Source organism: Embiotoca jacksoni, unplaced genomic scaffold, assembly GCF_022577435.1.
Source record: "Embiotoca jacksoni isolate LCO1_2020_lvr unplaced genomic scaffold, fEmbJac1.0.p SCAF_24, whole genome shotgun sequence".
Classification (NCBI taxonomy): domain Eukaryota; kingdom Metazoa; phylum Chordata; class Actinopteri; family Embiotocidae; genus Embiotoca; species Embiotoca jacksoni.
This window is the reverse complement of record NW_027185375.1, coordinates 7029491-7101579: the sequence shown is the minus strand read 5'-3', so window position 1 is coordinate 7101579 and position 72089 is coordinate 7029491. Positions and strand designations below refer to the sequence as shown.

Here is a 72089-nt window from a genome sequence, read left to right as displayed (position 1 = left end):
TATACAGTTCAATGCCAGTCAAAAAGTTTTATCAGCATATTTTTATGATTGTTCAGCATGTAAATATTCACATTCAAATTACAGCAAATGTAATCGTATTTGCGGTAAAGTTTTGCTTGAGACATGACTAATTTCTTATCCGAGAGTTCTCAATCAGTTATTTGAATTAAATGATTTCTTTGGTTTTGTTCAAAGCCATCAAGGAATCACAGAAAATACAAGTGTAGCAAGATTGGTGCTACCGGGGTCTCTCCTGGACACAGATGACACGCTCAGTCTTACGTTCAGGTGTAAAATGCTTTTATTTGCCCGGCCCATACACTAACATCCTCATGCAACCGCTTCCTCCTCAGCCTCCTTTTCCCTGCTCCCTTTATAGGGGAGAGCTCATCAGTCCACATCCAGCTCAGCTGTGCTCATCAGTTTGTATTCGGCTCAGCTGCGCTCATTACACCTGCCCGGCACCGTTCCCTGAACCACTCCTCCCACTCTCCACCCCCTGCAGCTGAGCTAACCACACCCCGCCACCACAACAAGCCTGTAAGATATCAGCAGATAACTAGAAAACACTTTCTCACAGTGTGCAATCCTCAAAACTTGTTACTTTAATAGCAAAATATTTTAATATTCTGGTCTCCGTCTTGATGCTGATCTATATCGATGGCTGACAGCCATGTGATTTGCAGAACACAAAAATCCTCTCATAATAATGGGGCTTCCTACGACTAAATCACACACTTCTGATTGATTTAAACTGATCATATTTCTGTAATTGGAAAATCATATTTTGCAGATTACCTGAGGTAGGAACACCAGGCATCTCAATTTGGTTGCAATTACTCAATGCATTATTGCTTTGGCAGCTTGTATCAAAATAGTGAAGCTCACATGTGCAAGACTCTCACCAAGGATAAAAAAAAATGTTTCCCCAAATTAAAAACAAATGTCTTTTTCAGTTATATAATAAATTGCAATTAGGAATATATTTATTGTATAATCATAACACATTTTTCCAAATTCCAGCAGTCCAGATGTAATGTGTAGGAGTGGTGGTGAAATAACTGATTTATATTAGTTGTAGTAGACTGCAAATGTTTATCATATGGTATTTACCCACCATAATCAGCAATGAATTCAGTGGTTCCAAAAACATCATTGATACATGCTGATGTCTAATAACATCCACGCAATGTACGTCTGTGACTGATGTTTAGAGGCCTGAAGGGGAAACATGCACAGTATTTTAAAAGAAAAAACACAACAAAGGCTACAGAAAAGGCCAAAATAATAATCTTTCATGCATGTAACCCCTTATATGGGTCCCAACCCCCAGTTTGGGAACCACTGCCAGCGCCTCCAAGCAGGATAGGACGTCCTGCACTGGTTGTCTCGTGTCACAGGATATTTTTTCTTATTTCAATTTCTCCTCACTTTAGGTCATTCCTAGCCATCTGTTAAACACATGCCCCTTTAATTTCAAAGTAAACTACGATTTGTTCTACCCAGCTCAAAAAGGACTTGAAAACTAATTTTACAGCATTTAAATGTAGCTCGTGGATTAGCAGGACTTGATATCTGTCTGTCATCCGCTGCACGACAACATTTTAAAGACATTTTGAAGACTTCTCCTTAAAATCTAAACTCTAAAATAATGCGGGAGGAAGTACAAAACAATGAAAGGTGTTTTTCTGTGATTGGTTATAGATTTCTTGATTAAAACAAATTTCCCATACTGTGAGTCAAGTATACAAACTCCTTTAATACAAATAGTTTTCATGCTGCACTGTATGTTTTTCACCAGGCGTAAGAACTCGTTAGCCTCAGGCTACATTATTGACTGGTTTCATTGCGTCATTTAGCTGCAGGCAGTTCATTGTAATTCTCTTCATGCTTAGATTTTACTGAGACTTTTTAGGTGCACTTCACAACTGTTTTTACAGTATCATCCAGTATTAGGCTAATATGAGACAACTATATCTAAAATATAACTAGGTGTGTCAAATATCTACTCGAGCCTTTTGTCATATTCACCACAGTTCAGTCCTCCTCCCTTCTGTAGTTTTAAAGGAATATAAAGTCCTTGTTAAAACTACCAACAGTACACTCATCCCCTGGGTGTAACTGCTGCTTCATTAGTTAGAAAATCCATACCATGACTGATGATTTAAATGTATATTTGATATGTTTGATATGGGAAAACATGCTCAGTGGTTGCCATTGAATTATTTACAGTCAGTTGTTTTAGATATTTATCTTGATGCAAAGCAAAAAGCCAAATGTGCTTCTGGGATTAAATCTCCAGGCTGATGCTCTTTCATCATTTTCAATGCTTTGTATTTTCAACATTTGCTTGCAGAGACAGAGAGAAGGTGTGGCTAATAGTCTGCAGAGAGGAAAGCAGAGGAAGATCAAAAGAGCCACCAGATCTGAACACAGAGGATTACGTGTGAGTGTGCGGGATTGGTGTATGCGATGTTAACATGCGTTTTACAACCTGAGGGGATTGATGAAGGCAGAAAAAAAAACTTCTTTTAATCTGCGCCATACCACCACCGGTTTTTCCCTCCATCTTCATCTCTCTCCCTCTGTATTTCTTCGTTTTTAATTTGTCGCTCTCATTCAACCACTTTCAGTAAGATTCTCATAAAAATCCTCTCATCTTGCTGACTGTATCATCTTTCACATGCTGCTCTATTTACATTACATTCCTGTGGTCTTTAGTGGCCTGCCATGGAGAGCCATCAGTCTCACACACACACACACACACACACACACACACACACACACACACACACACACACACACACACACACCCTTGATCCCTGACCCCTCTTTCTCACCAACATCAGTCTCCTGCCATGTTGCAAAACCACCGAGCGCATTCATCTTCCATCGAGTGCTGCTCACTTCTCGTACTTCTTTCACCAGCCAGTTTTTTCATCACATTTTTCCATCTGACTCTGTTGGATGCACACAAACAGACACACACACACATATTCATAACACAAACTAAAAGGAAATAGATGAATAAAATAGGGAATGATTGACAACACTGACGTCAGATCCTAAAACATGAATCACTTACCAACATGGAGGCTTCTTTACACGCGTACACACAAAGTCTTTGTTGTCAGGATAAAGAGTATGCAACCACTCACACTGATCATGTAGAGACTCACACACACACACACACACACACACACACACACACACACACACACACACACATGCTCTTCAACACATATTACATTTTGACCATATCGAAGGCCAAGCTCAGCATAATCACCTGCTTCATGTTTTGCTGACTCCCTATCACTCATTATGAGGACGTGTGTGTTTTTCTTGAGAGATGTTCCCTATGAAAAAGATCTATTATCTACTGTAGTTCAGTTTGTTACAGTAGCTTTACTGTAATATGTTTTTCATAATGACTGTGATTAAAGTTAATTGAGAATATTGAATAATACAGCAAGGGTTATCAGTTCATACGTCAGTGTTTTCATTGATTTCCCTTTGATGGAAAACCTTTAGTGATGTTGATCATTGATCTTCTTAGTGATCCCAAACAAAGTTGGATTACTTATTTGAATTGAATCAAATGCCTTTGCAGAACAAATATTAAAACGTATTGGAGTTAACTTAATGTTAGTAGTTTGTTAAAATCGGGGACATTTTGGAGAAGTAAAATGTTTTGATGTTCAAATGTTTTGCATAAATGTTTGCCGCATTATTTTATTGCAATTTAACCGTGGCTTCTAACACATAGCCAAAAAGATAAGTGCTTTGCCAAATGAAATGGATTCAATGTGATGAAATTGAGAATGGGTTTGAGGTTCTGTGAGTTAAAAGAGGCTTAATACCTTTGTAGATGACTGCTGGACCTCTGGAGTTTAAAACTATTTTATAAAAATAAATCATTTTAATGGAATGAAATACTGAAAACTGTCGCACATCATCACAACAATAACAAAACACAGGAAATACACATAGTAAAAACACAGTAGTGGGCTCCAATTCAGCTGAAATTGGTTTCTTTTACTTAAAAATGCATTTGTGATTACTTCAATTTCACAAAGAGTCCAGATTTTTTTTTGTATCAATATAGCTGTGCAGAGTTGTTCCTTTCTCTTAATCCCTCAATACTTCACTTCCGTTGCTTAACATGCAAAACAATGCACAGTCACAACCATCGAACTGACTGCAGAGCAGTGGAGGTCAGGTCAAATCACAGAGCCCTTCACTTATAAGAGGCTCTTTGGAGTTCGCAGGTGCCAGGCACAGTGGATTAGCAGCTGAGGCATGCTATTGCTGATGGTGTTGAACAGGCCGTTTGCTTGCATGCTGTTGTTTGTGCCACAATGTAATTTGCATGACATTCAGAGTGAACAAGACTGTGCACTCTCAAAATTTCAGCTCGAGCAGCATGATGCACAATAAAGGCAATAAAGTATTACCCTCATGGAACATTTTCTGGGAAGTCAGCTCAACCTCATTAGATTTTACAGTCAGCTGCTGCTTAAAAGTAAAACTCCCAGCCTGTGTGGGCGGAAATCAAGCCGACAAATTGATGCCAATTTTCGTACTTCTTTTGAGGTCCGAGTAACGCTCGCTTTGACACCACTAATCCATCCTCCTCCGCTTCTTGTTCTTCAGATTTAGGAGAACCAAGCTGGATTTGAGGGGGTAAGTCTGGGCAAAGAGCTCTGGAGAGAGCAGAGACAGGATGTGGGCTCAGTGGAGGGTAAGTGCTGGTTTGTCTAAAGCACGGATGACATTAACATTCTGGTCAGAGAACGAGACAGACAGACTGACAGATTGTGCATGTGTGAATGGTGCTGATGTTGCATCCCAGAAGTGTTCACAAGATAGAAATCTGTATTTTCCAACTATGTAAATGCAACAGATTGTGCTCTATTAGATTTGTCAACTTCACTTTCCTCACCATGCAGTATGACACTTGAAATTAATTTCCAGCTTGACTTTGCCTCAGATCCTGCATTGTACCTGGTTAGAGGGAGTGCAGCATGAAGCAGAGCAGAGCAGAGTCTAATGATTTTCTGCTGTCGGTGGCAGCACAGCCTACATGTTTACTGACACACAGACAGCAATCAGACACTCATACACATGCAGAGTTGATCGTTAGGGTTTAGCCTCCGTAATGATCTCTTGTCTTCATCTGCTGCTGCTGCTTAATTGCGCAACCGGAGAAGAGAACAAAGGTTATTGATCGCTTTGACATTACAGTACCACTCATCTCAATCACAAGACTGAGGAAGGAAAAGGAAGGGACCACTAAAACATTTCATCAAGGCTTTGTGAGGAAGTTGTCATGGACATCAGTAAATATATATTATCATGTGGTCTTGTCTCTGTAAGTCTTCTTAGAGTACATGAGATAGCCTATTTGGAGATAAATGATGACACATATGGGATCGATATGGGATTATTCAAATCTGTTATTTAAAAGCAGTATTTGTATTATTCAGTGCTGTATTGTAGGAGTTACAAAAAACAGTGTTTAATATTTCTGTATTTTTGTTACATTTATTGTTAAATATAGGCCAATAGCCTATACATAGGCTATATGTAGACACTAGAATATTTAAACTTATGAAACATGATAAAAGAAATATGTTATTTCTATGTGATATTTATTTAAAGGCTTTCAAAGTTGGGGTGATATTATTCTTACCGAGTTAGAGGCTTATTTGCTGTAAGAGTAACAGTCTATAAAATGCTCAGGGAAGTGACAAGTGGGACGATGACACACTGCGCCACATCTGTGGCTGTTTCACGAACTTATGTGCTTATATTGCGGGAATAAATGAATTTACACCAAGTATAGCAACATGGTCGACTTTTAATTGTCAAACGAGTCGTGAAAAACACCTTTGACCCTCAACGGTCGCCATTTTGGTGACGTGGCAGAAGGGGAGGGGCCACAGTCGAGGAAGCTGCAGCCGTCTCGGGAACAAAACAATGCAAAAGTTTGCGTTTCTTTTTTTAAATTTTTTTATTACTAAGTATCACCATAATTGTCGTCGGATAGAAACCAACAGTGCAGTTTATTGTGTGCGTGAAACAGAAGGCTGAAAATAAGTTACATTTGTAGTTAAATGACCAGAGACAGCCGGCGGATATTTTGTTGCTCGTCACGTCCTGTTAGTGCTCAACGGCTGTGCTCAATTTAAGACAATAACCTGTCGAAATTCATGTACTACGGAGGTAAAATGTACAAATATAACGTGTACAACATTGAAATACGCAATTTGAGACCCGAGACACAAAGTTCTCACGGACCACCAAGTACGGTTCCCGCCCTCCATCCTCAAGGAGCTGTCATGAGCCCGCTATGGTTTTGATGCGCCACAATATGTCAAAGAAGACGGAATAAGGAAACCACAAGCGACACAAAGGTAAGATTAATGTTACACTTGAAGGGTTTTCAAACAGTACTTTTTTTTGTTTTACTAAAGAACAGACTTTAGTAGTTCGTCCAAACTGGTTAGTTAAGCAATATAATATTGCGATTATACAAAAAGTTGTAAGAAATATTGTAAGTATAAATATGTAACAATAAGACAGACAACAACCAACAAACAAATTCTTGTTTACTTCCCAGACATCTTTTTGGAATAAATGAGAGAAACTGTTTTTCTGAGGCTCAAACATTGTACCTACTCATTTCACCCCCATGGATTTGAATTGCTTGCAAAATGAATAAACAAGCTTTGGATACAGGAAAATATGAAGTGAAATCCAAAATGAGAGTTCTCTCCGGACGGAGACACATTCAGCTTTATTTTTCAACAGCAGCTTAGAGGAAGGGAGATAAAATGCTGATCTAACATGCGGTCTTTGGTTAGAAGCATCCCAAACTCCCTGTCAAGCTTTCACCCAAAACTGCTGTTTTCACAGACTGAGATCAAACTGCTGCTGACATAAACTCGATTAAAAAAAACAACTATTTTAAGATCAAGGATTTCATATCAAGGCTCTGAGTTTTGATAGGAAACACGAAATGGCTGGATATTTTAATACATCGTAAACAGTTTAAACCGAGCCAAGTCTACATCCCTAACAGCTCAGATTGCACGTTTTATTCACTTTTTAGAAAAAATGAACACTTGAATCAGGTTGCAGTCTGCCAGTCTATTTGTCCCTTAAACCCTTTCTTTTCATAGATTCACAACGGATACGCGAGTACTTCAGTACTATCAATACAAGAATAAACTGCAACTGCAAGAGTGGAGTACACTAAATCAAAGTTTCTGAAGTGTGAGGTGTCTGGTAAGCGAGGAGCAGCAACAAATTAAACGATGTGGTCAAGTCTCCAGAGCATCAAACATTTAAGGCTTTCACTGGGAAGGTCAGAGTACATCTGATTGGTGTCGTGTTCAAGGGCGGGTTATAAGAGATGGAAACTGAATACATTGAGGGATTCCCAAGTGGAGGAGTACAGCTAGATCCATCAGGTTACATTGCTGACTCTTGTTTTGGTAAATCCCATCAACTAGATTGGTACAATATAATTTACATAGTTTACATCAAGCTGCAAGGAAGAAATAACGATCACTTTGGGTTAAATGCGATCATAAAGGCATTTTAGTGGAAGTTATTTTAGAAATGTGGCTGCTGTGATTTTAATCTTGGGAAGCGCCAATGTTGACATTAACTCCGCTCTAGAAACTCATTTTAGCTCTGAATAAGTTGATTAAAGCTCTAAAGGTCACATTTTGTTTTTGTATATAGCCATTTTCTATTTTACCCTTTAAGGTAATTTCTCCTCTGTAAACAAGGCTTGAGTAGGTGCAATTTGATATAAAAACAACATGACATGGACATTTTCTTTTATTAGAACAAACATGAGCGTCCATTTAAAAGTATTGGAGCTTGAAATGCCCCTTTTAGAGAAATGGTTACCAACTTGCAGTAGTTGTGTATTTGAGAAAGGCTTATTCTTGCTGAGAGTTAAATGAGGAGATTGATCCTACGCTCATGTCTGAACGACAAGTATCTACATTCAGCTCAGAACAAAAGCAAATAAGTCCAAACATCCAACAAATATCCTACTCCGTTCAAGTCTCGCTCGGTTTTTGTGGTAATATGGATGTTCAGCAGTGCAACATTTTTTATGTCAAAAAGATATTTATGAAAACTATTTAGGAGCTGCCTTTCAGTTTAGTTTGGTGCTTGAGCTCTTTCTTTGTTACACCAGCTGCTGTGAAAAGTATTGCCAAAATATAGACGCACTCAAAATGATGTACAAGCAGACACACAATGTGGTAAAACTGATATTTAAAACCCATTTTACATGAAATCTATTGAAATGATCATCAATCATGATATTAAACATCCATTTGTATTTGAGTTTATGACTCTTAAAGATCCTTTACTTTATTCATAGATCTGATTTTCCTTGTCCAAAGGGCTCTTCGTTTCAGCATCCCATGTGACTGGTAAAAGAGGTTCATGTTCACATGGAGCACTCAGATAATCTATGCTGTCATATGCACAGCACACAGCTGGTGTAATGCATCCTGCCGAGCAGCTCGTAGTCTCAGGTGGTGAGTCAGAAACGCTCAGCAGTCACTCACCGCCTCCGTGTTGTTTGTTCTCTTTTCCTTTTATGTCGTGTGTTGATTTGATTGGGTTTGTTTTGGATGTCCTCATTTTTGTATGAACCAAAAAAAGGTAGCGCTCGTGGAGGAAGAGGGGGGGGGGCCTTCATTTGAAACCTCTTGTCATTGTGTCCAGAATGGATTACAGTTCCTGTGGTGGCAAACTCGCCATCGAGAAGCACTGGGTTTCACACGTTGACTATGGCACGCGCGTCATTTTACGTCGGCACGCGTGCGCACGGGATTAAACAACGTCCCATGAAAATCTGTAGTCAGGCATTCATTTTAAAAGTGAAATTACTATGCATGTTGTGTATATAAGATCAAAAATAACCAAAGCTCCTGGTTGCAAGGTTTGCAGGTTTTAAAGTCATAAAGGTGAATATCTGATCACCGTAACTCTTCAGTCATTGTGTCTGCTGATTAGTGTTATTCTTCTTTTCCAGAAAGGAAGCGAATGATTTCTTCTCTCCAGGAAGTACCACACTGAGTTCACAAACATGGTAAGTGATGCAGAGTTTTAACAACATTCAGCCAGATATAAAGCACCATTCAAAATGTCACTGTACACATTTTGTTCATGTGCAGAGGAAACTGAAATAATAACCTTAAAGTTGCAGCTGTAATCAGGATGTTTATGAAATGATAATGTGAAAGATCGGTCTTTGCAGCTCCACACTCGATGGTACACAACTGCCCAGCACCAAGTGAGAGACTAGCTGGTGAACTTAGGGGGGCATTCAAATAGTCAGATCCATGTACATGTGGTGGAGACCAACAACAGAGCAAATACTGGACCGCAAAACAGGACTCCAAATACATGCAACTGTTGCACCAAAACTGCTGGATGTTAAGAAGCAACTGTTAAACAACACAACTTGTTTCTACTGTACCAAAGTGGCCAAAATATTAGAAAAATAGCAGTTTTAGTAAAAAATTATAAGATAGTAATTAAAAATGTTGACTTAAATGAGTCACAATTATGGCATTTTAATTGAGATAGTTAGCCTTTTTTACACAGCGTCTCTTAAGTTAAAACTGTTCTAAATTTTTAATTAGTAAGTACACATTTCCATCACTGAGGTTTTTTTTTAAAATTTGTAATTGTTTTTTTAAAAATTAATTTCACCTTTTTTGGAGCTCCCAGATGATGTATAAGCTGTCTTGATTCACTTTGACACATGAATGCCCACCATCCAATGCACATTTAGATGTATTAATTTATCATTTCAGATCAGTTAAACCATACTAAATGCAGAAAGAAAGAAGAATGTAGGAAGTTGAAGGTTAACGGGCAACAAAGGGTGAACAGAGCACGTGATTTTCAGGGATGGTGAGAGGGCCACGAGGGCAAATGGAGCTCATCTCATCACCCAGAGGGCTCTCCACTGGAGCAGCATGAATAATCCGTCCATCAGTCGTTCATCTCCTCGTCCCCTTCTCTGTCTTTTTACTCTTCAATGCTTTTTCGAATAGACTGTGAAGAAGAGGAGCTTATTGCAGTGATAGTCATGCTTGAGAAGCCAGTGTTAATTAAGATGTTGCTGTGTGTGTATACTCTTAAAATGTTAGAAGTGAACAATCTCCACAGAATTGAGTGGCCAGGCTGATCGATTATACAAAATATATGCATCAGTATGTTCTCAGTTGTCAAGGTGCTTGATTTTTGGTGGTGACAGCTCAGTTTCAGAGATGAAGGTCTGAAAAGAGCAGGATCAGGGTGATGTGAGACTAAAGGTTCTGCTTGGAGCTCAAGTGTTTGAGTGTTTTCTTGAGAGAGAAACACTGCGGGCCATGTGAACACGTTGACCTGAATTACAAAATGGAAGTAATAGTTTTTACTATATACTATATATCTTTGTGGTCAGGACAAATGAATACAAAATTAAGTAAACCCACCTAAGCAGGTATTGGGTCATGGTCAAATCCCAGCAGACCAATTCAAACAAAAGAAAAAAAAAACCTTAGCAAGACTCCGATCTGCTTTACTATTGTTTTTATCCCTGTGTGTTAATGTTTGCACATTTCAGAGTCAGCATTTTCAGCAACAAGTTGAATTGTCAAGGAGATAAAGACCAAATCGACAGAGCAGTCTGAGAGTATTAGGATAATGAGCCATTTGTTGTTGTGTTTGCAATGCATGGAGCATGTAGGATTAAAAAAAAAAAAAAAAGGAGGTTTAAGTGCTGACTGCGAGCTTTATACAACCACCTTTGATTTACACTGTGGGTATTGTAGCTCTTTTTATTTATGCACTGTTTTATGAGATGCAGGTAATACAAACTTGTACAGTTGCTGCACAACAGTCACACTTTTTAACAAATCAAAATGACATTTTATCACAACAACTGACTGACTAGCAAGTTCTGTGCATGTACTCGTTCACTGATGGGATCATTTTAGCACTGTAAGATATTTAAAGTCATATTTGATGAATTCACAATATAAGATCTTGATATCAGATCAGTGCTGAGTTTGTAAACTGGCAAAGTTTCACAGCTACTGAGAGGGGAGGCATGCGTAAGCTTTAAACCTCCAACTCCTGGTTTCTGGCACATTGGCAATGAATCATACACTTTACAAACTCTGTTACATTCTGCCAGGTCGGCACTGCAGCTGCCTTCACTTCAACAGGTCAGGGGCCAATATGTAAATTTAAATCTGTTTTTGAATTTTATTTTTTTTCTCTTTAAAAACTCAATTTTGTTTTACAGTAGATACCGGCAGGTTTTCAGTGATACTGCAGGGTTCCCCACATAGTGTCTTGGTTCTAATGGCTGTCAGAGTAGAATTTTATTTTATTTTTTTCAGTGTTTTATAGTTAAAGCAGTAGATGTTTTCTGTAGCTCACCATGATTTTGAAGTGCAGTGTGAAACTCTAATTTATCAAGTATCACATTAAGATAAAGAGACACAATGACATAACGTTCGTGTGTCGGAGGGAGTGTGTATCATGCACAAACACAGACAGTGAGGAAGGAAAAGAACAATGAGAAAAATGCCAATCACCATGGAAACAGGGAGAAATAACTCCTCTCCTCTCCTCTCCTCTCCTCTCCTCTCCTCTCCTCTCCTCTCCTCTCCTCTCCTCTCCTCTCCTCTCCTCTCTAATCACTCTCTGTCATTCTATGTCCTTCCTTTTATCAGTGTGTTTCATGTTTGCTCCTCTCTCGCACCCCGACTTGTCTTCTGTGGAGATTTATTAAGTCAATGTTTACACAACTAGGAAATATGAGAATATTATAAGACGATTAGCCCTCCAGGGCTGGCTTCTGGGAAAACTTTGAGGTCAAGTATCATGATGAACAGTGTGAATGTTCCTTCTTGAAGTCCAGATGGGCTGTAATTTCAGCGCCTCGTTTGTGATGTTATCGGGGCCCCACGCTTCATTTGCTTTGGAGATTAGATTCTTTTAGCCACTTCAGTAATTAGATATGTTAGTAACTTTGGGGAGTTTCTCTAAGCTGATCCAAACGCTCGCATTAGTTTTAATTGTTATCTTATTTTTTATTTACAACCTGCCTGAGGTTAAAAACACATTACTTGCAAATAATATTGCGTCTTATTGATCTTCAAAAGGATTGCAGGAGCTTCTGTGTTGCTTTTGATGTGACATTAATGCTATTTGGTTAAATGCATTGCAGTCACCCGGCGTATTACTGTTGAGACATGAAACTGTATAAATGCATTGCTTTAGTTCATATCATCTGAATTTACCTGCAAGGTCTTTGCTGTGGATAACTGTAAGTGAGCGTGGGCTTTGCATGTTACATTCAAATGGAATTCTCCTCGTATGTATGAGAGCTAATTCTCTGAAGACTCAGAGTGAAGAATAAGATCCACTTTAATATTCATGCACCTGGACAGGAGGACAATTGTAGTTTGTTCTCTGAAGGACTTTTAGCACGTCTTTCCTTTATATACTTTACCACAAGAGAACGTTAGTCGCTGACCTCAATGATTCAATTAGTCGTACATTCAGGAGGTAGTCATGTGTCATGGTTTCAGCCTGCTTTGTGAAGCTGAGGCCTTCCTAAACACGAAGGCAAAATGAACTCAGCTGAATCTTATCTGACTGCCTCACAACTTAAGCACAAGAATCACATGAACATCACTGAATCAACAGACTGATTTCCAACATCTAAGATGTTCATATCCCCTCATAACTTTCTGGCTTCAGTCCCCCGCAGCGCCAAGCTCACATTGATGATTCTGAACCGAAACAGGATTTGAGCTTTTTCCTTTTGCATGTACTTCTTCTTGACGTGTGATTTTCTTGTTTTGAATCCACTCAGTTACTTCAGTGAAATCTTCATTCAGTCAAAAGGTACGTGCTCAACTTTTTAAAGAGCAGCAGCCTGTCAGCCAGTCAGTCATACTCATGCTGTGGAAGCAGGCGTGTTCAAACCTACAGAGCATGATCCTAAATTCTAGCCGAGATCATAAAGTAGGATACCAAATACTGTATGTTGATGCACATTTTTAGTAAAAGTGTCTTATATTTGATTTATTTGTACTTTGCAGTGCAGGTCCAGTCATTTCCTGCTGCCTATCCGGGTGTCAGCTCGTGGTGACAGCAGGTGGAGCCCAGTCGTACCTCAACATATCGCAGCTCCTTCTGGAGGATACCGAGGTGTTTCTAGGGCAGGTGAGACATAAAATCCCTCCAACGTGTTCGAGGTATATCCCGGAGTCTCCCACCAGTTAGACCTGCCTGAAAGGCACCCAGGAGACATCCTAATCAGATGTGTAGGTATTTTTATTTTTAATGTGTGTAGTTTTGCAAAGGTGAGCAAAGTTTAGCTTGGACTAAAAATGCTATATGTCGTACTACGTAGTCTGTACTAAATACTTGTCCCTATGTAAATAAATATCGAATATTTCCAATTGTTGCAGCGAAGTGAAAAACAGAGCTGATTGAAAGCTTATTTTTCTGCATTCTACTACACAATATCCGTAGATAAGTTTGAAGCATCTGTAATTGACAGTATGTCAAATTTGAGAATAATGTGAAACGGTGAACTCGTAGTGATGTATCTAATGAATAATCTGCAGCTCCTCTTGGCTTTAGAGAGCGTTGTAGTTAGTTTTAGCTCATTGATTAGATGAGCTGCTCCTCTTTTGCCCCAACTCTTTTCTCTTTAAACCTTGTAGATCTCTTGTTAAGAGTACACGTTGTTAATATTTGTGTAGTGTGTACACAGCCCAGAGGAATAAAGGGAATTATGACATGGATCATGATAGATAACCCTAGATGCACAATGGTGTATAATTTGATTTTCTGTCCCCCTGCAGCATCGCACACATTGTGCAGTATGAATTTGTCCTTTAGAGATCTGCACAGTTCTTGTGTCAACTTATAAGCAGTGAAAAAACAAAAGGTGAAACCACCTGTGACGGAACCGGACGTTTCCTTCAGACAAAGGATCTTATTGTCACAGGGGTCAGAATTCTGTTACTATACAATACAGCAGTAACACATTAGTGCAAACAAGACCATAGGGTGCACCTTACTGGAACATGTTAGTTCAGACACGCACACAATGTGTGCTTTACTGTGTGACTCCCTCCTCTGAGTATGCAGTCAGTGACCTACAGCCTGTGTGAGAAAGAGTCTGTGTTTGAACAGACACACAAAACAAATTTTGGACATGAATATTAATATTTACTACAGAAATACTTCCTAATGCAGAGTAGATGTGCGCCTTTATGTGTCTGTGTTTGTTGTCTTTTATAAAAACAACACTTTTGCAGGTCAAAGTGGAATCTCCCTGTGTTTACCTGCATCTCTTCCTCTTATTACAGCCCACTCTGGAGACTGTATCCATCTGAAGCCGTTTTCCTCAGTTTTATAGTCTCTGATTAATGGAATGAGCCAAGGAGCAGAGACAGGCAGAGGGAGGCGGATGTATTTATTGAAGCGAATAGAAGATGGATAGAGCGAGGGAGACAGAGGAAGGAAAAGAGAGAGAAAGATGAGCTGTCAGGCGTTCTTCAAAGGCATAACGAGTCCCACCTGCAAAAACAAGGCTTTTGAATCCCTGATTTTCTGGCCCAGATGGAGAGAGAAGATTCTCTTTTGCGATGTTATCTGACATGCTGTTATTGTCTTCACTTGCTACACTTTGGGCCTGCTAATGGAAGCCCATCGGCAGCCACCCATGTACACACACAGGAACATAACATTTTAAGCACACGCTTTTAAAATGTCATATTTTCGGAGCAACAAGTGGAAGTGAAAACAAAGCATTTTTCTGTTTTTCAGGTCATTCAGTGTGTTGTATGCCACGACAAAACTGGAAAACAATGGCCATAAGTGTTGGAATTACAGGTATGAATGCACACAAACACCTTCACACACTTTTCTCTCAAGTGAAAGTACTCTGAAGTGTTCTTACAGTGGGAACAAAACAGCTGGAAAAAAAAAAAGCCCCTTAAAGAGGGTAAGAATCTTGTTGAAACTGATGTCAACAGAAAGTCTTTGAGAAGTTAAAGAAGAATCTGGTGTCGACAATGCTTCCTCTCCTGCATCCGTTTTCTTAGAGAAGACAGAGCACCAGAGATCTCTTGATTATATATTACATCTTTTGGAAAAACTTGAGATAACACATCAGCCAATAATGGCTTTACAAATGAAGGAAAGACAAACAGTTGTGCACATAAAAGGTAGATGCATAGCTTATATGGACAAACAATAGGTGAAGAGATGTCACAGTTACTGACAGAGAGGAGGGGAGAAGAGAGAGCAGATGAACAAGGTGATTGTGAAATGAGAAAACGGAGCAGGAACGAGGGATGGACCAATCTTTCTCAACTTGAGCAGCGCTGCTGGTGCTCAGTGAATACGTTACACGGCAGTTTATAAGTCACCCCTTTAAACCTGACTGGGGAGGAAAGTGGGAGTGGAGTAGAAGGGGAGAAGGGATGAACCAGAGGGAACGGGAGAAAGAAGCAACAGAAGAACAAACATAAGAGTCAGTGAACAAAAAGATGCAGCAAAGTAAAGAAGTTTGAGGTTTTCCACCTTTATCACAACATATCTGTCACATTTGTAGTAGTGTGGCTGCAGGGATGTGGATGGAGTCCAAAAGAGAGGTGGAGGAGGCCAGCAGGAGTCGTGCCAGCTTCAGCCGACGTTTGTTGAACAGTCTGCTGTTGTGCAATGGAGACATGGAGCACTTGGATGAGTACATGCAAGGTAGGAAAATACAAAACATTTCTTCTTCTTCTTCTTCTTCTTCTTCTTCCATGATTAATCAAAAAACTTTTTAAACAGAGGAAGTTCCCAAACAATTGGAAAGTGTCAAATTATCATAATCATAAATAAATGACTCTGAAATGCTGACATCTCCATTAAAATACGCAGATGTAATCATCCCACAAGTACCACAGTGAATACCGCTGCACTCTTCCTCCAACGTGAAAACATAATCATCATTAAAATCCCATCTCTTTAACAAAACCCTGAATTGGCATCAAGAAATCCAACTGAGGAATACGTTTTGTGCTGCCGTTTGCCTCTTTAGTTCCACTTTTACAACATGTGTTGTTTTCGGTGTCTGCGATTTCCTTCTGTGTCCTCAGACAAGTCGTTCGTGTTGCAGCTGGCGGTGTGGGGCCTAAGAGGGGTGACCAGGGTGATTCTAGCCAACAACCCGCTGAGTGGTGCTCTCATCCTGGCTGCTCTGTTCTGGGCTTCCCCCTGGCAGGGGCTGCTGGGAACTCTGGGTGTCCTGGCCTCTACGCTAACAGCTGTCATCATGGGACAAGACAGGTGGAACGACGCAAACATGCACAGAAACGCACTAATCACATAGATCACACTGCTCAATCTCACGACTGCAGCTGATTGAGGCTTCTACTTCAAATTCATGAGAATAACGGCTTCATGACTGATAGCCCAGTATACACCCACCAGTTCTTGACCCAATATTTATTGGTGAGATATGCTAATATGCTCCTTGTTCTAACATTTTGAAAATAATTCCAGCAGAACTGGGGCTTGTGATGTTTTTAAGTTTGGTATGATGAATAAATTTGCTGCCACCCTGCAGCCTCCACTCATTAAGACTGAACAGTTTGCATATTGAAGACCCATAAAAATCTACGCTAATGTTTGTTTTGGTCATGAAAACAAAAAGCCTCCTTATTATTTGGACTGGACATCTCTGTATTACAGACATGTTGCCCTTTTGTCCTCAATCTGTCTGTCTGTCTGTGTGTGTGTGTGTGTGTGTGTGTGTGTGTGTGTGTGTGTGTGTGTGTGTGTGTGTGTCTAGTGCTGAGGTGACAGGAGGACTTCATGGTTTTAACGGCATGTTGGTGTCTCTGCTGATGGGAGTGTTCAGCTCGGCTGGAGACTGGTACTGGTGGCTGCTGCTTCCTGTCTGCCTGGGGTCAGCTACATGGTAAGAGACTCTCTCTCTCTCTCTCACACACACACACACACACACACAGCTTCTACTATAGTTTAACAATGGCAGGTAACTTTATATCCCCAAACTATATCACTTAAATACATCAACTTCCAAAACAATGTGACTCATTAGTTGGGAAACTCGTCTGTCTGTTACTTTTAAAACACATCAATATTAGAAAAATATTTCGCAACCACCAAAGCTAGGCTTATGGTTCATGATTTCTAGGTTATAGAATGATTGCAGAACTTTAAAACCTGCATGTACTGTTCAGTGACAAATCAGCGAGTTAATGATTCATTTTAGGGGAGAATGTTTAACTTCTAAAGTTTTTGTTTCAATGATTTTTCAACCACCACCTAAAGAATTTTCAGTCACCTCCAGTCATCTTCAACATGGAGTTCAGAGCAATCTCTTGTTAAAAAGGTGGTTTCATTTCTTGTTAATGCATATTTAGAACAAACCACATTATGATCTAAATAAACCTGCCAAAGCCAGGCATCACAAATGATGTCTCTCTTTATGTCTGAAACGATTCGTCCAAAATTTATCGACAGAATATCACTAAACATGATCCAGTCCCAAATATTCACTGCACTCTGTAAAATTGTAATGGTTATTTTCTCTATTTCTACATCACTGGAACAAACGATTACCCAAGACACTGATCTAGAGACCAAGTGATTCTGAGAATTTTTAGTTGCAGCACCATTTCTCCTGATAATTTTTTTTTGCAGCGGTTTGGAGTCACTCTAGGAAATGCTTTAGTCTCAAACCCACATTGTGTGTATCAGGACAATTTGTTGTTGCTTTGCCTCCAGTTCACTTGCAACATATGTCAAAATATGTCAAATGGAAGCCATTTTGAAAGGGCTCTGTATTCGGTGTCTGAAAAAAATCATCGATGATTTCCACATGTCCATTTCATAAAAAAAATATCTGTATCCTCTGTTCTATTCCTCTTGTCTTTCCCCAGCGTCTTTCTGTTCAGTGGGCTCTCTTCACTCTTTGACTGCTGGAACTTGCCTGTCACCGTGTTTCCCTTCAACATCATTATCATCCTCTACCTCCTCTGTACTGGCCCAAACAACCCCTATTTTCCACACCAGAGAGTTACACCACCGGGGGTGCTGGAGCCCAACGCTACAGAGCTTCTTGCAGTACAGGTACGAAATTCACCAACATGAAAGGGTAAAACTTGCTATAAAGGTTTGAACGGCTCAACGTTTCAGACACTCACTTTGTGATCTATGTCATTGATAAATGTGGCGGACTGAGTAACACAAGTACCACTAATCCACATAATAAGATTATGTTATGCATCACTCCTGCCAAAAGGAGAAGACGGCGACCTCCGGACTCCAGTAAAACATGTGTGGCACTGTGAGATTTACACAACAGTCAATAATTAGCTTTGTAAACAGATGAAGTAATTTTGAAGTTAGACACCTGCAGAACAAACAACAACCCTCTCCTCAATAATGATAGTTAGACATTCTTTCCACCAGCATTGTGGAAGGGCAGTTTTTTTTTTTAAAGTTTGATGGCATTTGTCGAGCCACAGATGAGTCTCTGTCTTTGTGTAAGTGTTTGCGTGTAGCAGTAGCTTCCAATTATTGTCAAATAGTTCCCAGTAAATACTGAATATATCATCTTTTTTTTTTTTGCTTAAAATTTACATTGCTAATATGTTATATATTTTCACAGTTATATGTATTTAATGTGTGTTTCACAGTTATAGTTTTACATCCACTGATGCACGAGCGAGTCGTATTTACTGCAATGTTACTTTGAGACGTGGAACATTTCATGATTTAAGGCACAGGTGGGCTCAGTTCACAGTGGATGGAAAAAAAAAGAGCACGGGGAGAATCTTATTACATCACTATACAGTTTGAGCCCATTAGGGGTTTGTTAGGATTCAGCACATATTGAGTCCAACCACATTGTCTCCGTTCACCTCCTTAAAAAGTGGTAAACCCTCCATACATACCGACAGTTTAATGGTACTGTGAGTCCAGACCAGCTTCTTCTGAGGAGAAGCTAATTCTTTCATCCAGGATGTGCCAGAAATGTAAATATTAAGCAGCTGAAACATGCTGGCAGGAGCAGATAATGTCTCTCTTTTATTAATTCATGATTTGCTAGTCCAGTGGTCACTATGTTATGCCTGCACCGTGGCAACCAATTTTCCCCAAAATTTGCACAGTGACCCCATCTCCTGCAATAAATAACGTATGATAAAATAGGAATACATTAAATAAATTATTGACAAAAGTTGTACAATTTTTAATTACACCCGGGAACAAAATACTGTGAGTTTGCAGTTAATGTCTCTTCATGTTGTCCTGCATTAGACACTATTTGGATTAAACTGTTTATATGTGCTTCTTATGCAAATATTTCATTCATATTTCATGTACATGATGATGCATTTATATTTATGATAAATATCCACAATCTCATCTCATCAGCACAGAACAGTCAGTTGATGGGTTTTTTAAAATTATTTTTTGCCCATTATGTCTGCCCATTGGTAAACTATTTAATGGTTATTTGCAAAAAGGGTTTGTATCATTTTTTTTTTTATTGCATCATAGAAATGTTTCCCTGGAATCTATTCAGATGGGAAGAAAACAAGCATTCAGGGTTGTTGTTTTTTCCTTCATCAGCATTTCAACATGCGAGCTGCCACCATGAGGATATCTGTCAAAGTAACATTTGCAGTGATTTTTAAGCAGAAGCAGCTCATCCAGTAACGTGATGGGACCACAGGTGCAGCTCATTAACAGTCTCAAAGGGAAATATTAAAAGTGACAGGATAATTGATGAGGGAAGATTACAAAGAGACAAAAACCAAGCTGTACACACACCAGGGTTATCCTAAGTTGCATCCCGGTCTCCAGAGTGAGCGAGGAAGTGATAGGAGCACAATAATAAATGCACAGGATCAGCCTGCTATGATTCACCAGTTACTTAGCAACAGTCACTGGTGGAGCTCCTGTTTGGAAATTATAATCAGCCCAAACTGCTTCATTAACAGTTCTTGGTGATTTCATCTCATAGTGCAGGTTAAGCTTTGTATGCAAGTGAGGATGTTGATGATATTTTGTTTAGTTTCTATCAATATAAATATTCTCAACCTGTGATAGACAGGTTTGAATATCACAGGTGTCCGTCAGGTTTCCAGAATGGGGAGTAGTGGGGATTTAGTTTGGAAAAACCAGGTGGACAAAGACAAATAACAACATCAAGACCTCAAGGCCTGAGCTGTTGTGCAGTGCAGTTTGTAAAGAAAATTTATAATTTTCTTCAGCTACTAAATTCTAATAAAATACTCTTACCTTGAGCTGCTTCTCACCAGACAAGAATCTCTCACCAGCTGCCGCTCTCGGCTTTTGATCTCCGCGAGGCAGCTGGTATTTCAATGCTCGAAGAGAGACTGAATTTTAATTTTCCTGCTTTTGTAAAAAAAACAGGCAGAATAGATTATGTGATCTGCATCTGAAGAGCTCTATTGTCTTCCAAATGTAATGAATGCACATTTACTTGTTAGCATACAGTGTGTTTATGTAGTACTTACAGTTTGGCAGTATGTACTGATTATATGTACGACAAAACATCACAGAGATATAAAAACTGCAGAAATTACTATAAGCATAGTTTGCATTTGGTCCCTGTGCCTGTGTGGATTTTCTTCAGTTGCTCAGACTTCCTCCCACAGTCCAAAGATGTATGTCAGGATGATTAAAATTCTAAAATGGCTCAAGGTGTGTATGTGAGCGTGGACGGTTGTCAGTCTTTCCGTGTTGGTCCTGTGAGGGACTGTTGACCTGTTCAGGGTGCACACAACCTTCACCCAAAAGTCAGCTGGGAAAGGCTCCAATCTGTTTCATGTCAGTAAATACCTGGAACATAAATAACAATGACATTTCTGTTTGCCTTTTAGGCTTTGTAAACAAATACTGCACAGGTTCAGATATGGCACCAACAAATATACGAAGACTATCAATGAAATGTACAAAGAAATTACAGGTACCAACAAATCACAAACAAACTGATGGAAATGTGACACTTGTTATTTCAATAATAAAAATATACAAAATAATTGCAGTTATCTCAAATAATTACAATTATCAGGTGATTATATAACAATTGTGACAGGTCTAGTTGCATTAATCTACATTCTCTTATTGCCACCAGGTCAAATAAGTATGTGAAAGAAATCTTTCCAGATGTTTTGAAGGGAAAGGATTTGAAAACTGCTGTGTACCAACTGTCAGCATCAAATGACAAGTAATGTTAGCAACTAGCTAATGATCAAAATGGTTTTTGTTTTGTTTTTTTAGCAGTTAAATAAAAGATCTATGCCTCAGGACTTGATGGAGAACACAAAACACATTCTCTGCTGCATGACTTTGCTTCATTGTTTCCTCGCCCTGGAAGTGGGTGTCTTGGTATGAAACTAAAGAGGCCACTGACTAAAGTTGTTAGATTAATTCAGCCTTGTGTGTATTTCTGTACACGATGATCGACAAACTGACCGTGAAGTTGTCTAAACTAGATTAGCTGCGCTGACTAAACCCTCTGAGCACCGTTAAGTGTCCTGAATATTGAGTCAAGATTTACACACAATTTCTATTGAGAAGTATCACGCCCCGTGGCACTGTGTCCTCCGGTCTGAATAATTACTTTCAACAAGTTTCAGCTCCACCATCTCTCATTATTTCTGTTTCTGTTTGCTTCCCCTCCGTCACTCCATTGCTGCCCTTTTATTAATATTCTACATATTCCTTTCCCTCCATCTGTCCCTCTCTGGCTTTATAAATGCTGTTCCTTTCATTTAATAAATTCCCTCTGGTCTGTTACTTGGGAAATCTAAAACCTCTAAATCCTTCTTTTCATCTCTGCTTCTCGTCTCACCAGTCTCAATCTGTTTCTCTGCTCTATGAAAATCTCCTTCCTCCTTCTCCCACTTTCTACATCTTTATCACAATCTAATCACCGCTGTCTTTTTTAAAAATTGTTTTACCTTCCTTCCCTCTCCTTCCTCATAGTTCAGTTTACGGTAAACAACTATGAAACCATATTTCAAGGAGATGCTTGTGAAGTAATCTCATCCTCGCATTCACCTCTCCTCTCTCTTTCCTCCTCCTCTATTAATTCCCTTTTCATCCCATTTTTCTTTTCGCTCTCCTTCCTTTTCTTCCACCCATCTCCGTTTCCTCCTTTCGTCTCTCCTCCTCCTCCTCCTCATCTTCCTCTGCTTCTCTCCAGAGAAGGCGATGACGTCGGTCCTATTTATATTTAATGTCTTCAGCTTCAGTCACTCTGCTGAGGATGGCGCTCTGACTGCACTACCATGACAGCATATTTAATCTTACACAAAGACACACACACACACACACATAGAAGCACGTACGCACAAAGTTTTGCGGCAGCGACATAATTAAAGACCATTTATGACTTGTAAATATCAGCAAATGGGAGGTGCACCCATCTCGTCACCATGGAAACTTCACTTCTTACTGACTGTCGGGAATGCAGCATATGTGTGTGTAAAAGTGTTTGCCGCATTTTGTGTTTGTGAGCGTTTCTACTCTTGGAATTTGATCCTTGTGTGTAAAGCTTGTTAAATGTTTTTTTTTTTTAAATGTAAACAGTCCTCTCTTTATCCAGGTAATACGTGGCATCCCTCTCGGCGTGGGTCAAATCTTTGCCTGCGGAGCCCTGGGGCCCTCCCTTCTCATCCTAGGAGCCGTTCTGCTCTACTCCCCCCTGCTGGCCGTCCACGCTCTGCTGGGATCTGCCGTCGGAACGTTGGCTGGTTCGTCTCAATCTGTGCGTTCGTGGGTGTGCGTGGGAGGAGTGGCAGAGAGAGTTATTAGGCTCTTTTGTTGCTCATACAAGGTAAAATCAAGTAGGCCTTGTTACACATTGTTGCGTCAGAGGCTGAAATGCTCTACTTTTACGGAGTTATTCACAATCTGCACCCCTGGCTGGTATTTTTAAGATCAATTTAACACTTCTCGGAATAACGCATCATCTTTGGTGTCATTGCTTGCAGGGAAACTCCTAAACCTCATAGTAAAATGTCAGTTTACTATTCATGAGGAGAACTTCTCAGTCTGGGAAAACAGTTCAGGAGTCTGAGACTTGAGAACATGTGTAGCAAAAAGCCAGCAAGACAAACTATGGGAGGGGACGTTCAATAAAAAGATGGTTTTAGTTGCACTTCAGAAAGATAGGAACCATCGTTTATAGAGCTTGACCAATACTAAGGACTTGAAGTCAGGCTATTTTTTGCATCAGCTGTTTTGATCTTGACCATTCATGTCTCAACACCAACGCCACAGTGCTGCTCTCATTTTCTCCCATGATGTGTCTCTTGTGATTTTTCAAACATGTAAATCCATCAATTATCTACAGTAACTTGCCTTGCGCAGGTTCGCAAGGTGCTCAAACCCATCCGAGATGACTTTGAGCGATTAGACAGGTTGCAAGTCAGTCACAGCTGGCACACATAGACAGACGGCCATTAACCTGAACCTCATGCCTTTGGACTGTGGAAAAAAAAACTGAGAACATGGAGGAAGTGTAGGACAACATGTAAAGTCCAAACAGTTCTGCAACATAGGAGTGCAACAGAAAATGACAGGTATCCTTGGAAAAACAAACCAAAAAACCCTCACCAAGTTTCATCATTCCCACCATGAATTGTGATTGAATAAGGAGGGGTTCTCTTCCAAGCATAATATATAAGCTTACAGCTCAAAGGTTAAATGGTGATTATGCTATTTAAGCTAAAAGCAGCACAATTTAAGTCTAAAAGTAATCCCATACTAGCTTCACCATGCTTCATTTGCTTACTGACACATTGTGCTGCAGTCTAATTGCACAAGTCATCCTACCTGTGCTGATAGCAAAGTGCAGCATCATAAATTTAGCTGGCAGAATAAACCTTCCATTTATTGAACCATAAGTCAGGACCTCAACTGGCATGCAGGCTTAGCTCCATGCATGGCAAATGTTAAATTACGGTACATCTTTACGAGGTTAATGTCAAGAAAGGTTTATGAATCCCTCTGGCAGGAAGATAGAATGTCGGCAGCAGCAGATGTATTAAAACTGTGGCAGCAGCAGCGGCTGCAGCCCGAGACACTCGGCAACAAAACAAACCGAGCAATTAGCCAGGGCACTGATACTGTTGGTGCGTATCCAAACACACAGGCCTGTGGCTGTGTTTGCCTTTTACATCTGCCTCATGTGACTCTATTCAGGAATAGAGAGAATGAGCAATGCTGGAAGTTCAGCCTGTTCCATCTGCTGCAATAAGCGCAATACAGTGGCTTAAAATACGTGTGTGTGTGTGTGTGTGTGTGTGTGTGTGTGTGTGTGTTTGTAGCTATGAGTCATGCTGTGAAAAACAGAGGGGTGGGAGTGAGCTCGTATGAAGACACACGTGCACAAACCTGTGGATACATGGTAACAGTGGCACACACACACAGACACACTGCTGCAATAAAAACAACAGTGTGACAAGAAAGTAATCAAAGGGATTTGACTGTAATGAGATTGTGTGGGCAACAGAGACGAGAGGAAACAGCCCGCTGCAGCTAAATGTATACCAGTTAAATGTACACCAGCTAAATGCCACATTGTCTGATGTAGTGTTTTATGTTATTCTCACTTCCTGCTGTCATCATTTCTTCTTTCCTTCCTGCATCATTGTACAATTCAGTTTTTCCAAGTTTTACTCCTCTAAGGGCCTACACTTATGAAACGCCTGCGTGTGTAAAATCACCTGCAAACTCCACACCACCCACCAAAAAATGTCTAAGCTGATCTACTAACGACGTGAAGTGATGATTGCATCTTTCAAATGTGCAATTTAACACACGTTGTCCATTGAGCGTGTTTGCCTGAATGAATATGTAATATTGGGCTTTTCTACCTGAATGTGCAAAATACTGGAAGGGGAAATGTCAATAGAAACATTTTGCACCCGCAACGATATTTACTAAACCTGAAAGTAGAAATAGGAGAAATGATTGTTGTGTATTTTAGTATGACTGAAAGGCACGTATTAATCAGATGCGCACATCAGGAGGTTGCTCTTATTGTGGTGAGACGGAGACGTAGGAAACTAAAGAATATGTAGAGAACGTGGTTTTACACCTGTGGAAACATTTTTGAGATAATGCAGGGGAAAATTATTCAGACACATCGTTTGTCCAGCGATGACATTTCTGAGTTATTGAATGAACTGAATGATGATTGACAGCCAACGACAAGGAGGAGCCACGAAATACCAGCAATTTAAAAAAAAAAAAAACTTTTTACGACTCAGCATTTTCCAGCCTCTGGGTCATTCCAGCGTATCACTGCTTGATATCCCACCCAGTCCTGTTATTCAGGTGTGCTGTCACAGGTCCTGAATGTGTTCAAGCAGAATTCACAGGTAGCTTCATAAGGTTCACGAGCTTCGCGAGGCACTGAAAGAGCTGGACCTGCTGATCGGTGTTTGTTAGAGGATTTTATATAGAGGTCCTTCCTGTTTTATTTGCCGACGTTTTATTATTAGGCCTTTTTTTTTCGCCTCTTTGTTTTTCCCACAGTATTGACTTTTTTGCTGATAATCTCCTATATTTATATTTCTTAATTTCAATGGGATCAGATTTTCTTTTGCGGTCGCTCTCTGTTTTCCATTGCTGGAATCACTTTAACACACGCAAACCCCTCATTTAAATACAGCGATTTGCACCTGATATCAGTGACGCAAATACGCAGTGTGGATGTGTCTCTACAGAATTAAGTGGTTACAGATAATGGATAGATGGAGCTACTGTAATTAACTACTGGCTGTGACTTCTGATGGCGCATACTCCTCCATATCATAACTCCATTGTTGACCACAACTCTTAAAGCCAATCAAATGTTGCACTGGGTGACACATGCACTTTATTTGGAGTCAATCATGCATAGACATTGTGGCAGTAAATACTCATTAGAGCACCAAATTTGTATTAATGCTTAGCTGAAAATAGTTCCCAAAGATTGCACTATTTACCCCCGTTTGAGTAAGATTTGATTAAAAACTGCAGTGCTCAGCTGTTTTAAAAACCTACTTAACTTTATTGTATATGTGTGCGGGATATTTTATCCTATCTATCCATGTCTTGGAACAACAACGCTCAATATCTAATGTCAATATCTTTGACATTACAGAAAGTCAAAGATATTGAGATATGGATATTTTATGGAATATGTAGGCAATACAAAATACAGAAAATTTAAATATAGAATAGTTATAGAGAAGAAATTCAACTGTATTTGATCACCATAATTCTGCCCTTGTAAGTGCTACTTTTTTTGTTGTTAGGCCCAACTTTGTTTGGAAGAACATGCTAAAAAAAAAAAAGTTGAATTTTGTCATTTTCTTTAGCAGGAAAGATGCATTTTTTTACCATGGAGTTTGGTGAACTGGCTGCCCTGATGTAAATGCACACCCACGCACAGAAACAAATGAAGCTGTGGCACACTGAGAGAGTTAAGAGTGTGAATAAGGGCAACAAAGTCAGATTCAAAACCTAACCCTGCTTGACAGATAACCAGAAAGGAAAAGAAGGATCAGTGTCAGGAGACAAAGAAGAAAATGTCAGATGGAGTAGAGACAAATGGGATAAAGAGTTTAGAGGGAACAAAAAAAAAGGTAATAAATTGACTAAAAGGGGGGAAAAGTGGTGCCAGAGAGAGAAGCAACAACAGAAAAATATGCTTATAAATGCAGCAAAGAAGAAAAGAGGACCCCCGAAATGATCAAGAGACCTGAGAATGTGGGTGTGTCCTGGATTAACACAATTTTAACACTTCAGACACGCCGTGCCTCTGGTTCTGTCTTACCTCCATCTGATGAACAGCCTTTTTCTTCTTTCAAGTCTTCTCTCTATCTCCTTTAATCCTTTCATCCTATCAACTTTAAAAACTCCCCTCATCATTCTTTTCTCTTGCATCCTTCTCTATTCATTATCCTTCGGTGCCCACAAAATGATGAGTGTAAAGCCGTGTGTGTGTGTGTGTGTGTGTGTGTGTGTGTGTGTGTGTGTGTGTGTGTGTGACACACATTGTCATCCTCATCGATTACTGATAAGGAACTGATCATTGTTCACAAAACCTTGTCTCAACCAAAAACTGTCCAGTCATAGCATAGCAACGGTAACCAGGCAGGCTGTTAAGCTTTGGATTTCTTCACATGCCGATAGTGTGCATGGGGCAATAATAAGAGATACTACATTTTTTTGGGTGTTGTCTTTTTAGTCATCTTTCCAAAACAAAAAAGAAGAAAAGTGGAACGAATAAGTAAGTATAAAGAATTGATTGGGCTGGTTGATATATCATTATTTTATCGATTGTAATATGACACAAGCTATCGTTTTAGATTTTGGATATGGTAATACCATGATCTGGCATTACTCTTGTCTTTTCTTGGTTTTAAAGGCTCAATTACAGCAAAGTGATGTCATTTTCTGAACTTACTATACTAGTCTAGCTGCTCTATCGTTTGTTTTTAACCACTTGGTAAATTTTTTTTTCCCTTATACCAATGATTTAAAAAAAACAACTCTCGTGTAAATATTTTGTGAAAGCACCAATATATGATATTGTTGCAATATTAATATTGAGGTACTTGGTCAAAGATATGATGTATTTTCCATTACAGTCACTAATTGGACAATGTGTTTATCTCCTAGAATACACAGGAAGTGCAAACATTAGTGGCCAGCTAATTACCTACATTGTTTTCAAAGGCAAGTGCACGTCATTTGTGAAATATAGCCTGTTATTATGTAGGGTTACAGGCTATGATGGGAAAATACATATTCAGGCCTGGAACACTCACTGCATAGAAACAACAGTTCAGTGTACTGCTTTGAGGAAGTTTAAACTCCAGCCGAGCATGTCTGTTTCCTAAATGAAACACAGGCCTGAAAATATGACCATTAAATCTCACCACTTGTTTGCTTGTCCAAGAATGTTTTTCATAGTAAGTATTCAGAACATGTAAGGGTTTTATTAGGGCAAAAAAATATGTTTTAATTACACATTCTATAGCAAAGCTCATTTGCTCTACCCTGCAATTCTGCTTCTTCTTTTTTCTGTCACATCTGTCTATATGTAATATAAACTCTTTTACAACCTTTTATAACAATTAAGCAGTGAAAACAAAAACAATTCACAGGTTTAGTTGTAACACTATCTGATACTAGCTAGCTTCAGCTGATAAAATATTTCAGTGGCATTTGTCTTTTCAGATAACAATTTGACCAGAATCAGAGGCCTGCTTTTCTTTTACTGAATAATGAAATCGCTGAGCTATATTGTTCCAAAATGATTGTTGTTCTCAGTGATTTTAAGGATAAAGCTGAGACCAAAAGGCAGGCAGACAGCAAATATTAAGAGATGTGTGGATCAGGCAGGAGGAATCACTGTAGCTTAGAGTAATAGGTGCATCACCTTTAAATACCCACTCTAAAGAAAGACAGAGATACAGTAAGCGTGAGTCAGACTGAGAGAGAGGCATGAGGCCATTTTTAGAGCTGTCACTCAAAGCATCACGGTGTAAACTATTCCCATGAGGGGTTTCCTGAGGAGGAGATCAGGGGCTGTATGTAGGCCAGAGCCTCTCCACCTCCCGCTGCATTCAGGTTGCTGGAAAATAATCGAGCGATGCTTCACAGTGGGATCAAATACAGGACGTAAGAGAAAGTGAGGCAGTTGGAGAAGCCAACTGGGGTTCACTGCTTACCTCTGACTTCTTGAATTACTTTTGTGTATTCAAGATGTGAATGGTAGTTTCCAGTGATAATCTCACATCTGCCTTTTCTGGTTTGACAAACTGTAGATCAGCAGCATAAAGAGAACACAAGAAAGGAGGATGAAGCAGGGTTTTTTTGGAGGAGGAAGACCTGTACTACACAGGAATGTTATAATGTGTAGGGATGCTTACGCCACCTCGACTTGAGACAAAGGGCATGTTAAGAGCAAACACCCACTTTTGCAATTTTACTTTTGCTAGTGGCGGGACTTATTTCCTGTACATTAATGGTCTGGGTGTTACATAAGAAGAAGCTTTAAGAAGAAGAGCAACTGGCGATACACAGTCTGGGCCATGAATGAAAGATGATCTGTAAACAACTGAGCTGAATGAAAGTTAGTCATACTAGTGACATTGCCCCGGGGATGGTTATGTTGTTTGATCGGTACGTCCTCGGTCCACGACTCAGGATGAATTTAAATAGCTTTGGTCAATGACCTTCCCCTCAGCTTCTGCTGCAGTTTGTGTCCACAGATAATTAGCTAATTTTATCATGCTAAAATGCTTCAGCCTTTTAATATTGCATTAAACATTATGCTTGATAAACATCTGCGTAGCAGTAAGCATGTTAGTACTAATCTCAACTGTGCCCAAATAGAGCCTCACAACCCTCGCTGCAGACCCATAGTGTTTTTGTTGAATCTTAACAGACTCCATTTTCTGTAGAGGAGCTGAAATAGAGTGTTAAACAGAGAGGATTAACTTCTAAAGAGAGCAAAGAATTAATTTAACCACATTTATTTTTAGGTAATGAAGTTTGTAGAAATAGGTCTCTACATCATCGAATGAGGCTCTTAGTTGGAAAAACGTTGGTTGAAACTGAGCCTAATAACACAGGCAGTAGTGGAAAGGGCGATTAAAAGACTGTGTGGATAAAGAGTTTCCTCTATAGCTCGTGCTGCTGATAGTTGGACAGTGTTAACAAATGAGCCCACATATGGAGCAATCCATTTAGCTGCATCCACAAACAGTTTTGCCCTCAAAGGCATCAAAGGACACTATGATGGATTCACCAGCTGCAAGAGGGGCACAGGGCAGAAATGCAAAGTTAGAAAGGCAACCATTCATTTGTCGTTGATTCCTGTTATACTGTCCCCTATTCAGACTGAGGAGAGGACAAGGAGAGGGAGAGGAGATTTTGTGTTTGATATGATAAGAGCACTCTGACTCACTCTATTAGCATAGACAACATCACACTGGGAGTGATTCGCGCGCACACACACACACACACACACACACACGGTAGAAAAACTGTAAAAATTCTAGTATCCTCCGGGGCCTTCCTTCTACATTGCCATTAGTCTTTAATGACACCCTTATGTGGGGAGGGAAGGAGCAGGAAAAAAACTGTTTGATGGAAAAAAACAAGGAAGGGAACCAGAGAGGCACTGAGAGGGAGACGCATATACAGGAAGATGGCAGAAGAGATAATATAGTGTAGAATTAGATGGAGGCAAGATGAGTGCAGAGGGAGGTGGAGCGTTTTAAGACCCTCGGAAGAAGAAGGTGGCTGTGAAAGAGGAAAAAGCAAACGGGAGTAGTCTAGCAGCCATGTAGAGTGAGGAGGCAGCACAAGGGTGTGGTCAGTCTGCTTCAGGACCAGACTGCTAAACTGCAGCTCCCAGTGCCTGGTAATGAGGAAATCAATCACAGCACTGCCGGAGGGTTATTTATCTACAGAGCAGCCTCCAAAAATTTACACCTGTTTGGAAAACCCTGCAGTAGTAATACAGGAAAGATGCAGTGATGCAGCTGCAGTGAACTTAGACTCTTTATATTTGTTCAACATGCATGGTCAAGCATCACTGGGTTTGAAAGGGCTTCTACTCACCAAAATATATCAGCTACCAGAAATGCTCTTGGCAATGTTGTCACATGACAATGCAGACAGCCTGTCCAGCAGCACATTCATCTTAGTGCACGTGAGTGTAAATAATACATAATGAGACCAAATGGAGGGTTAGAGAGAGGCTTTTCTTTATGATATTATTCCTAGGGAGGTAAGAAATGCACCATTTCTGCTTCAGGGTTCATGCGCCCACGAACATCAGTGCTGTACCAGTCAATGACCCAGTCGGTAAGCAGTGGACTCTCAGCGGAGTCCTAGTGTGCAGGAAGTTGCAAAAACGCTTTGCAATGAGTCTTCGGAAATCTTAAAATGTGTAGTTTTTCTGGACGGTGTGGCAAAGAGAAGGAGATCCATTTTTTTTTTTTTTTTAGCCTTCATGGTGGCTCGTTAACAGCTGTGTGATGGATTGCAACGAAAGTTGGTACTTACCATTCATGCCCCCCTCAGGATGAATATTAAATCACTTTGTTGGTGCTCTGACTATTAATCTGCACGAAATACCCAAACACATGCTAATTAGCTAACAATAGCATGCTGCTGATGTAGTGGGCTGCATTACATTAAAAAGGTGTTTCTGTATTTTTGCTGGTTTACCTCAATGTTGTCGGTGAGAAAGCAACCAATGCATATGTTTTGAGAAACAAATCTGATTTGCCTGTAGTCTTAACAAAGCCTTTGGTGCTCCACTTCTCACCCACTACACTCTCGTCAGGAGTCCAAGACTTCTGCCCGAATGCAGCTTTTTCATTCAGCCATGAGCTCAACACCGGTTGCGCTCAGTATCCCCACCTCGTCGCCAAATTGTTGTGGAAATTCTGTAGCAAATATTTACCAAAGAGAAGTTGTATATTTTGTCTTTTTACAAGCAGGACCTTAATGTCACAGTCAAACAAAGTGGAATAAATAGACTGAAGAATGAAGAATTTATTCTCTCTCGCTCCAACCCACCACAGTCTCAGTTATTTGGTTAATGCAAGCAACAAGGCTAACACTCAGCACAAAGCTTCTCTAACTGTCTATGAATGTGTCCTTGTGTCAACAAAGAAGTTCCATATTCTAAAGTGTGCACGGTCCACTCATCGTCTGAGAATTTAAAAAGGTAGACGTACAGTTTTCTGAAGCACAAACACATACACATGTTGAAGGATATATGAGAGTAAAGCATACATATGAGAATATTATAATGTTGCGTTATGAGGTGCAGGAGAAAGTGGTGAAATTTGGTACAGACTTTGTCAACTAAACATTTCAGAGAACTGTTGAGCATTAAGCTCGCTGATTTGAAACGGGACTTATTGACCTTTTGCAGCTGAACTCAGCTGCTGTACTCTTACTGACCTCATTGTGATTTTACTGTTATTCTCCCTCACATGTGGGTGGACAGACATGGTGCAACTGGTGCTGCAGGCCAGCAGAGGGAATGTCAATGCTTCTGGCTTTACTGAGATTTTTCTGGGTCAGCGTGCCCTCCTGTGCAGTCTGCTTTTAGTTTCAGCATCACGGTGTTGTTTTATCTGGAATACACATGAGTCACAGGTGACGCTCTGACCTGGTGTTCATCCACCTGCTTCATCAGTACTGTGCAGCAGTTCGAGAGACTGAAGGATAAAATCGGGAATAAAAATGTTGAAAAAAAAAAAATATTGAAGTTGGTATTTTAAGGACGAGTGCACTTTAGGAAATTAAAAAAAAATTAATATTATTACTGCACAAATGAAAAGGGCAGTTGTAAGTTTAAAGTCAACTCAGAGATTCCTGTGTGGTTCATCTCCATGAAGGCTTTCTCCTTTTATGTCTACTCTTCTCATTACTTGTACAGTCTCATTACAGTAAAACCATTTATGTTCTAGTGCAGCTCCAGCTCAAAGAAAAGGAGACAAGCAGCTTCTCTGTCTGCACTTCTCTTTGGCCTAGTTCTGCTCACCTCCACACAGCTGCCGGCTGAACACAGACATTCAACTCCAACCCACAACAATCTGAAATTTGAAAGACAAAACTGGCAAATGAGCACTGGTTTTTCAGACTGTCGTCTTTAGCAGATGTCTCATTTCCTTTGAGTAGACATCAGGGTACAGAAAAGGAGAATCATGAATTTCCTTATAAGGTCACAAGCAAATTAGATCTTGCTCTGAAGGCAAACATGCCAACAGTGTGTGTCTAGCCCCACCACATGGACAAGTTTAATACTGCAGCTTCAACAAGCCATAATTCTGACCTGTGTAGGTAGGTAGGTAGGTATATACTTTATTAATCCCCGAGGGGAAATTTTTTCGCCACAGCAGCATACATACAGAAGCAATAATAGAACAATAGAATAAAATAATAGAATAGAATATATAATAGAAAAGCAATAAAATAAAATAGCAGTAAATAGTAGTAAAAAATATAAATATAAAATGCACAGCATATACAGTATATATACACAGTACATTAAATATCTATATATATTATATACAACAACCAATAATCACAGTCAACATATATATATATATATATGTATATATACATATAGTACAGTATATATCTATATATATAATATACACATAATATACAAGCAACCAAGAAACACAGTCATCAGTGTTATTGTACTGTGATGGATTTTGCCAGAGGTGAGTTATTGTAAAGTCTTATGGCAGTGGGCAGGAATGATTTCCTGTATCTGTCCTTGTGACAGCGGCGCTGGAGGAATCTTTTAGAGAAAGTGCTCCGCTGTCCCTGCAGCAGGTGGTTGAGAGGGTGGACAGGATTATCCAAGATGGACAATAGTTTGTTGAGCGTCCTCCTCTCCACCACCTTTTCCAGACTATCTAGTTTGTAGCCGATGATGGAGCCGGCCTTCTTAACCAGTTTGTTAAGTTTGTTGGTGTCACCGGCTCCAATGCTGCTCCCCCAGCAGACTACTAGAAGTACAATGCACTGGCCACAACAGACTGGTAAAACATCTCCAGCATCATGCTGCACACATTGAAGGATCGAAGTTTCCTCAAGAAAAAGAGTCGACTCATCACCATCTTGTAGACAGCATTGATGTTGGTCTTCCATTTCAGTCTGTTGTCGATGGACACACCCAGGTACTTGTACTCCTCAACCATGTCCACCTCCTCTCCCAGAACTCTCAGCGGTTGTGGAGCCGTCGTCTTCCTCCTGAAGTCGACCACCATCTCTCTGGTCTTGGCCACGTTCAGGAGCAGGTGATTCCTTCCCGCCCACTCCACAAAGTCCTCCACTACTGCCCAGTACTCGTCCTGTACTCATCCTCCTGTCCATCCCTTATACATCCTACCACTGCAGAGTCATCAGAGAACTTCTGCAGATGGCAGGACTCTGAGTTGTACTGGAAGTCAGTTGTGTATAAGGTGAATAGAAAGGGAGACAGAACAGTTCCCTGAGGAGCTCCAGTACCACTGACCACCGTATCAGACAGCACACTGCCCAGACGGACAAACTGTGGTCTGCCTGTCAGGTAGTCATTGATCCAGGAGACGGTGGACGCGTCCACCCCCACCACCCTCAGCTTCTCACTCAGTAGCAGTGGTTGGATGGTGTTGAATGCACTGGAGAAATCAAAGAAAGTGATTCTCACAGAGTCACCAGTTCCATCCAGGTGAGACTGAGCTCGTTGCAGCAGGTAGATGATGGCGTCGTCCACTCCCACACGAGGCTGTGTGTGTGTTGCTGTGTAGTTCTGCTTGTCTCATTCCCACATTTACTCTCACTGTGTCTGTCTGTGTCTCCATCTCTCTTTGTGTGTGTGTGTCTCCATCTCTCTTTGTGTGTGTGTGTGTGTGTGTGTGTGTGTGTGTGTGTGGCAGGTTTATCCATGGCAGTGCACCATCATTTTCTGTACTCGGGTCTGTCTGGGTTTAATGGAGCTCTGGGCTGCATGGCTGTTGGAGGACTCTTCTTCACCTTCAACTGGAGGACCCACCTCTTTGCCATTGCTAGCGGTGACAAAAATACACACACACACACACACACACACACACACACACACACACACACACACACACACACACACACACACTATTGTCCCAAGTGTATGATAATAGAGTTATTAGTATATGACATGAAACCCTCTATAACAGATATTTTGATTTAGTTTTTAAAAGAAAAGGGTGAACCATTTGACACAAAAAAAAACATTTCTTTGTTTATTTTGTGTTTTTCAACTCGTATCTGCTGTCAACAGAATAAGCTTACTTTTATTTTAGAGCACTAATAAAACAGTCTTTTTGCTTGTCATTTTTATTGTCTTTGCTGGTTTCAACCACTGGGAGGAGACATAACGAGTTATTTTAATGTGTTCTTTCCCTAATTCTAATGTAATCCTTCTCACTGTCTCTGTCCATTGTGCTAAAACATTCAAGTGCAGTGCAGTGCATATGAAACATACGCTACAAGCATAGAATTTGTCACAATGCTCAAACCTACCCCCTTTTAAAATCCTACAACCTTCACTTTTAGCCTTTCAGAAGGTCATTTTAAGCTTTACACCAATTGAAACCTGAGTACTTTAAGGTTTTATGCATTTTTCACATTTATTTTCATACTTAATAATTGGACTGGGGACTCAAGTGCTTCTCCTGGGTTGAGCTGCACTCTCCATAAGACCCTTGGTCCTTTTGAAACTTTAATAGAAATCCACTGAGGCCAAACAAACGAGACTAATTTTCTTAGTTCCTAAGCAGTAAAACCCAGACAGTTTATATGTGACTCTTAACAGATTCACCTGCTTGTATGGCCTCTTGTTGGGAGTTTTTGTAGTTTGTTTATCTCCCTTAAGTCATCAAGATGTTACTTACTGCATCACAGCTCCTCTCAGTGAATCATGAACTCATCAATCAGATGCTAAATCATGTCTTCTTTAGTAGAGAAATGTCTTAATTTTATAAACAGGGAGGCTCATGGGTAATAATGATGACAGATGGGAAATGTGCTTTGCTCAAACTCAGCTGTGCTTCTATAAGTTAATGAGTCATTAAATACAAAGCAGCTTATTCAGCCGTCTCCTTGTACTATGCAGGAAAATGTTTTCTTTACATGCTGTATTTCTCCTTTGCTGTCATAAATCCAATTTATTTCTAATTGCTCTGACTCTACATCCTACTTATCTAGACCAATCTCCCACTCTGTTTATCTCTCTGTTAATCCAAACTGTTACTTTCACATCATTTTACAATCCTTTGTGTTTACATGTACCTTGAGCTGAAGGTACTTGTGCTCTTCTGTCTGCAGCTTTCCTCTCTGCATATGCTGACATCGCTCTGAGCAATATGCTGGGAACTGTAAGTACACACAGAAGCCTATAACACCCATTTTCTCATCTTTTAGGCCTGAGGTGATTCCATTTTTCTTTCATTTTTCATGCTCAGTTTGTTGCTGTGTATAACGCTAGAAATGTTGAACAGGGATGAAACAAGCCCTGACCCCATTAGCCCTGACCCCATTAGAGGTCAAACTGTGATTATTGCTATATTACTTTTGAGGTGTAGAAATGTTTGTTCCATTTTATTTTGACCAAATTAACTAACTTTCAGATAAGCAAGTGTTCAGATTTTTCCTTAATGTGCTTTGATTTTAAATTTGTTTTAATTTAATCGTTTACTCTGAGCATAGATGCATTTTGAATGGTTCATAGATGAACGACAATTTTAAAGGATTGTTTTTGCCTGAATTTAAGGAACAGACAGTAGGTGGTTGTGGTTAAAGGCCTGCCATGGTTTGGAAAATTACTTAAGCTTTTAATGAAATCTATAATTAGTAATTTGCGTCAGTAGTTATGAAATACACAGGACGATATGCAGGAAGCCAGTTGTTAGTAAAAGTCATGTTGTAGCCACATATTCTCTTTTCCATCCAATGATTCATGTCCATCACCCATTTCATTCAAGTAGGTTAAAGTGATAGGTAGATATAATAAACTTTTTGATAAGAAATTGAATGTTGGAACATTTCAATAAAGACAAATACAGATACATAAAACAAGCTATGACTGAAATCTATAAGTGTTATACACAAGGTGGTATATCTGCTGCAGCTGTCATGATCATTGGTTATCCTAATCATGTTGTTGAATGGTTACTTTCAAGGCTGTGGTTAACAGAAAGTATGCAAGAGTCAGCTCCAATATGACAGTCTCTGTTACAAACTGACCGCAAATAAATTTACTTCACCTCTCCACATTTCTTTAGCTTTAGTTGTGTTTACAGAACAAATAATCATTATTGCGTGCTTATGATCATTAAATGATTCGTCTCAAGCTCTTGTGAGCTCAGGGACGGTATTTATCGAGATTTGCTCCAGAGAATCATGTGCAACTTCACAGCTCCCATCTAAAATATGTCGCATTTAAAATGATGATTCATATCTATATAAGTATTTGAAACATAGTAGAAAGAGTTGGTCAGTGCTACAACTCTACAGGAGCATTTACACTCATGGTGTACTTGAAAACTTCTGTCTATCTTCGCTCTTATTCATTATTGAAATCCTCCCTCTCTGCCTAGATGGGTCTCCCAGCATGCAGTTGGGCAGCTACTCTGACAGCCACACTGATGTTGCTGTTGACCGGCAGTTTAGCAGCTTACCGCATCCCTATTGGTCAAGTGAGGGCCCCTGAATGCAACCTGCTGTCCCACAGCCAATGGAAAGCTGGAAACACTTTGGAAAGGGAGAGCACAGATGTGTAGTGAGAGGACACACACACACACACACACACACACACACACACAGAGAGAGAGTACTGTATCAGTACTTTCAACCATTGAGTTGGATGAACTGGACCACACATAAACACATTTTTATTACAAACACTACAAATTTACAAATAACTGAGAAAGTTAATGCAAACCTCCATATTTTGCCCATAGCAGTTCCATATACTGTATGTTTATCAATGAAATATTGATAGTGTTTATGAAAGATCACAAAGTAGTCATGTACCTGTAGTTCAACCTGAACATTTTTTATTAAAGGTCCCATATTTTACACTATTCCAGTGTTTTATGTGCAGTTTTGATATCAATCAAAATATATTTGATATTTTTGTCATTTCAAGCACCAAAACTATATAGTTTTCCATCTCCTCTTTTAAGCTTCTCTCTGGAGCTCTACTAAGAACAGGCTGTTTTGTGTCTGTGTCTTCATGGCTAATTGATGTCATTGACCATCTATTGTGTTTGGCTGATTCTTTTCTGACACAAGTCACAAAGCCCAAGTCGACCAGAGGTTTTTCTCAGTCTTGTTGCTTGCTAGCTCCGTGACGGAATGACCGCTCTGTTTTCTTTCCACATAAAAGGTCGGACAGTGGGCCGTGCTAAGGGCGGAGATATAACATGACCGTGGTTTTGTGACATCACAAACTTATGAAAGTCAAGACGGCACTGTTGCAGAATAAAGGCAGTGTTTATTTCTCCCTGGATTGAATGTTTTGACACTTTGACAGTATTCAATATCAGCTAGATCTGCTTTATAATAAAAAAAAGAGATGGAAATCTGAGTTTATACAATATGGGACCTTTTGAATTTTAAAGATTTCTCTGCAAATTCAGCTCAATGTATTATTCTAGTTTGTCCTTACCATGACACAAGAAAAAGCCAAAGACACAGACAGTTTAAAGGGAAAGAAAACTTCTTTTAATATGCATGAAAATCAACAAGTCAGTTTAGTAAAATCATTGTTTTTAAAATGAAGGTTTTTTTTTTTTTTTTAAATGACAGTTCTACTGTTATTGTCAATAAAAACACAGACTGGATTCTACAATTATTATTATTTTTTTCAACTCCTTCATTACCCTGCATAGACATACTACATAGCACTCCACTGGAACTGATTGTAAACACAGACTGTACATGTAGCTCAATGCAGGCAGACCGTGAGACAGGTAATGTATTAATGAAATGGAGGGAGTGGTCAGCTGCTTAGGTTTCAAGTTTAAAGGCAACTGTTGTTGTTGTTATTATTATTATTATTATTATTATTGTCGTCGTCATCATGATTGCTGTTGTAGTTAAAAATAATCTTCAATGAAAAAGCCGGGGTTCATCAAGCCTTCTTTTTTCAGTGTTGCCTGTGCAGATCTTCCATGTAGTTTCCCCTCACCATCCCTGTTTCCCAAACACACACATGCCTACATTCACACACATTTTTAATTAGTAGAGTCAAAAATACCAAAAAGCAAAACATGTTCCATGTTACATCATGCATTTCTATTTTGGTGCCTTTTTTTTTTTTCTCTCTACATACAATTTCCACATCTGGGACTAAATTCTTTCATCATGATGTGGCGCACAGACTACGGTGATGAGGCTGGTAACAAGAAACATACAAAAGTGCCTTTCAGTCTGTGATTGATTGAGCGTAAGAGTAAAAAAAAAAAAAAAAAAAAAAAAAAAAAAAAAAAAATCAAGAGTAGAAATATAAATACTTGCACAAACAGTAGTTGTGTCTTCGTAAGCTGCATTACAAAATAAATGAACATTCATAGTTCTACATACTTTCGGTTGAAGATCTGATTGTGAGTGCCGTTGTGCTTCTTTTAGCATGATTGTGTGTGTGTGTGTTTATGTGTGTATCGGTGAGTGAATGATTCCGTGCATGCTTGTGATCATCATAGTTCAGAATAAAGGCAGAATGACACAGCTGACTTAGTTTGTATATTTGGCACACGCACGCACGCGCGCGCACACACCTCAATCAAAGTACCGACACACACATACACTATATGCCAGTGCGTAGCAGTCACACCGGCAGTGTTTACCGTGTCTGACAACTGTGTAAACAGGAGGTCTCTATTATATCCAATTGAACCAAGTGTAAACTTCACATAAGTCGTGTGTGTGTGGGGGGGAGGGGGGTGTCACAAAACCAGTAAGAGGGTTTATATGAAGTCACAGATGTCCAGTAACTGTCTATAGAAACTGATTAAATAGAGCGTACTGTACAGTCAAGCTGTACATCTCATTGTGCTCCGACTACAAGACAACTGTTTACAGTAAACTGACTACACTGGAGCCGCATTTATGTTTTATGGTTTTAACAAGCATCGTGGACTGAAATAGAGCTTCAGCATCATGGCAGAGGGTGTGTGTGTGTGTGTGTGTTTGTTTCTGATGAATTTTAGCATGCATGCATTTGCATTTTTTTTTTATTATGTTACGACGTCTTTATCGCTATAATAGCTGATAAAAGTCCAATAGAAAATCTTCCTTTATGTTGCCATGTTAGAGCATGCCATTGAAATTAAATGTTTGCCTCCATGTCAGTATGCATGTAACCCTACTCTGTGAACAGCCACGCAATGTTTTGTTCTTCATGCATGTAAACATTCATCTAAACTAAGCGAGTGTAAACAGTGATGCCACATCTGGGCCCGGCCTGGTGTTTGCAGACCATTTGACCATCAGGACAGGTGCTGAGTTTTAAGAAAAAAAAGATCAATTGTGAACAAAGCAGAGGAAGCAGAGCACCAGATCAACCATAGGAGCCTCACTGGGGTCAGGAGGGGATTGCTTTATATCTTAGGTGAGAAGATCAAAACCACTCTCTTGTCTGTACGGTAAATATGAACCTACAGCTAGCTTAGCACAGGCTGGAAACAAACAAAATTTGCCCACCAGCACCGAGTTTAGCAATTAACATTTTATATTGCTGTTTAATCCGTGCACTGGTAGTGACAAGACTCCAGGAAGTTACTGTGCCTGGAACATAAGCACTCTGGCTGTTGAAGAGTTGCTCCTCTTCAGGGAGATCAAATCCATTTCAAACAGTAGCTCTGAGGCTTGTAAGGATTTAGAGAAAACCAAAACAAACAAGCTGAAAGATACTAAAATGCTCCATTGGGCTGAGAGGAATTTCTGAGTTACTTAATTCTCTTCGGGTTCTAAAGAAATGATATTATCCAAAAGCAAATTATTCCAATTAAAAGAAATGCACATGGTGGAATGGCTCGTGGCCCACGGAGGGGAATGTTGTAGCTGCTGTGATCAAGCACTCTGCTCCCGTCTCGACCTATTCTGTCCTTGTTACTTTCTTGTAATCCTCAGCCAGGGGCGGCATCAGAGAAAGATTAACACAGCTCTGCTAAAGGTTTAAAGTTGAAGCTTATTTTATGTTTTGAAAATCCCTCTGAAATCTCTGGGCTCGTTCCCATCACTGCCACACAGACTCAAAGGAATTCAAACTTGTCGCTCAACAAAGGTTCCCTCTCTCGACGGAGTAATTACAGAGCCTACTCCTTCGCAAATATTTATTTGTCTCTGTGCCTTACTGCACATGCTGTGTTACACCTTTCAGTGTGTGTAAATGCCTTTTGTGTGTTAATTGTATATGAGCAAGTGTCTGTTGGTGTGTATGTGTGTGACAATGCTTGTGTGAGTGATTTTAGTGTTCAGAGCAGCCTTCCCAGCACCACCCCCTCTCTGCTGCGGGCTTCTCCTCTGAGGATCTCCAGGAAGCCCAGTTTGGTCAAGAATTCCAGCCTCTGACGGTCTGTAGGCTGCACCTCACAAAACACACCCTGAGAACCTGCAGTGAGAATAACAAGAAACACAAACCGGTAGAGATTAGTTTAGCTTTTTTGTTGCTATAGCCCTTTCAGCAATCATGACTAGTAACTGCTGGGTGATGAGCTTGGGGAGGGAAATATTAATAATCACAGCAGAAGTCCGCCGATCGGTGTGCACATTTTTGTACAGCAGTAATTTCCAAAACATTTTAGATAGCCCGATTAGAGCCTGAAAGACTTATTGGTCATTGATTTTATCGATCGATATTGACCTTTTACAGGTAAACCTGTATCAGCGATACATTTGAACAGAACAGAAAAAGAGGCTCAGGTAAATTTATAAATGGTTCTATTTGCTTTTTGTTTAAACTTATAATTGCTTAGAATTATTACATACCCTGTGACGTTCACCGTTTCAATGCACTGATGTCATTTTGGACACTGAAGTTTATTGTTAAACTTTAAAATATCCTGTCTCCATTACATATATTTGTCACAAGTTTGATAACCACATTTCAGTTGATGTGTCGATGTCAGAATTTTTTCACTTCCTAATATCAGTATTGTACCCTAAAATCCAGCACCAAGTTTTTGTTTGTTTGATAGAGACAGGTGGTCGTTTCAGTGTTCAATTTTCTATTGTTTACATGAATAAGGAAACCCTTGTTCTCTCTCAGAGCTTACCGTTGGCTTTGAGTGCAGCGAGGAGGGCAGTGAGCAGGGTGCGGCTCACACTGATGTCCACCAGCTCAGGCAGGGCGTCCAGTCGCAGCTGAGAGGGGAAGTGATAGAGGAGCGATTCTGGGTACTCGCCTTGGTCCTCCTCCATCAGCCGGATCAAGTCCTCCAGAAAGGGAAAAGGAGACACAAAGGTATTCTCTCAATGTGCTTTTGATGAGAGGTGAAGATAACCTTTGTCAGTCCCATGTTCTTGTAGTTTTCTAACACTGCCACTAGATGCTGCTAATGTGTCATATTTGACTGACCCGGGTACGTTCAAGATAACTAACAACCTTAAAGCTAAACTTCTTACTAACAGACAGACTAAAGATAAATTATCATCGTAAATTCAATTTCTCTGTTGATGTTGCAAGACACTTGTAATATTTTCAGAGTCTCTGCTGTACCAGCAGCTTATATTTTGTAGAAATAGGCCTCTCTAATTAGTCTGATGTACTTCCTATCAAAGAAGCTGGTAAGCATTTTTTTCTTGGAATACAAATTGCTTGTAAGGAAGTTTTCTCCTCCCTGTTTTCAAGACAAAAACACATAGCAGCTACACCAAAAAAAAGTATAAGTGACAAAATAATATTGTAAAATACCAGTAATATGTTACAGGAACAAATGTCATTGTCAGTCAACACTAAAGCCTTCAACTGTAAAACCTTTTGCACCATCACACCTGTGGCTGCAGTGTGAGTGACAGTCATCCAAAGTGTGTGCTGTGACGCACAGAGCAGGAGGAAGCATCATCCACAGACGTCAGGCTTTGACTCTGTCTGTTGCTCACCACCACGCTCCGTTTGGCTCTTTGCCTGAGATCACTGAAGTGTTTGTCATGGTGGGCAACAACAACACTGTGCGATACAGTCTACCCTTCTGTTTTCATCAAAGATTCTTTAATGTAAGGTGTTCAATTCTTAACTCTACCATTAAATCCTTTTGTATTTAATAGCTGCATCAGTTACACCATTGTATGTGTGCACATGGCAACAACTGTTAAGTCTAGTTGGATGTAAGTGTGTATGATGCACTGCTGATACAGGAAATAGAGGCCCATAGCAACATGAAGAGGTGGAGAGAGAATATTGCAGGTGGCTGTAAAACACATCTTGTCTTCAGTATGTGTTGTTTACCTATGTGTCACTAACTTCCTGGTGGGTTATTAATCCTTCACCGAGGAATCCAGATGGTGTGACAGCAGGTACTGAAACACCTTAACATTTGTGTGCATGAATGTGTTGGGTGTGTCTATAGCTCTTTGTGTGCGTATACCTGTAACGTGGACCGTGTCCTTCAAAATAAATGACCTGTTCAAAAAGAGATATTTAAAGGAGTTCTGAATGCTGCTGAATAATACCCACGTATTCACCTGTGTGTTGAGGGGGGTGTTGTTCCCTTTCGGTGGGTATTTGTCCCTCATGGCGGGAATCCAGCTGGCCTGGCAGCGCTTGGCGAAGGAGCGGACGTCCGAGATGCCTAACACACAGCCACAAACACCGAGCTCATCTTCCAAGATGAAGCTGTACTCGGGGCACAACGCCAGGCACGGTCCGAGACATCTACGGGAATGAAAGGAGGTATCTGTATACACTGTTTTACAAGTCATTCTATTATGATGAAGTGTCAAAGACTGCCCAGCTCTCTTTGTCTCTCACACACAGACACACCTGTCTCCTATGACATCTGGATGAGCAGCACTGGACTCTTGGCCACCCTGAGTCCTCAGGTGGAGTTGGCGGACCATCCGATATAGCTCCACCTGCACACAAAGTAATATCCTTTTGAAAGATGTTTGTGATTTTTTTTTTTTTTTTTAGACCATGGGTTTCCCTACACCAGTGTGTAAACGTCCAACTAAAAATCTACAGATGACTAAACAATCAGGGTTCTTTGAAAACTATTTCTATAGCATTTATCTATGAGATTACTGATCTCATTAAGGATTACTGATTCCTTAAATTTTCCATGACTTTTCTGGCCTGAGCATCTGCATGATATAGAAATGTTCCTCCTAAATAGTCTGTTTCTACAGCAGCTATACAAAAGACTACAAATAGAGGAAAACACAAATATTCTCTGACTTTCCCTCTCTTGAGTGCACCTCTTTTGACTTGTGGGATATTTCCTGAATGATCCTGCCATTGTTTATGTGGGTACCTTGTCTTTGCTGTGGTAGGGCCTGATGTTGTAGAGACGAGAGGTAGGGAAGAGAGGAGGAGGGTGGGTGAAAAGTTCACTGCTGCTGCCTATTGGGAGAAGCATCTACACACCACATGAACAAACATGCACATGCCAGAAAGTTTTAGATACTGTACTAGACAGAGGCAGGTCATATATTATTAAGAATTTAAGGAGCACCAGCATGCACCCACAAAAAAAAAAAAAAAAATCCATTGATAAAGATCATTTCAAGTAGACCGACACGCTACCTGCACCTCCCCAGACACGCCCCCTTTGAACACCCAGGGCTCTGACTCCACTCCCAGTAGGTCTGCTCCTGTGGTCTTTCCACACCCTACCACAGATAAGAGTCACATGTCACTGATGACATGATAAGGGTAGGGCCCATCAAATGCCAGCAGAGTTGTCAGCGCAGATGGAGAATGATTGCACAGCTTTAAATATTTATGCCAGCATTAAAGTTCAGTGGTTTACACCATTAGACCGCCTCCAGAGATGTTGACTGAAATCAACTTTTTTAAGTTTTTATGCTGGTGTCATAAATAATTGAAGCATAACTGGTGAATCAGTCCTCACTGCTCCATTACCAGCTGACCTTGTGCTGAGCAGTCATGAGTGAATCTTGTACCTGTCGTTAGTTACTTCTGGCACAGACAGGGAGATAAAACGATTAAAGGTCACGTCTACTCACAGTGGAAGCAGTTCCTCCAGGAGCCGAGGGTGGAGCTGTCACTTAACACATGTCCTTCTGAGAGAGGTAGACGAGTGAGTGGGGTGGAGAACAAGAAAGTGTTATTAAAATGAGACAACACCACCCCACTAATGTACAGGACCTTTTCGATCACCCCCTGTCCTCCCTCTTCAAACACAAGTACCTCATTGGTAACATTGTGTCCCAAATTATGCGATATTGTATGGAAAAAAAAAACACCGTGCTATACTATATTATACTATACTATATGATACAGTACTCTTCTATGCTATGCTATGCCATGGTGGGCAGTTTATAAACTGTCGTAAAGCAGTATGGTTTACCGCACTGTATTGCACTCTACACTATGCAGGTAGTATAACTATATAGTATAATATATAGTAACGTGCTTCAGTACACAGTAGCGCATTACAGGAAAACAAGTTATGGTCCTGTATGTTTCCTGCTTCCATCTCTGTGTCCTTACCCAGCCAGCATATGAAAGCCTTTGCCACCAGAGCTGTGTTCCTCAGGTCCCACACATAAGGGTAAAGGTCGTAGAGCACAGCCCTGTTGGCCCCGCCCACAACACTGCAGTGGAGCTGTGCTATGTCTTCACACAGAGACATGAACCTGGAGGACCGGCCACGCCACTCATCAATCTGAGGACATAAGTAAGTACACTTGGTCATGTACATCATCAGACATGCACAGCACAATTCAAACTTAATCAACAAAAACCCAACACAAAGTCCTCACTGACCTTCAGAGGCGGCGGCTTCTTGCTGTTAGCGCTGACCAGGTGGCAGTTTGTCTTCAGCCAGGTGAGATCCTGCAGCAGTTTCTCAGCGGACGGGCCATGCTCGTGGGGGAGGTAATAAAGACCAACCAACAGCCGCACCTGTGACTCACTCAGCAGGCCCTTCCCACCGCAGAGCCCCCGACCCAGGGCCTTCTGTCCACGGCATCCACCGAGCGCTGCAGGCCTGGATCCTGGAGTTGGCTGATGGGGTTGGCCTGGCTGGTTTGACCTCTTTTTCTCCTCCTCTTGTACTTCCGTCTCGCCCTTGACCTTAGTGGGTGAGGAGGGAGGGGAACTGGAATTCAGGGGGAAGACTGGGAGTTTGGCCACAGTTTTTGATCCTCTGAAGGTTGATGGGCGGTCGGGTCTGTCAGGAGTTTTGCAGCGAGATGTTGGGACGGAGGCTCGCTGGTCTGCCCTTGTGCTCTGCCGACCTAGAATGATAATAATGAAGAAAAAAACCTCACAGGTTAACATTCTTGTTGGCTTAGTTGGGCAGTCTCTAAAAATATAGCCTTTCAGGTTTAATCAATTTATTGGTCCACTTGAAAAGTAAAGCACACACAGGTAGTTTTTACCTGCTTGTAGAGGTTGGTTGAGTTCTTCCATCCAGTCATGCAGTGCAGCAGACAAAGCTCTATCAGGACAGTACTCCTCATCTAGAGCACACATAAGACTGTATTATAGTATCTGTGAGGAAACTCTACTAATTTATATTCAGAGCATCTCGCAGACATACAGAAATTCAGCCTCAAATAATTTTGCATAATCAGTCGGTAATGCTCACTGGCTCACACTGGCATCATATATAGGCAAAATATTATAGGACTGCACCGCAGCCTCCCATGTAATCATTAAACTTCCTCTTCCGTTTCCATCCACATTACGAGCCTCAGCCTGCCCTTCATCTTTTTTTCCCCTCATCTCCTCCCTTTAAGCCTATTCATCCTCCAGCCCTTCGCCTGCTTTCTCCTCCACAGAGGGACCTTGTTCTCTTCTCACTTCTTCCTTCATCACACCACACAATTGTCCCCCCCCCCCCCCTCCATCCCCCACCACCTCCCTCCACCCAGTCTTCAGAACATCACACACTGCAGTGCTTCTCTATTCTTACAATTCTTCGTCCAATTCCCTTGTTCCCTCTTTCTCTCTCTGGCTGTGTGTTCATGTACATCACAATGAATGAAATGCACTGAATATAAACCGAATCCCAAATTAGGGTGATGTAAAGGGTAATACAGCTCGACTGTTACAGAAATTCTTACAGTAACTTAAACTACAAAACTTCAGGGATATATACACTGTGAATCAGAATGGTGAAATAAATCGGACCTAAAGACACAATTAAAAAAATAATAATTTTGCACTGAAAATAGTTGATTGGTGAAATTTTGTAGGTCAGTATGAGGAAAATATTGGTGCTGTGTGTGAAAGCTTACTGAATAACTTTTCTATGGCAACAGATGGATCTTGAATACCTTTTGTTAAGTAATATCAGACTGAATTTCTACTTGGTGGTCAAAATGATGCTCATTGCCAAGCAACACTGGCTTATTGAACATTTCTCCAGGAAGCACTGGGATGAGCTGTACATGAACGGGGTCTGGCAGAGACAATATTATTTTATTAACTTGGGACATCTCCGGTCTCATCACTGCTACTTCCTCCACTCCATCTGCCATCCCTCCACTGGTGCCCTCACCTTTCATTTCCTCTTTTCCAGCTCTGTACCAGCTTCCCAGCGTGTGCAGCGGGATGTAGTTGGCTTCAAATTCGCAGTTGGGGTTGAGCAGCAGGCCCCTCAGCTGGCGCCTCAGCTGAGGCTCTCGACCCTTGAAAGGTCCCAAAAAGAGACGCCTGGAGTCGTAGTCGTTGGCGTGCAGGTTGTCCCAGATGAGCGGTGGGCGCTGGAGGACAGACTCCACCTCAGCCAAGCAGTCTACGGACAGTTTCCTGGAAATGACCTTAGTGCCTGTGAGACAGAGTGAAGGGAAGACAGCAAGTGAAAGCACGAAGGTCTGAAAAACAAACTTCACATCCAAATCTGAGGGAGGCTAAAATGACGAAGCTGTTCTTATCTAAGAATTTGATCAAATCAAAACCGAGCTAACCATCAAAATATGAAATTCAAGAAATCTGGTAACCATCAGGTACTTATGCTTTGAGAGTCTGCTGTAGCATAACCAAATGAACTGCTGTGGGGGAAAATATTTTTCTATCTCCCGTACAATGTCTGTACGTTTTTATGTGTTTTGCTAATTTTGCTCATTATATGTACAGCTCTATGGTGCATGCTTTGGGATATTAGACTATAATAATCTCTGACTTGATTTAGGTAGTGCTTTGACTATCCTGTAATATTCATGTAATACTATAAATAATGTTTATATATATATATATAGGTACATTTATGAAGGTTGTGGTGCATGGTGTGACATTCCAATGAATTTTAAATATAATTTAAATGTAGCCACTACAGAATAGCCTCTGAGGTGGAAGAGTAAAAATTCAAGAAATGAACTGAAAGAGAAGGCGATAATGTGTGTGTGTTTTTACTGTACTTCCATATGCGTGTGGGTGGATGTGAACCTATATCATTTTCTGGTTTGTGGGGGAGGTTGTGTAGAATTTGTGCCTACACTAATTTGCATGTGTGCAGGCTGAGCTGTGTTTCGCGTGCGTGTGTGCACATGTGTGTGTGTAAAATTGCAGGTCAACTAATGGGGCTAAAAAAAAACCAACTAGAAGTTGCAGTTTGTGTTTCTGGTTAATAGCTGCAGGAATACAGCCACATTATAGTTATTATATGTCTCACCTGTCCATATTACTGTTATATTAGGCAGCAGGTCCTCTCCAATAGTTTGCAGGTAGGGAGACTTGGATACACTGGGAGAACACAGAGAACCACAGTACTCTGCGGGGGGAGAGAAAGACGGATGATGTGTCATGAAGATGCAGTAAAACTGTCACATTCTTTTGAAGTCCTGACTCTGAGTTCTCCACCTCCGATCCTACCTGTAGGGCAGAAGAGGAAGACGGGCGGTTCCCCCAAGAACCGATAAATGTCATTGGTTACTGTGACCTGAGCATGGGCGAAGGAGGCGAAGGCCTCGCTGTCGGCCTGACACATGGAGTGATCGATGTCATCAAACAGAATGGCAAATGCCTGGCAACCCAGGTCGGATACCTGGAGAGAGTGATGAGGTTCTGTGTGAGTGATTTTAAAGGAACAAACCAGTTGCATTTCTGTAGTATTTTACCGTGTGTAAAGTACTTGTCTCAGCTTGCGTTTGAGCAGCGTCAAGTCACAGGAAGAAGAGAAGACAATGTCCTGGCCAGGAGAGAGCGCGTAAACAAACCTCAGGCCTCTCGACTGGGCCTCTACGATGAGGGTACGCAACTGACCTGGGATGAAGAGGAGAGAGATCTTAAACATGACATTTAAAATGGGACAAAATGAGAAATAATTACCAAAATTATAATTTAATTCAAGAGAAAATGATGGATGTATGAGGTGCTGTGATGCAGCAGACTAAGATATATAGTCAATACAGTGCTTATATGTGAACACAACTTTTGAACACTGATTAGTGTATTTTATTAGATCCTTATTCATGTAACAAACATACACTCTAAATCAGGGTTATATTATATAGTGCTACCATCATTTCTCTCTTCATGTATCTCTGAGGAAATTCTGCTTGTCTCAGTATCTGTATGGTACATTATAATAAAAGATATTTTTTCCAGAAATGTAAAAAAGTCAATCTCATACTTATGACAGGAGACAGAATATCTTATTGAACTTCAGCCTCATTTACCTGTGCTTCACTAAATCTGCTTTAAGTGATTTAAAATGGATTTTTATTGCTTTGTAGGAAAACCTGGATGCACATATGAGTGAATAAATGGCGGGACATGAGAGACCGACAGATGGAGAAATGGGAAGTCCGTACCTTCCTCTTGAGGAGAATATACTTCCCTCCACAACAGTCTATGCTTCAGGTCGTCTTTTGGACCGTACAGGTAGGTGTTCAGCCCCCAATGCTGCATCCTGGTGGAGACAAAAAAAGGAGAGAGAGGAAACGGAGTTAAACAAAGTGCAGGTTTGAGTGTTTGGTTTGAAAAATAGGCTGTCTGTATAGGAAGGAAAACTGCTGAATGCTCACTTTTAACATAATTTCTGAAATCCAACCATATAATGGTTCAAAAAGACAATTTTTAATCATCATAATTCTTTTTTGTTTCCTCCTTACAGTTGATATTTTACAATCCCACATTTCTGTTTTACAGATTTTGTATAGAATTTGATTTTATACCTCATATTCTGGTCAAATTCAGGAATTCTGCATTATTTAATATGAATATTGAAATTAATATAATCTGTTACTTTGTATATTCATGCTCTAAACTTAATTAATCTGTTCCCTGGGGGGGAGAGAGAAATTAGAAGCTGAAAGTGAGGCGAGGACAGATGAAGGGAAAAAAATTAAAAACAACAAGCTGCAAGAAAATAGATCCACTGTATTGATCGAGAGGCTTCAGTTACAGGAAATTACCTGCTGAATTATAAATAGAGCATAGTAATAGGAGTGAAACAATATCTGCATCAGCATGCATTCACACACACACACACACACACATACATATATATGCACATGAATATTGCTGTCTCTCTCTGGACACGGACCAGCTTTTCTCTTTCTTGTCATTTGTTGGTGGGCAGTGTTTCTCTCTCTCTCTTTGCTTCACTTCACTTCCTGGACAGATGGTACGCAAGTCGCCTCCACAAAGCTACAACCTACCTCCCTCAAAAACACAATCACACGCGCGCACACACACACACACACACACACACACACACACACACACACACACACACACACACACACACTTTACTGTCGACACATCCACAGCTCTTCTCTGCCAATCTTATGCAACTCTCGGCGTATGAATTTTTCCTGCACCCCACACTAGAGCCTAAAAAAGCCCGTCTATAAATAAACCTGGTGTCCACACACTCAGCTGCTGCCACACTCACAAAGTTTTGGAAGTAAAATCAATTCCCATTGTCTCTTCATAAAGCAGTGATTGCCTGTTTGGCAGTGTTCTTTGCCAGTTTGCTCCACATGTACAAACTAAACTCCTCCTCAAGCACCTGCAAATCAAAACAAGTTTCTGGACACATTTTTGTGACTTAATCCAAGCTGCTTATCATGTTTTTATATTACAAATCTCGCATAGTTGTTCGAGCATGAATATAAACAAAACTTACAGCGCTGTGAATACTTTCCGGATGCACTGTATGTGCCATAATGATTTGGATGCATATGTTTTGCATATATTTAAGAGCGGTGGAAAGCAGAGCAGAGGGACTCGCTCTCTCTGGGGACGCATCCGACTGTGACTATTGGCTGTCGAACTACAAAACTGTGTTGCAGCTCCCAACAGGGATTTATGTTGTTCCATTTATATGTAAGATCAATGTGTTAATTGGTTCCCTTCCAACTAGGAGGTATACACGAGGGGTGATATGGACGCACATGAAAAGGGAATGCCACATCCTTCATTAGTGCATCTATTAATATTTGACACTGTTGTGCCTTGACTGTTGTGTTCACATTACATTAATGGACTGACAATTGTTTGAATGATGCTTTTCATGTTTTTTCTGTGCTGAAGATGAACTATTAGTATTCTGTCATAGAAATCAGTATGCACTGATTCATGCTATTTATGAGCTGATGAAAGTGTTAATGAAAACTGTTGTGACAGATAAGAAGCTGCCTTTCAGTCAAGATTCAAATACACTTGAATTCTGACCGTGCTGCCTTTATATTACATCTGATTTGGAGCACCCTTATTGTGTAGATTATCTTGAATGTTATTTTTATTTTTTTCTGGTTTAAATGGCTTTTTTTTTTTTTTTTTTTTTTTTTTACCCAGCTTCATGTTGTTGTGATGCCTCGCTTTCGTCTGCCTAAAACAGCCTGCTGTTGCACTAAACTGGTATCGCTCCTCGCACTGTGGCCAACAGCTAAAGAGTGTGGTTGTGCTGAGCAGCTCCCTGGTGTTCATGGAAAAAAGGTGTTGCTAAATAAAGAGCTTTAGGCTCAGCGAAACATGCTTAAATGTTGATAAATTATCTGTAACTAGGAGGTTTTTTTTTCCTCATTCATTCATTCTATATTACAAATTGTGGAGATTTAGTATTGCAGAGGCATACATTTTTTTTGGCAAGCCTTTAAACTCGAAACATATCACTATGGAGGAAACACTGAATATTTGTGTGCACAAAATTTCACCGCAATCTATTGAGGCGTTTCAGAGGCAGACGTGTTGCCAGCATGACTGAAAACAGTGTCTCTAGGACCATGGTCCACATCCCACCTCTGACCCTCTTTCTCTGTCTTCCCTCTCTGACAAAATACACTGTCTGCCCCGCCTGACGGCCACGGCTAAGCCTCTGGACTGAGGATGAGTCTGCCCTTTGCTGTGGAGTCATTCTGCGTCAGTGATTTCTCTCATCTCTGCCTGGCACTGAAATAAAGGCGTGCAGCTGATTTTAGCACCGAGGCATCAGGTCAGTAGCTCCCGAGCTCACTCTGTTCATGTGGAGAGGAAGAACAACACAAAAACACCCCCTCTGACCAGGTTCACAAGACTCCTATGCATGGACACCTGCGCTCACAGACTGGAACAGCACATGCAGGCTTGCAGACAGGTTGTTTGGAGAGTGGTGGCAGACGTACCATTGGAAGAGAACTTTCCTCTGATCCATAGACCACGGCCTCCCATAGAAACCTAGAGACGAACAATAAAAACAAAATGAGTGCATACTGTACATGTCCCATTACTAATGCAGAGGTTAAAGCTATTATTACACACTTTCATGATAAGAGACTCCTAATAAACTACTTTAGTTCTGATTAGATCTACAGAGTCACATAGGAGATCTGCTTCTATAATTTCTCTGTTTAATATTTTCTAACAGTTTACGAAAATCATTTCTGCATATCAAATTTATTTTTTATTGACCAAATATGATAGTAAATTTGCTCTAAAACTGACTTTCATTAGACATTTGCTGCAGTGTAATTTTATATTCTTGTTGGCTAAAAAAGCACAATGGGAGCGACGTCTGTGCTTTTGTTTTTTGCAACTCAATCCTTTGTGACTTTATATGAAACATATCATTCATGACTGCCTGTTTTTTTTATTTCAATACTCTGCAGCATTTATTCACACACTGAACAATCATCAGCTACCGGACTCTATCAGCTGGCAGCTCCACCGCTGTATGTGCAGCCTCACAAAGCTCTACAAGATCTTGTGGTGCTCACTTGGTCACATCCCCACTGTGTTTGGCAGAGGCATAATTCATCTCCCGCTACACTCTCCATCATATTTTCTATTCTTAGAAATGGGAGCATCTCCAGTGTCCCTTTCCCTCCTTTGCGTTTTTGAATAAGTCTGCAATATGTGTGTGTGTGTGTGTATACAATAAGTGGGTCAGAGTGAGAATTAAATCAGATAAACTTACAATCCAAACTGCTTTCTGCTGCACATCTTTGGGGAATGTGTTTATTTTGGTGCGTAGGAAATGTCTATCTGTGTGTGTGTGTCCTGTGGCGTGCTCCCCACCAAGCCAACCCAATTACTACCTCTGCTGGATGCCACCACGAGGTTTGAGAAACACTCAGGTTGGAGGAGGCATACAAATTAGTTTTAAGGTGTGTGCGTGCATTTATAAATATATAGACCTATAAAGCTGAGTAGGCAGACAAACCAAAAAGTGCTGAAACAAATAAGTAACTGACAGAAACTTTATCTCTCTTTTATACCTGTGATTTATATATTTTGGGGTTTTGGACTGATGTTCGGATTAAACAAAAGATTTAAAGACACCCCTCTGACCAAGTTGAGACATCCAATTTTTATATTAAAGGATATTTCTTAGACTCAATGTTTAGATGCATAATAAAATAGAAAATATCAATCTTAAAATGTCAGAAAATGGTAAAAAATAATATTGATCAGTGTTTCTTAGAGATAAAAATGCAGCCTAAAATGTCTTCTTTTGTCCTGACCAACAGTTCAAGACCACTTTTTTTTTTCTTTTCTATTTGTTATCATGAAGGACTAAAGGAACCAGACAATATTCACATTTAAGAACCTGGAATCAGATAATTAAAAAATAAATTAATCCAAAGATGACTCAAAAATGATCAATTGATTATCAGAAAAGTTAGTAATTAAGTTTCTGTTGATCAAATAATTGATTAATTGACTAGTTGCAGCTCTAGACTGCACGAATGAAAAGAAAACAAATTGTAGCTTTACATACATTTTGTGCAAACATCTGAAACCAGAAATAGAGTAAGTTAACAATACCACTGTTGGTTTGTAAACACTGATGAGAACAAATCTGGCTTTTTTTTTTATTATCCTCATTATCAATAAGATATTATTATTATTGTTGTATGGTAAAAAAAAAAAAAAAACATTAGAAAATATTAGATTCCATTCACCTGGGAAACAAAAGCTTTGTTTTATTTTGAAAGCCGAAACTCGCAGCATATAATCAGAAAGAAACATGGGACAACTTAGTTTTATTGCATCCTTCCACAACAGTATTATCCACTTCATTACACACTCGTATACAGTAGGATGCTTTCTTCATATTTTGTGTGTGTGTGTGTGTGTGTGTGTGTGTGTGGCTGTAAGTTGAGATAACTGCAGAAGGGACAGGTGTTGTTCTTCTCTCTTTTCTGCTGTAATTGTTCTGTGTGCTGTTTTGTGATAGTCACAACCTGTAGCATCATTAACATTATTACAATCAGTGATGCATTATTCCCATCATCATCACCTCCAAACTCGGGGTGTTTCACTGGCATTATTTTCATTGACATCTTTAAATTGTCCTCTTTGTTGTCTTTTCTTTCACCGTTTCATCATCACAACAACAACCATCATCACCACAGCCTTCTTCTACGGATCCTCAACAGCATCTTCATCATTGTTACTGTCAAACCAACAAACCTCATCACAGTGTCCAGTCATCATTACCATCTTAATGACCATCTTCACCATACGCATCGACTTCATTTGCACCATTATCATCTTCCTCATTCCCAGCAGTCATTATCCAGTTCCCTGGAGCCTTTCAACCAGACGTTACTGGATGCTTTTCACCGCCTGCTCTTTGATCTCCACTTCAAGCCTGACTGATCACCACCACATCACCTCATAAAGACCTTGTCATCCTACCTACGCCAGTCTTCATAAACACATCACCACTCCCACGCCCACCTCACAGTGGCTGACAAAACGATCGGTCGCAAATATAGGTCACACGGTGGCCTGTTCAAAATCGTCCCCTCGAGGTAAGAAAATAAAAAAATAAAAAAAAATAAAAAATCACATGATCTGACAGGAGGTCAGTTATGAAGTCGGCCGCTGCTTACCTTCCACCACCCCACAAAGGAACTGCTTCTTCTCCTCCATCCTGTCCTCGGCAGCGCTGCCTCCCCCCGCTTCCAGTCGGCCCCTAAAGAGCGAGGGAAGACGAGATGCTCTCCCCGTCTGTCAGCTCAGATCCCGGGGAAATTCTTCATGCCTCTCCTCGATCTGCCTCCACCTCCTCTCCCCTCCCTCTCCTTCGCTCTACATCGCTGAGGCTCCCGTGCTGCGTTCAGGTGCCCCGCGGAATCTCCTACGTTCAAGCAACAAAGTTGTGATTGCAGACGGAACCACGTGAGTTGTAATAATTAACCCTCATTAGGAAAAACAAACAAACAACACCACCAATAAATGTGACCCTCCCCAGAAGTTGAATTGACAGGTTTTGTTTTAGAAGATAAGCTATAGTGACAGGCAAAATAAAGAAGTTTAGATTTGTTGTCAGATAAATATGTCATAATAAATGTTTAAAGGACTTAGGCTATATAAATAAAGGAAGTGTGTTTTAATCAAAAAGCAAAAACTGAGTGAAATAATAATGCTTAAAATATCTTATCGTGAAGCAGTTGTTGTCTTTGTCATGAGCGGGGAAGGTAACGAGTTTATATTCCTTCAGCATATTCCTTCCTTGAGCAAAGCTAAGCGCTTAAACATGAACTGTTGTTGAACATAGTAATTACGTTGTGTTTATATAAAAGTGAGTTATGCTGTTATTGTGTAAATGTACATAAGAGTTCAATTAGTTACCAGCGAACAGCGACGTTCGGCTAGTATAAGTAAAACATGTGTGTTACACTAAAGCAGAAGCCGAGGAAAATACAACACTGTAAAATGTAGAAACTGAAACCAGGGTTTTGATTTGATTTGGATTCATATATCAAAAATTAGCTTTGGAGTTAAGACGAGGTGAATATTGTCAATGCATTGAAAAACGGCATCTGTAAGTGAGTTTTAAGTTCTACACAGCATTTCAAACAAATGCTCACTTTGAATCCAAAAGTGCCTTAAAGTATATCTATTAAAGTAGTAATCTATTGAAAAACCAACAGGATTTCACTTCTTTTTTTTTTTTTTAAACAAACGAACAATCGAACTTTATTGAAAATGCTATCTTTGTATTTCGGTTACAGAATATGGAATAGTGGTTATGTTAATTTTTTAATGAAAGAAAAACGATTAAAAAAAAGTCCCTTTCCACATAAAATATATGTATAATAGGAAAGGGTACAGTAGGTTGCTGATTGTGTATAATATTATTTTGCATCAAAACGCTCAAGAAATGCCGACTCTTTAAATTCCTTTGTTTTTCTCTGCTTTTTAATGTAGATTTTTCCCGCAACCATGAAGGCAGCATCTGCCTCCAGTCTGTTTCAGTCTCCGGTCCGCACAGGCGCAATGGCCTCTTGTAAGTAAGGCGGACAAGGTGTGTGTGTGTGTGTGTGTGTGTGTGTGTGTGTGTGTGTGTGTGTGTGTGTGTGTGTGTTGATTTGTAAGAGAATTGAGTGTGAGTGGAGTCATTATCTGTTCTCTGAATGCTTGAACAATGCACTGTGAAAAGTCTTTTTTCAGGAGACAGTTCTGAAAACGTGTCAGGAGTTATAGGCATTTCTAGTGTTAGAGTCTGTTTTTAAAATATGTTAAAGTATTTTTTTACATTTCCTACAGCATCATTTTTGACAAATAGGGTGCTGTATAAATCGGACTCTGAGCACCCCTTGCTGGAGATCAATTTAATTACACCGGTACCACATTTGTGGGAAAACTGATAGTCGGTCAAGTTAATTTCTTGACTTAATCCCAACTAGGATTAATGCAAAAGAAGGCAACAATAACCTCACGAGAGCACGGCAGCTAGACTGTAGACATGACATGATGGGCAAATACTTGGCTCTCACCTGATCTGATTGATTTAGCTCTTAACTCCAGCTTTAGATTTTTTTTAATTAGCGGGATTTTAATTGTATATTTCGGAAGGTTTATTGTGTTTACAGAATATGTTGTGTGGTTGATGGCGGGTTTTATGAACCTCAATTTATCTCTGCACCCTGCTGCTGCTGCCGGCTCTTATCCAGGCAACGTTCATCTCAAATGAACCTACGGACATACTGTATTCACACATGTGCTCAATCGGACATTACACAGACTTTGTCTGAGGGAGCTGGCTGGAGTCAAGTCGGTTTAATGTTTGGTACAATGGATTTGGATATTTGTTCTCACATACAGCTCCTCTGGGTAATGTCTAAATAAGTTCTGGGCTGCAGTGAATGTGTGAAAACTTTAGAAGAGTGACACTGATAGAAGCAGTGGTGCTGAAAATATGGAAATAGTGTATCCCACACACCAAGGTTAAAAACAATAATCAAAATTTAAAATCAGGACATCACTAGAAAACCATAGAATGACCGCAGCGATCTGGCAGGAAGATAACATGAGACAAGATCACTGATGTAGGGAGAGGCAAGAATATTTAAAGCTTTATCAACAAGTAAAAGACCTTTAAAGTCAATTCTAAAACATATGGGCAGCCAATGCAGTGCTTTGAGTAGTGGGGTAATGTGATCGCTTTATGTTGTTTTTGTTAAAACTCCGGCTGCGGCGTTCTGAACAAGCTGTAATTTCCTTAAAGATAGCGTGATTTAAATAGGTTGGGTTTCCCTGAATGTGCATATATTTTACTTCCTGATTCCTGCACCACGTTTTTGTCATGGGAGGGTATGTGTTTTTCTGTCCTGATTATGAACTCCACCCATTCTTAAGAACTCTCAACAGTGGCAGCAGGTGAGTAATAAGCATTAAACAAGTCCTCAGCTGCTTAGTGTTTAGCAGCACACAAGAACTGATACTGAGGGGTGTTTGAAGTGCTGCATTTTATTGTAGGAAGAGCTTAAAGAAATAATGGTAAGTAAATAACTATATTTTATCGGGAAATGTTTTGGGTATGTGTATGCTGGCCATATCCACATGTTTAATAGGATGTATAATATAATAATAATAGGACTAATATCTTTTAATGGATTAATTAACACTATGCATCTTGTTAAAGGTGTAACTCATGGATCACGGGCAGATCGTTCTCGTGCTCACAGGTTTGTGCCTCTTGTTCGATTGTTGTGGCTTTTTTTTTTTTTTTTTTTTTTAAAGCAGTTACAACTTAAGTGGGACTTCACTGAGTGCTTCATACATAGCTGTATCTCTGCATAGGAGGGACCTGAGACCAAGAGTTGACTTTAAAAGGACAGCAATTGTTTATCAATTGTTTTCTGTAGAATAGCTGGATTCTTGATCATAGTCATAAATGAATATTTTCGGACATGGACAAAGAAATTCATTGAATACATAATACAATGACGAGCCAGAATCTATTCTGAGGACTGTCTCACATATATCTACACATTTACACACCTGTTTCATTTTAAAAGGGGTTTTGTGAGGAAAATACACTTTTATTCTCACAGGAGATAAATAAATTCATAGTTCATGTTTTCAGTTTGACCTGGCAGTTGAACTGGTTATTTTGCTGTTGCTGTCAATAATGAACACTAAACGCGGGTTTTCTGAGACAAGCTAAAATTTGATGTCGCAAAACCTGCTGTTGAAAATCATGAAGGTATTTAATGACTAAACCCAGCAATGCTCTTTGGATTCGGTTCAGTGGAGCATTCACCTTTTCCACGCCGTGGTAGTCAATAAAACGGTTGAAATGGTGGGTGGAGGGAATATTTTCTCACTGTGTGTCAATGTTACACTGTGAATATACAAGAAACATAGACAGGTACATATGAATATGAGGATATGAACTACATACGTATGCTGCTGTGGCGAAAAAAATTTCCCCTCGGGGATTAATAAAATATATACCTACCCTACCTACCTACCTACATGCAAATATAAAAGCACCTCACAAAGTGCTGTTTTCTTTTCTTGTCAAACTGCTTCCTGGTATAAATTAGATGACAAAAATCTAATCAATGAGGAAGAAGTTTTACAAAACCCCACAGTAATGTTCCTCAACCCATCTGATTCACACTGTGTCTCTGTTATTCATTGTAAAATATGACAAAGTCTACATACGTAAAATAAAAGTGAGTACAACTAAAACTGAGTATGCTTTGTTTTAGGAGCACTGGTCAGTGTTGCCTTTGCCCAGACTCGTCAGTACAACTTTGTGAACTACCCACTGAACTGGACTGAAGCTCAGAGTGTCTGCAGAAATGTGTTCACTGACCTGGCCACCATAGAAAACACAGCTGACGTTGATGCCGTTAGAGCTACCACATCCAACTACACAGGTAAGCTCATAATATTAGAATTATATACATAACATATATATGCCTGTGCTGTAACGATTTATTTAAACATACATCCACAACAACTCTGCAACATCCACGTTTTCCATAAACTTATTATGAATACAGAAAACTCGAATAATGTGGTTTGTGAAAGAACAACAAAGAATCACATTTCGGGTGAATTAGCATTTAAAAACACGTTTGATTGCGGCTGTTTCATATAATGAATATCTTTTTGAACAGGCAAGGCTTGGATTGGTCTCTATGATGACTTGATAAACAGTTGGAGATGGTCCCTAGATAACAGCAGCTTCTATGGAGAAGGAGAGACAGCGTATAGAAACTGGGGTATTGGTCAGCCCAGTAATATCGAAGGACAACATTACTGTGTTGAACTTTTGGGTGAGACTATGTTTAATGGCAGTTGGAGTGACATCACATGTAACAGTGAGCGAGAGTTCATCTGCTACAATGGTGAGTAAAAGGCTAAACAGGCATAATAACAAATCTACTTTTATCTAGAAGTCCATCCTGGCGCTGTTTATTACTTCTTCTCATCCATATTTTTCCAGGTACACTGAATGGCACATCATCCTTTGTTAAGGTGGAAATGTTTTTGAATTGGACTGCAGCTCAGACCTTCTGCAGGGAGAACTATGTCGATCTAGCCAGGTACAGTATACAACAATGAAGACTCCATCACACAATGCACTACTGAACCAGCTGCAAACAGTTTTATGTGTTTTGTTTATTGAATCAGGCGTGGTTTATTTTGTCCTTTTTTTTTATATTTCCTGTCTCAACTTGATATTGTTTTTTAAATTTCTTAAGTTGTTCTTTTTTTTTTTTAGCTCTGATTTTTTTTATTAATATTTTAACATTAAAAGCTGCAATATATCAAATCATTTTTATGATTAAATTTTTCGGGCATTTTACCATCTTGGATAGTGTACAATATGGAGATTCTGGAAAGTGAAGTGAGAGAGGGATGGGAAATGACATGCTGCAGTTTGAAAAAACACTTTCTGTTCTCACAGCGAGGAGACCCCCTGCCACCAAACAAACTTCAATTTCAAATGCTGTTTCCAAATATGAAACAACTCCAGATGATAATCCACTGTCTCAATTTTTACCCCATTTGTTTTTTTTAATCAAACAGTATATCCCATTATTGGGGATATGGCATACTGTATACTAGGGCTTTATGGTTGAAGTCAATACCATAACATTAATAGGGGTTTTCTTTATCTAAATAACTACATGGTGTAAATGTGTACAAAATCCTGTAGAATAATCAAACCAAACCTTCATTTTTCTGGTTTAATTTTACTTTGCAGTTTGCTTTGATTTGTTCATTTTGGCAGGAAAATCTACAATGATAATGTGATATGATTAGGTTATCATAAGATAACAACATTTAAAATACAGCATTTTCATCCTACATACAAATATAAAAGCAAATATTTGTGGTTAATTTATTATATGTACTTTTCCTGTGTACACCAGTAGAAATTGGTCAAAAATATATATGAAAAATAGGAAAATCGAGAGTCCAAATTGTGTATAAACCTGATGTAAGATTGGTTGACTGTTGTTACTAAATTCTTAAATAGCCACATATGGCACTATATTGTATGTTAAAACACTCAAATGGGACACTAAAATATGCTGTGTACTTTTTTGTGGCTGTTTCTTTTACTTCTTCAGTTAACCTTGATTTTTATATGCTATTCTTCCCCACACAGTATACGCAGTCAGACAGAAAATGATATCATCACAAACCTAGCAGGTCAGAGCTTTGTCTGGATCGGTCTGCACCGCGAAAAAGTCTGGTCTGATGGGAGCAACTCTCTGTTTCGACACTGGGCCAATGAACAACCCGATTCTGGCCAGGAGCAGTGTGTCGCTACATCATTCAATGACTCAGGACGATGGTCGGATGAAAGATGCTCCCTCAGTTTCCCTTTCATCTGTTTCACTACAAGTAATGTATCTAACTACTCCTCTCATGTCCTTCATTGGGGTTAATCTTTGCTTTTAGACGGTTTTACAATCTATGTTAATAAATACTCATTCCAAACTAACTCTGGAATTTCTCTTTCGAGGTCAAATTCACAGTGAAAAAAAGTGTTAAAAGTTTAGATGTTGGAATTTGTACATACAGATGAGTCTGTTAAAAATACAATAAAAGACAATCATTTTCTGTATCTGTACCATTCTTCTGCACAGCCTACATGCTGTTCAGAGGGTTGCATATTGTGCAAATCTACCAACCATGTTGTCACCACGATATATCTGGAAAGTTTAATGTTTGCCATTTGTAAAATGGCACAACTCTTTGTGCAGAACGTTGCTGATTTAGAAAAAGAAAAACTATTAAAGGAACGTAAAGTGATTCACAATCTCAAGAACACTAGTTAGAAGAGAAACCAAACTCGTTTAAACTATTGATCAAAACCACACTATCTTTAGTTAATTTAATGTTTCACGTCAGTAGCGTACAGTCTGATAGATAGGTAGATAGGTAGATAGGTAGATAGATAGATAGATAGATAGATAGATAGATAGATAGATAGATAGATAGATAGATAGATAGATAGATAGATAGATAGGTACTTTATTAATCCCTCAGAGGGAATTTCTTATCTGATCTGAGAAAGCCTGCAGTATATTGAACCTACAGTGCAATAGTACTGTAAATTGATGAACTAATTTAAGAGTGGGGCTGGACTATCAAGGTGATTATGTAAATGAGTCAGGATGTCCACGTCATATATCAAAGTACATTATATATTTTTCTGATTTTATCATCACTGTTTTTGTGATTTTGTGTAATTTCTGTCTTATGCAGTATGTTTTCTTCTTTGTCTCAGTTCCACCCAATGCAGGAAGCTTCATATCATCAGGACAAGATGAGACCAGTATCACTCTGCAGTGGAATAAAGTGAACAACAATGTCAGCTTCATTCTCCAGTTTAATGGTTCAGAGACAAACATCAATGCACCAGATGGAGATGGACCAGTAACTCACACAGTCTCATCTCTCACTGCTGGAACTGAATACACATTCACTCTCTTCTCTGTGTTTGAGAACATCAGAAGCAGTGGTGTCATCATCTCTGCAGTCACTGGTGAGATGTTTCTCTTCATCATCATGCACCATAGCAACTCATCGAGTAAATTTCCTTTGGAGTTATCAAATGTGAAATTAACTTAAACTTTCTGATCATAGTATATCCTGAATTAATGTCCTTTTTCACTCCATGCACCTAACGTCATTTTAAAACACAGTAAGATCATTAAGTTTAAAACTCCTTTGGAGTTTTTAACCATAAGTCAAAAAAGTATCCAGTATTTATGAACAACTATCACGTGACTAAAAAAGGACAAAAAAATGGGGCAATTTTGATAGGGAGATGAAGCATGAATCTTTTTCTTGTAGAGTTCCTGTTTAATTAAATTGTTTTTCTCTTTTTCTTTTTCTTTTTTTCTTTTTCAGCTCCTCAGAACACAGAAAGCTTCGTATCATCAGGAAGAGATGAGACCAGTATCACTCTGCAGTGGAATAAAGTGAACAACAATGTCAGCTTCGTTCTCCAGTTTAATGGTTCAGAGACAAACATCAATGCACCAGATGGAGATGGACAAGTAACTCACACAGTCTCATCTCTCACTGCTGGAACTGAATACACATTCACTCTCTTCTCTGTGTTTGAGAACATCAGAAGCAGTGGTGTCATCATCTCTGCAGTCACTGGTGAGATCTTCATAATTATCGATTGTAGCATCACAACAAAGCACCATGTGATTTTTAGTATATCAGTATACAATTAACATGGATCTGCTCATCTTCATTCATCTTTTATCAAATTTCTTTTTTATACCATACAGTGTGTGCTTTTAAAAACAGCAAAATGATCTAAAGTAAAACTCCTTTGGAGTCTATTATCTCTTTTGATTATAATAATATCTCTTGTCAAACAGAATGTTATGTTTGTTGGACTTTTTGGGCTCATGCTAGTACAACGCCAATATGTGTTAGCCCCCAGTCCTGCATATTCGTTAATGAGGCAATGGGAGAGAACTGGCTGGTCTCAAAAGCATTTATTATAAAAGCAACAGAGTATCAGATCTCTAGCTAGGAGCCCAGATTATGTGTCCCTGACAACAACAGAGTGTGTCAGTTCGCGAAGTCTGACTGACTGTCTGTCCCTGGCTCCTGTATTATATAATATATTATATAGGCAGTTCCTCTGGGGTGGTGGCTTCCTTCAATTGGCTCTCTGCCCAGTGTGTTGTCTGCATGCATGCATGCATGCGCCTTGGCTGTGCACCTGGCGCCGTGATGTCCTCAACAGTCACTGCCTGTACATTTGTGATACATGTGCCCCTATCTGGAGTTGTCCCCGAGACAGTGTCGTGTGCTGCGGAGATTAGAAAACAACAGTGAAATATCAGACAGTGAATATGCACGTTACATAATAAGTAGTTTAATTTAGTAATAGCATTTTTTATTAAGTTTTGTTGTTCATACTATCAGCATCAGTGAACAAAAAAAAAAAAAGAATTGACAGGTCAAAGGTCAAACTAACAAAGAATTATTTCTTTTTTTTGGTAAATACATTTATTGTATTTTTCTTTTTCAGCTCCTCAGAACACAGACAGCTTCATATCATCAGGACAAGATGAGACCAGTATCACTCTACAATGGAATAAAGTGAACAACAATGTCAGCTTCATTCTCCAGTTTAATGGTTCAGAGACAAACGTCAATGCACCAGATGGAGATGGACCAGTAACTCACACAGTCTCATCTCTCACTGCTGGAACTGAATACACATTCACTCTCTTCTCTGTGTTTGAGAACATCAGAAGCAGTGGTGTCATCATCTCTGCAGTCACTGGTGAGATCTTCATAATTATCTACTGTAGCATCACAACAAAGCACCATGTGATGTTTAGTACATCAGTATACAATTAACATGGATCTGCTCATCTTCATTCACCTTTTATCAAATTTATTTTTTATACCATACAGTGTGTGCTTTTAAAAACAGCAAAATGATCTAAAGTAAAGCTCCTTTGGAGTCTATTATCTCTTTTGATTATAATAATATCTCTTGTCAAACAAAATGTTATGTTACATAATAAGCAGTTTAATTTAGTAAGATTATTTTTTATTAAGTTTTGTTGTTCAGCATCAGATTTCATCAGGTGACGTAAACAGAAAAAACAAAAACAAAACAAAATTTTGACAGGTCAAAAGTCAAAGTAACAAAGAATTCTTTCTTTTTTTTGGTAAATGCATTAATTGTCTTTTTCAGCTCCTCAGAATACAGAAAGCTTCGTATCATCAGGAAGAGATGAGACCAGTATCACTCTGCAGTGGAATAAAGTGAACAACAATGTCAGCTTCATTCTCCAGTTTAATGGTTCAGAGACAAACATCAATGCACCAGATGGAGATGGACCAGTAACTCACACAGTCTCATCTCTCACTGCTGGAACTGAATACACATTCACTCTCTTCTCTGTGTTTGAGAACATCAGAAGCAGTGGTGTCAACATCTCTGCAGTCACTGGTGAGATGTTTCTCTTCATCATCATGCACCATAGCAACTCATCGAGCAAATTTGCTTCAGTAATCTATTGTGAATTTTACTTAAATTTTCTGACCATAGTATATTCTGAATTAATGTCCTTTTTCACTTCATGCACCTTTCGTCATTTTAAAACACAGTAAGATTATCGAGTTTAAAACTCCTTTGGAATTTTTAACCATAAGTCAAAAAGGTATCCAGTATTTATGACCAAATATCACACAAATAAAAGTTACACATAATGGAGTAATGTTGATAGGGAGATGAAGCATGAATCTTTTTTAGGTGGAGTTCCTGTTTGATTAAATTTGTTTCTTTCTGTTTTTCTTTTTCAGCTCCTCAGAACACAGACAGCTTCATATCATCAGGAAGAGATGAGACCAGTATCACTCTGCAGTGGAATAAAGTGAACAACAATGTCAGCTTCATTCTCCAGTTTAATGGTTCAGAAACAAGCATCAATGCACCAGATGGAGATGGACCAGTAACTCACACAGTCTCATCTCTCACTGCTGGAACTGAATACACATTCACTCTCTTCTCTGTGTTTGAGAACATCAGAAGCAGTGGTGTCAACATCTCTGCAGTCACTGGTGAGATCATGAACTTCATCGTTAATCACTTCAGCAACTCTTCAAACCATCAAGTCCTTTTTAGTACACCAGTGTATAATCAGCATGTATTCGCTGGTCATATTATTTCATCAGTAAAAGTGCTGCTTCGTAGCAAACACACGACGTGCTTTTTCATTAATATATTGCTCATTGCATTTCTTGCTGGAAAAAAATATTGTCTTTTATGAAGCAGTCAAACTTGAAAAATGTTTTTGTTCCTGATCATCAGCATCAGATTTTGTTTAACTGTGATGAATAATGGACCTAATACAAAAATGTTTCAGAGCATTATCAGCAGTTACTTTCAATCACAGCAATGTGATCTTATTTAGAACTCCTTTGGAGTTTAGTTTCTTGTTGGTGTCTATGTTGTCAGCACCAGATTTCATTGATACGAGATTGAAAATTGATCGACTGTGAAAAAACAGGCCCAGCGTAAAATTAACTAAAGTTAATGCCATAATTATTTTTGATAAATGCATAAACTTCTCTTTCTTTCTCAGCTCCTCAGAACACAGAAAGCTTCATATCATCAGGACAAGATGAGACCAGTATCACTCTGCAGTGGAATAAAGTGAACAACAATGTCAGCTTCGTTCTCCAGTTTAATGGTTCAGAGACAAACATCAATGCACCAGATGGAGATGGACAAGTAACTCACACAGTCTCATCTCTCACTGCTGGAACTGAATACACATTCACTCTCTTCTCTGTGTTTGAGAACATCAGAAGCAGTGGTGTCATCATCTCTGCAGTCACTGGTGAGATCTTCATAATTATCGATTGTAGCATCACAACAAAGCACCATGTGATTTTTAGTATATCAGTATACAATTAACATGGATCTGCTCATCTTCATTCATCTTTTATCAAATTTCTTTTTTATACCATACAGTGTGTGCTTTTAAAAACAGCAAAATGATCTAAAGTAAAACTCCTTTGGAGTCTATTATCTCTTTTGATTATAATAATATCTCTTGTCAAACAGAATGTTATGTTTGTTGGACTTTTTGGGCTCATGCTAGTACAACGCCAATATGTGTTAGCCCCCAGTCCTGCATATTCGTTAATGAGGCAATGGGAGAGAACTGGCTGGTCTCAAAAGCATTTATTATAAAAGCAACAGAGTATCAGATCTCTAGCTAGGAGCCCAGATTATGTGTCCCTGACAACAACAGAGTGTGTCAGTTCGCGAAGTCTGACTGACTGTCTGTCCCTGGCTCCTGTATTATATAATATATTATATAGGCAGTTCCTCTGGGGTGGTGGCTTCCTTCAATTGGCTCTCTGCCCAGTGTGTTGTCTGCATGCATGCATGCATGCGCCTTGGCTGTGCACCTGGCGCCGTGATGTCCTCAACAGTCACTGCCTGTACATTTGTGATACATGTGCCCCTATCTGGAGTTGTCCCCGAGACAGTGTCGTGTGCTGCGGAGATTAGAAAACAACAGTGAAATATCAGACAGTGAATATGCACGTTACATAATAAGTAGTTTAATTTAGTAATAGCATTTTTTATTAAGTTTTGTTGTTCATACTATCAGCATCAGTGAACAAAAAAAAAAAAAGAATTGACAGGTCAAAGGTCAAACTAACAAAGAATTATTTCTTTTTTTTGGTAAATACATTTATTGTATTTTTCTTTTTCAGCTCCTCAGAACACAGACAGCTTCATATCATCAGGACAAGATGAGACCAGTATCACTCTACAATGGAATAAAGTGAACAACAATGTCAGCTTCATTCTCCAGTTTAATGGTTCAGAGACAAACGTCAATGCACCAGATGGAGATGGACCAGTAACTCACACAGTCTCATCTCTCACTGCTGGAACTGAATACACATTCACTCTCTTCTCTGTGTTTGAGAACATCAGAAGCAGTGGTGTCATCATCTCTGCAGTCACTGGTGAGATCTTCATAATTATCTACTGTAGCATCACAACAAAGCACCATGTGATGTTTAGTACATCAGTATACAATTAACATGGATCTGCTCATCTTCATTCACCTTTTATCAAATTTATTTTTTATACCATACAGTGTGTGCTTTTAAAAACAGCAAAATGATCTAAAGTAAAGCTCCTTTGGAGTCTATTATCTCTTTTGATTATAATAATATCTCTTGTCAAACAAAATGTTATGTTACATAATAAGCAGTTTAATTTAGTAAGATTATTTTTTATTAAGTTTTGTTGTTCAGCATCAGATTTCATCAGGTGACGTAAACAGAAAAAACAAAAACAAAACAAAATTTTGACAGGTCAAAAGTCAAAGTAACAAAGAATTCTTTCTTTTTTTTGGTAAATGCATTAATTGTCTTTTTCAGCTCCTCAGAATACAGAAAGCTTCGTATCATCAGGAAGAGATGAGACCAGTATCACTCTGCAGTGGAATAAAGTGAACAACAATGTCAGCTTCATTCTCCAGTTTAATGGTTCAGAGACAAACATCAATGCACCAGATGGAGATGGACCAGTAACTCACACAGTCTCATCTCTCACTGCTGGAACTGAATACACATTCACTCTCTTCTCTGTGTTTGAGAACATCAGAAGCAGTGGTGTCAACATCTCTGCAGTCACTGGTGAGATGTTTCTCTTCATCATCATGCACCATAGCAACTCATCGAGCAAATTTGCTTCAGTAATCTATTGTGAATTTTACTTAAATTTTCTGACCATAGTATATTCTGAATTAATGTCCTTTTTCACTTCATGCACCTTTCGTCATTTTAAAACACAGTAAGATTATCGAGTTTAAAACTCCTTTGGAATTTTTAACCATAAGTCAAAAAGGTATCCAGTATTTATGACCAAATATCACACAAATAAAAGTTACACATAATGGAGTAATGTTGATAGGGAGATGAAGCATGAATCTTTTTTAGGTGGAGTTCCTGTTTGATTAAATTTGTTTCTTTCTGTTTTTCTTTTTCAGCTCCTCAGAACACAGACAGCTTCATATCATCAGGAAGAGATGAGACCAGTATCACTCTGCAGTGGAATAAAGTGAACAACAATGTCAGCTTCATTCTCCAGTTTAATGGTTCAGAAACAAGCATCAATGCACCAGATGGAGATGGACCAGTAACTCACACAGTCTCATCTCTCACTGCTGGAACTGAATACACATTCACTCTCTTCTCTGTGTTTGAGAACATCAGAAGCAGTGGTGTCAACATCTCTGCAGTCACTGGTGAGATCATGAACTTCATCGTTAATCACTTCAGCAACTCTTCAAACCATCAAGTCCTTTTTAGTACACCAGTGTATAATCAGCATGTATTCGCTGGTCATATTATTTCATCAGTAAAAGTGCTGCTTCGTAGCAAACACACGACGTGCTTTTTCATTAATATATTGCTCATTGCATTTCTTGCTGGAAAAAAATATTGTCTTTTATGAAGCAGTCAAACTTGAAAAATGTTTTTGTTCCTGATCATCAGCATCAGATTTTGTTTAACTGTGATGAATAATGGACCTAATACAAAAATGTTTCAGAGCATTATCAGCAGTTACTTTCAATCACAGCAATGTGATCTTATTTAGAACTCCTTTGGAGTTTAGTTTCTTGTTGGTGTCTATGTTGTCAGCACCAGATTTCATTGATACGAGATTGAAAATTGATCGACTGTGAAAAAACAGGCCCAGCGTAAAATTAACTAAAGTTAATGCCATAATTATTTTTGATAAATGCATAAACTTCTCTTTCTTTCTCAGCTCCTCAGAACACAGAAAGCTTCATATCATCAGGACAAGATGAGACCAGTATCACTCTGCAGTGGAATAAAGTGAACAACAATGTCAGCTTCGTTCTCCAGTTTAATGGTTCAGAGACAACCATCAATGCACCAGATGGAGATGGACCAGTAACTCACACAGTCTCATCTCTCACTGCTGGAACTGAATACACATTCACTCTCTTCTCTGTGTTTGAGAACATCAGAAGCAGTGGTGTCATCATCTCTGCAGTTACTGGTGAGATCTTCATAATTATCGATTGTAGCATCACAACAAAGCACCATGTGATTTTTAGTATATCAGTATACAATTAACATGGATTTGCTCATCTTCATTCATCTTTTATCAAATTTCTTTTTTATACCATACAGTGTGTGCTTTTAAAAACAGCAAAATGATCTAAAGTAAAACTCCTTTGGAGTCTATTATCTCTTTTGATTATAATAATATCTCTTGTCAAACAGAATGTTATGTTTGTTGGACTTTTTGGGCTCATGCTAGTACAACGCCAATATGTGTTAGCCCCCAGTCCTGCATATTCGTTAATGAGGCAATGGGAGAGAACTGGCTGGTCTCAAAAGCATTTATTATAAAAGCAACAGAGTATCAGATCTCTAGCTAGGAGCCCAGATTATGTGTCCCTGACAACAACAGAGTGTGTCAGTTCGCGAAGTCTGACTGACTGTCTGTCCCTGGCTCCTGTATTATATAATATATTATATAGGCAGTTCCTCTGGGGTGGTGGCTTCCTTCAATTGGCTCTCTGCCCAGTGTGTTGTCTGCATGCATGCATGCATGCGCCTTGTCTGTGCACCTGGCGCCGTGATGTCCTCAACAGTCACTGCCTGTACATTTGTGATACATGTGCCCCTATCTGGAGTTGTCCCCGAGACAGTGTCGTGTGCTGCGGAGATTAGAAAACAACAGTGAAATATCAGACAGTGAATATGCACGTTACATAATAAGTAGTTTAATTTAGTAATAGCATTTTTTATTAAGTTTTGTTGTTCATACTATCAGCATCAGTGAACAAAAAAAAATAAAAAAATTGACAGGTCAAAGGTCAAACTAACAAAGAATTCTTTCTTTTTTTTGGTAAATACATTTATTGTATTTTTCTTTTTCAGCTCCTCAGAACACAGACAGCTTCATATCATCAGGACAAGATGAGACCAGTATCACTCTGCAGTGGAATAAAGTGAACAACAATGTCAGCTTCATTCTCCAGTTTAATGGTTCAGAAACAAGCATCAATGCACCAGATGGAGATGGACCAGTAACTCACACAGTCTCATCTCTCACTGCTGGAACTGAATACACATTCACTCTCTTCTCTGTGTTTGAGAACATCAGAAGCAGTGGTGTCATCATCTCTGCAGTCACTGGTGAGATCTTCATAATTATCTACTGTAGCATCACAACAAAGCACCATGTGATGTTTAGTACATCAGTATACAATTAACATGGATCTGCTCATCTTCATTCACCTTTTATCAAATTTATTTTTTATACCATACAGTGTGTGCTTTTAAAAACAGCAAAATGATCTAAAGTGAAGCTCCTTTGGAGTCTATTATCTCTTTTGATTATAATAATATCTCTTGTCAAACAAAATGTTATGTTACATAATAAGCAGTTTAATTTAGTAAGATTATTTTTTATTAAGTTTTGTTGTTCAGCATCAGATTTCATCAGGTGACGTAAACAGAAAAAACAAAAACAAAACAAAATTTTGACAGGTCAAAAGTCAAAGTAACAAAGAATTCTTTCTTTTTTTTGGTAAATGCATTAATTGTCTTTTTCAGCTCCTCAGAATACAGAAAGCTTCGTATCATCAGGAAGAGATGAGACCAGTATCACTCTGCAGTGGAATAAAGTGAACAACAATGTCAGCTTCATTCTCCAGTTTAATGGTTCAGAGACAAACATCAATGCACCAGATGGAGATGGACCAGTAACTCACACAGTCTCATCTCTCACTGCTGGAACTGAATACACATTCACTCTCTTCTCTGTGTTTGAGAACATCAGAAGCAGTGGTGTCAACATCTCTGCAGTCACTGGTGAGATGTTTCTCTTCATCATCATGCACCATAGCAACTCATCGAGCAAATTTGCTTCAGTAATCTATTGTGAATTTTACTTAAATTTTCTGACCATAGTATATTCTGAATTAATGTCCTTTTTCACTTCATGCACCTTTCGTCATTTTAAAACACAGTAAGATTATCGAGTTTAAAACTCCTTTGGAATTTTTAACCATAAGTCAAAAAAGTATCCAGTATTTATGACCAAATATCACACAAATAAAAGTTACACATAATGGAGTAATGTTGATAGGGAGATGAAGCATGAATCTTTTTTAGGTGGAGTTCCTGTTTGATTAAATTTGTTTCTTTCTGTTTTTCTTTTTCAGCTCCTCAGAACACAGACAGCTTCATATCATCAGGACAAGATGAGACCAGTATCACTCTGCAGTGGAATAAAGTGAACAACAATGTCAGCTTCATTCTCCAGTTTAATGGTTCAGAAACAAGCATCAATGCACCAGATGGAGATGGACCAGTAACTCACACAGTCTCATCTCTCACTGCTGGAACTGAATACACATTCACTCTCTTCTCTGTGTTTGAGAACATCAGAAGCAGTGGTGTCATCATCTCTGCAGTCACTGGTGAGATCTTCATAATTATCGACTGCAGCATCACAACAAAGCAC

The 72089-nt window shown here is 39.5% G+C and overlaps 2 protein-coding genes across 3 annotated transcripts; one reads left to right on the top strand and one right to left on the bottom strand.

Moving 5' to 3' along the window:
* The first annotated feature begins 15526 nt into the window (after window positions 1-15526).
* Window positions 15527-38516, top strand: LOC138204101 (urea transporter 2). Of its 2 annotated transcripts, XM_069159237.1 has the most exons (9): window positions 15527-15595; window positions 15677-15819; window positions 16206-16395; window positions 16901-17029; window positions 18015-18204; window positions 22718-22865; window positions 34575-34709; window positions 35998-36047; window positions 37269-38516. In XM_069159237.1, the coding sequence occupies exons 2-9, from the start codon at window positions 15693-15695 to the stop codon at window positions 37449-37451; spliced, it is 1152 nt and encodes a 383-aa protein (XP_069015338.1). In that variant the 5' UTR covers window positions 15527-15595; window positions 15677-15692; the 3' UTR covers window positions 37452-38516. The 2 variants fall into 2 exon arrangements, with proteins under 2 accessions (XP_069015338.1, XP_069015337.1); XM_069159236.1 differs by lacking the exon at window positions 15527-15595 and having other exon boundaries at window positions 15603-15819.
* On the bottom strand, window positions 38375-55336 carry LOC138204100 (protein O-GlcNAcase). The gene is made up of 17 exons (XM_069159234.1): window positions 55132-55336; window positions 52417-52468; window positions 49621-49718; window positions 48939-49069; window positions 48680-48851; window positions 48480-48578; window positions 47367-47636; window positions 46243-46323; window positions 45626-46098; window positions 45350-45524; window positions 44863-44919; window positions 44420-44505; window positions 44148-44252; window positions 43658-43749; window positions 43360-43549; window positions 41952-42111; window positions 38375-41287 (listed from the first exon to the last, which is right to left on the bottom strand). Exons 1-17 carry the CDS (start codon window positions 55169-55171, stop codon window positions 41151-41153), a joined length of 2418 nt encoding a protein of 805 aa, XP_069015335.1. The 5' UTR covers window positions 55172-55336; the 3' UTR covers window positions 38375-41150.
* Between the last annotated feature and the right edge of the window lie 16753 nt (window positions 55337-72089).

Bases quoted from the DNA above. Each gene is read 5' to 3' on its own strand.
- LOC138204100 (XM_069159234.1), bottom strand. From the start codon at position 55,171: ATGGAGGAGAAGAAGCAGTTCCTTTGTGGGGTGGTGGAAG. The intron at 45,525-45,625 runs GTCAGTGAGGAC...TTATGTCCTCAG, and splicing joins AGAAGCCGCCGCCTCTGAAG to ATTGATGAGTGGCGTGGCCG. The intron at 43,550-43,657 runs GTGTGTCTGTGT...TCATTCCCGTAG, and splicing joins CCAGATGTCATAGGAGACAG to ATGTCTCGGACCGTGCCTGG.
- LOC138204101 (XM_069159237.1), top strand. From the start codon at position 15,693: ATGTGGATGGAGTCCAAAAGAGAGGTGGAGGAGGCCAGCAGGAGTCGT. The intron at 15,820-16,205 runs GTAGGAAAATAC...CTGTGTCCTCAG, and splicing joins CTTGGATGAGTACATGCAAG to ACAAGTCGTTCGTGTTGCAG. The intron at 16,396-16,900 runs GTGGAACGACGC...GTGTGTGTCTAG, and splicing joins GTCATCATGGGACAAGACAG to TGCTGAGGTGACAGGAGGAC.